At 43.4% G+C, this 72,089-nt stretch overlaps 2 protein-coding genes and 1 pseudogene across 2 annotated transcripts; all 3 read right to left on the bottom strand.

Moving 5' to 3' along the window:
- Positions 1 to 19,400: 19,400 nt before the first annotated feature.
- Positions 19,401 to 25,393, bottom strand: LOC139390950 (G-protein coupled receptor family C group 6 member A-like). The gene is made up of 8 exons (XM_071138384.1): positions 25,147 to 25,393; positions 24,727 to 24,892; positions 24,452 to 24,586; positions 23,518 to 24,300; positions 22,701 to 22,913; positions 21,601 to 21,724; positions 21,075 to 21,379; positions 19,401 to 20,854 (listed from the first exon to the last, which is right to left on the bottom strand). The coding sequence occupies exons 1-8, from the start codon at positions 25,341 to 25,343 to the stop codon at positions 19,988 to 19,990; spliced, it is 2,790 nt and encodes a 929-aa protein (XP_070994485.1). The 5' UTR covers positions 25,344 to 25,393; the 3' UTR covers positions 19,401 to 19,987.
- Positions 25,394 to 29,825: 4,432 nt separating this feature from the next.
- LOC139385187 (beta-Ala-His dipeptidase-like) lies at positions 29,826 to 33,526 on the bottom strand (annotated as a pseudogene).
- A 1,423-nt stretch (positions 33,527 to 34,949) lies between these two features.
- LOC139405826 (cytosolic non-specific dipeptidase-like) lies at positions 34,950 to 47,639 on the bottom strand. Its single transcript, XM_071148260.1, has 13 exons — positions 47,517 to 47,639; positions 41,500 to 41,645; positions 41,189 to 41,319; positions 40,844 to 40,987; positions 40,469 to 40,631; positions 39,667 to 39,755; positions 39,265 to 39,462; positions 39,088 to 39,172; positions 38,719 to 38,879; positions 36,606 to 36,770; positions 36,164 to 36,305; positions 35,499 to 35,646; positions 34,950 to 35,359 (listed from the first exon to the last, which is right to left on the bottom strand). The coding sequence occupies exons 3-13, from the start codon at positions 41,315 to 41,317 to the stop codon at positions 35,287 to 35,289; spliced, it is 1,497 nt and encodes a 498-aa protein (XP_071004361.1). The 5' UTR covers positions 41,318 to 41,319; positions 41,500 to 41,645; positions 47,517 to 47,639; the 3' UTR covers positions 34,950 to 35,286.
- Between the last annotated feature and the right edge of the window lie 24,450 nt (positions 47,640 to 72,089).

Here is a 72,089-nt window from a genome sequence, read left to right on the forward strand (position 1 = left end):
CAGCCGTTGAGAAATGCTTGTTGAAGTTTTCGATAATCATGGATTTATCGGTGGTGACCGTGTTACCTAGCCTCAGTGCAGTGGGCAGCTGGGACGAGGTGCTCTTGTTCTCCATGGACTTCACAGTGTCCCAGAACTTTTTGGAGTTAGAGCTACAGGATGCAAATTTCTGCCTGAAGAAGCTGGCCTTTGCTTTCCTGACTGACTGCGTGTATTGGTTCCTGACTTCCCTGAACAGTTGCATATCGCGGGGACTATTCGATGCTATTGCAGTCCGCCACAGGATGTTTTTGTGCTGGTCGAGGGCAGTCAGGTCTGGAGTGAACCAAGGGCTATATCTGTTCTTAGTTCTGCATTTTTTGAACGGAGCGTTCTTATCTAAAATGGTGAGGAAGTTACTTTTAAAGAATGACCAGGCATCCTCAACTGACGGGATGAGGTAAATATCCTTCCAGGATACCCGGGCCAGGTCGGTTAGAAAGGCACAGAAGTGTTTTAGGGAGCGTTTGACAGTGATGAGGGGTGGTCGTTTGACTGCGGATCCGTAGGCTTTCATAGCGCTCTTTATTTTTAGACAGAAAACATCACAAGAAACAAACTTCATTATAGTCAAATTACACCGCACTGACTATTATGTTGCTATTATCTCCGTTCTCACTTCTAGGGACAGGAACTACACAAAAGTACCTTCCCTATCCAGAATAGCCTACTCTCTCACTTTTACGGCTATCCTTTCACCCTCCTCCATGGCTGTTAGCTAGCTACCTACAAATGCATTTGAAGTTTTTTTTTACAGTAATGAATACATCAATATAGCTAGCTAATATGAAGTTAGGTAGCTGATGATATTTAATTAAATTAACTAGCTATCTACAGTATGTGAAGTTGAAGCCAACTAGCTAACGTAAACTCACTCACTTTAGTACACCGCCTTGGTCCGTACAGTTGACCTTATTTTAGCGCCCCAAAAACCTAATACTTCCAGATCAACTGTAATGTCAATACCTTTGTAAAGCATAATTTCTCTCCTTTCCAACAAAATTAATGACATGACCTCCAAGCTGCCCGTTTCTGCATAATTCAAGGAGGCAATGAGCTCCTTCGGGTCTTTTTAAAAATGGCGGGTGGGGAAGCGAAACTAATGCGTGATAGTGAGAAGGAGAGGAGATGTGTCGGAAAACTGCTTTTTTTCACTCTATCTGTCCAACTTATAACCTTATTGCCTCTAAAATGTAAATAAAAAAACTGTAAAGAGTTTATATAATGTGTCATTACATACCTATTTGAAAGTTTGTGTTAAATTTGAATCTGGTTTTTAGGGCGGTGCTAAAGTGATCTTCAGAAGTTAACAGCGGCTTTGAGAATCATGATCGCTTACAGTGATGATGCAAAAAATGACTAGGTATCCCCCCTTACCCCATCACTGTCCATTTCTTGTTTTTAAACGATGAGAGTGCTACACCTGGTGGAGAGAGGCTGTAAGACAGAAATAGTTGATTTATGAGTGCTGTACGTTACGGCATGACACGTCACGATGTATTGGAGGGTCAGTTTTTTTAACTTTTCTCCAATGCTATAGAGCCATTACCATGTCGATCAAAGTTGAATAGAAACCTAGTTCACACCCCAGATTTTGAAGTAAACACAGTCGCTACAGTCCCATTAGTTTTCTTTGCAGCCTCGTTTGAATGTTGAGGTTGCGCACATTTGTACGGAATGGGGTGAGTTTACGTTAGCTGATTTAGCAGCTCATTTGAGTTAGCCTGCACTGTAGCTAGTTAGCTAATAATATATTGTTTTTTTTACATTTTCGAAATGTATTTACTTACTTGAATAGGTTCTCCCAGCCATGTGGACAATTGGAAACAGGGAGCAAAGTTTGTTTGTCACCAGAGAGTTTTAGAGGATATTACTATTGAACTACGTACCCATTTAATAACCAGACCTTCATACAAACTTGCTATGCTGAATTCTTGATGCACAATCGAACATGCTGTCATATGCTACCAGCACGCCCTACAAGTGAGTCACAATAGGCAGCCGAAGCGACACAATTCACCTCTATCTAATGTACATGCACCATTATTCGTATTGCCTGCAGTCTTTTTGTTTAATCAGTGGTGGTTAACCTTGCATTGGACTTACTTAACGATTTTGGACAAAGATAGAAATTGCTCTGTATATTATCTATAAATGTAAGAAATTATATGTAAGAAATTATATATATATATATATATATATATATATATATATATATATATATATATATATATATATATATATATGTGTGTGTGTGTTGTTTTGGCTTTCATGCCACTTATATTGTGATTACAGGTCTCATCCCATGTGATAATCATCGTGCAATTGTGTATTTATTCGAGGCACTCCTCGCTCTTTTGTTTGGGTTTCTACCCTGTGTTTTGTAAACGTGTTTGCTTGGTCTTCATCCCCGTGCCTTTACACGGTACGCTGTAATTCCTGCGCCTGTCTCCCGATCCTTCATACCAATGTGACAGTAACCCCAAAAGTGTTAAACAAATCAAAATATATTTTATATTTGAGATTCTTCAAAGTAGCCACCATTTGCTTTGATGACAGCTTTGCACAATCTTTGCATACTCTCAACCAGCTAGTCACCTGGAATGCATTTCAATTAACAGGTGTGCCTTGTTAAAAGTTCATTTGAGACAATCAGTTGTGAGCCAAGGTGAAGTGACAAGGTAGGGGTGGTATGCAAGAAGATAGCCTTATTTGGTAAAAGACCAAGTCCATAATATGGCAAGAACAGGTCACATAAGCAAAGAGAAACGACAGTCCATCATTACATTAAGACATGAAAGTCAGTCAATACGGAACATTTGAAGAACTTTGAAAGTTTCTTCAAGTGCAGTCGCAAAAATCATCAGGCGCTATGAAGAATCTGGCTCTCATGAGGACCGCAACAGGAAAGGAAGACCCAGAGTTACCTCTGCTGCAGAGTATAAGTTCATTAGAGGTAACCACCTCAGATTGCTTCACGGAGTTCAAGTAACAGACACATCTCAACATCAACTGTTCAGAGCGGACTGTGTGAATCAGACCTTCATGGTCGAATTGCTGCAAAGCAACCACTACCACAGGACACCAAAAAGTGGAAGAGACTTGCTTGGCCCAAGAAACATGAGGGCATTAGACCTGTGGAAATCTGTCCTTTGGTCTGATTAGTCCAAATTTGAGATTTTTTATTCCAACCGCTGTGTCTTTGTGAGACGCAGAGTAGGTGACCGGATGATCTCTGCATGTGTGGTTCCCACCTTGAAGCATGGAAGAGGTGTGATGGTGAGGGGGTGCTTTGCTGGTGACAGTGTCTGTGATTTTTTTAGAATTCAAGGCACACTTAACCAGCATGGCTACCACAGCATTCTGCAGCAATACGCCATCCCATCTGTTTTGTGCTTAGTAGGACTATCATTTTTTTTTCAACAGGACAATGACCCAAAACACACCTACAGGCTGTGTAAGGGCTATTTGACCAAGAATGCGAGTAATGGAGTGCTGCATCAGATGACCTGGCCTCCACAATCACCCAACCTCAACCCAATTGAGATGGTTTGGGATGAATTGGACCACAGAGTGAAGTAAAAACAGCCAGTGCTCAAGTGCTCAGCAAATCTGGGAACTCCTTCAAGATTGTTGGAAAAGCATTCCAGGTGAAGCTGGTTGAGAGAATGCCAAGAGTGTGCAAAGCTGTCATCAAGGAAAAGGGTGGCTATTTGAAGAATCTCAAAAATAAAATAGATTTTGATTTGTTTGACTTTTTTGGTTACAAATAATTCCATATGTGTTATTTCCTAGTTTTGATGTCTTAACTATTATTCTACAATGTAGAAAATAGTAAAAAATAACGGAAAACCCTTGAATGAGTAGGTATTCTAAAACTTTATGTGAGATGGAAACTGTTTAGTGCTACATTTTGTCAGACACATTAATCTAATATCACATCTAATATTTATCATGTTTGTACGATTGGATGATCTATCATTTTACGTTTTAGGTTGATTTATTTCTCCCCCATTTGGGAATTGTTTTGTTTTTTCATTTTGGCTCTGATACAGAGGCTATAAGGACTTCTGGGGTATTCTGTCCAGAATGCCCTAGTTTAGGTGATTACCATATGCCACCATTGTGATTCTGTTTCCTTTAACCCAGTGGAACACAGAAGGCCGTGTGTGAAGCTGCACTGTGTTACTCATGGAGCTGTTGTCTGGCTAGTCTATGAGGGGTTAATGAGGACTTGACTGTAAAACAATGAAGGATAAATAAATACAATTATCTGTTACCCTTGTCGGATGACATTTAGTGGATTTTGTCTACAGGACATCTGTCTATTCTTCTGCACAAAAGCAATGACGGTTTCGACAGAACTTGTTCAATTCCTATGAAATACACGCACACGCACACGCGCACGTGCACACACACACACACACACACACACACACACACACACACACACACACACACACACACACACACACACACACACACACACACACACACACAACCTTATAATAGACCTTGTCCTGGCCCTGTTATCAGAACATCTTTGTCCACTATGTGTGACAGAAGCATACCTCCAGACACGTTCTGTGTGTGGGTGCTGTCTATGCAGCTGATCCAGTTCCACCCCCCCCAGCCATTTCCCTTAACTCAACCTCAGTGTGATCACGAGAAGAAACCGGTAGGAGTTTACCTGAGAGTGTCATACGTCACAGTGGAACTCTTCATGACATATTTACAGTGCCTTGCGAAAGTATTCGGCCCCCTTGAACTTTGCGACCTTTTGCCACATTTCAGGCTTCAAACATAAAGATATAAAACTGTATTTTTTTGTGAAGAATCAACAACAAGTGGGACACAATCATGAAGTGGAACGACATTTATTGGATATTTCAAACTTTTTTAACAAATCAAAAACGGAAAAATTGGGCGTGCAAAATTATTCAGCCCCTTTACTTTCAGTGCAGCAAACTCTCTCCAGAAGTTCAGTGAGGATCTCTGAATGATCCAATGTTGACCTAAATGACTAATGATGATAAATACAATCCACCTGTGTGTAATTAAGTCTCTGTATAAATGCACCTGCACTGTGATAGTCTCAGAGGTCCGTTAAAAGCGCAGAGAGCATCATGAAGAACAAGGAACACACCAGGCAGGTCCGAGATACTGTTGTGAAGAAGTTTAAAGCCGGATTTGGATACGAAAAGATTTCCCAAGCTTTAAACATCCCAAGGAGCACTGTGCAAGCAATAATATTGAAATGGAAGGAGTATCAGACCACTGCAAATCTACCAAGACCTGGCCGTCCCTCTAAACTTTCAGCTCATACAAGGAGAAGACTGATCAGAGATGCAGCCAAGAGGCCCATGATCACTCTGGATGAACTGCAGAGATCTACAGCTGAGGTGGGAGACTCTGACCATAGGACAACAATCAGTCGTATATTGCACAAATCTGGCCTTTATGGAAGAGTGGCAAGAAGAAAGCCATTTCTTAAAGATATCCATAAAAAGTGTCGTTTAAAGTTTGCCACAAGCCACCTGGGAGACACACCAAACATGTGGAAGAAGGTGCTCTGGTCAGATGAAACCAAAATTGAACTTTTTGGCAACAATGCAAAACGTTATGTTTGACGTAAAAGCAACACAGCTCATCACCCTGAACACACCATCCCCACTGTCAAACATGGTGGTGGCAGCATCATGGTTTGGGCCTGCTTTTCTTCAGCAGGGACAGGGAAGATGGTTAAAATTGATGGGAAGATGGATGGAGCCAAATACAGGACCATTCTGGAAGAAAACCTGATGGAGTCTGCAAAAGACCTGAGACTGGGACGGAGATTTGTCTTCCAACAAGACAATGATCCAAAACATAAAGCAAAATCTACATTGGAATGGTTCAAAAATAAACATATCCAGGTGTTAGAATGGCCAAGTCAAAGTCCAGACCTGAATCCAATTGAGAATCTGTGGAAAGAACTGAAAACTGCTGTTCACAAATGCTCCCCATCCAACCTCACTGAGCTCGAGCTGTTTTGCAAGGAGGAATGGGAAAAAAACTTTTCAGTCTCTCGATGTGCAAAACTGATAGAGACATACCCCAAGCGACTTACAGCTGTAATTTGCAGCAAAAGGTGGCGCTACAAAGTATTAACTTAAGGAGGCTGAATAATTTTGCACGCCCAATTTTTCAGTTTTTAATTTGTTAAAAAAGTTTGAAATATCCAATAAATGTCGTTCCACTTCATGATTGTGTCCCACTTGTTGTTGATTCTTCACAAAAAAATACAGTTTTATATCTTTATGTTTGAAGCCTGAAATGTGGCAAAAGGTCGCAAAGTTCAAGGGGGACGAATACTTTCGCAAGGCACTGTATACATGTTTTCAATATATCTAATTTGTGTCATGCTGGATCAGCTCCTTACACATAGAAATGGACTATTCAGGGTTCCAACACACAACATATCCACAGCAAATGCCAACATCCTCCATGATACTGAGTTAGAACATTTCACACAGTATAGAAATCAAATTTATTATTAATTCATATTTTACCTTTATTTAACTAGGCAAGTCGGATAAGAACAAATTCTTATTTTCAATGACGGCATAGGGGCAGTGGATTAACTGCCTTGTACAGGGCAGAAGGACAGAGTTTTACCTTGTCAGCTCGGGGATTCAATCTAGCAACCTTTCAGTTACTTCTCCAATGCTCTAACCACTAGGATACCTGCCGCCCCATATGCAGTTCAGAAATAAATCAACCCTGTACACCATTGACGCTTAACAGAGTTTGACAGAGTTTGTTTGTTTATGACACTGTCATGTCCATATCAGTGTCAAAATAAAGTGTTACCCAAATTGACTTGAATGTAAAAACAACCCATTTGGGTAAAAAACATACCAGTAGACTAAGCAAAATGGGAACAGTCAAACCAAAGATAGGATCACAGAGACACACTGTGTGATGTACTGTAAGATGTAAAAGTTCCAGACACTGGTCCACTCCACTCATAGGCTCATGCTTCTCCTCAGACGGTGTGGTCGAGTCAGCTGACCTGTGACAAACACTCCATGGTCTACGACGGTGCAATGGGTTGCAGTGTCAATGCTCTGAATGTTCTGGTCAACGGACCAGTAATTCTGAGGTGCTGTGGGTTCTACTGGTGTAGTAGACATGAAGAAGGAAGGTGAACTGATGGAGTAAGGGTGACTGATGCGATACCCTTCTATCTGAGAGACTGAAATCTCAGAGACAGAGCTAGAGACAGTAATGCCCTTTCTGGAATAGTCATACACGTTCTTCATGAAGGCACTCTTGGTGTTGTGCTCCTTCTTGAAGAGGATGACGTAGCACTTGGGGAAGAAATTTACAGCTGAGGATGCCATAGTTGGAGATGAGGATGACCACCATCTCCACTGCTGGCAGGTACATCCCAGAGGTGGTCACATAGACAGGCACAAATATCAGCCAGGACATCAGGTAGAGGAGCATGCTGAAGGTGATGAACCTTCTGTGGCAGCTTGCAGCCTTTAAACGTGTAGGCAAACATACAAGACAGCGATGTAGCCCATCATTACGCCAAACGCCACGTCACACTCAGACAGCACGGTGGCCTTCTCTGCACGGTGGCCAGCACGGTGGCCAGCACGGTGGCCTTCTCATGCTGAAGGTGATGAACCTGGCCTCGTTGTACTTCTGTGGCAGCTTGCAGCCTTTAAACGCGCAAGCAAACATACAAGACAGCGATGTAGCCCAACATTACCCCAAACGCCACCTTCTCAGCACGGTGGCCTTCTCTGCACGGTGGCACTGCAGGACCAGCCACAGAGTGCAGGTGAGGACCTGTAGGATCAGGCAGAGACAGATGGCATAGGATTGGTAGAGGCGGTAGTAGTTTCAGTTTTGTATCATATCTGCAACTCCTGTACGGACTTGTTGACACAAACTTCTTGACACAATGCACATCCAACCCAGAAGCCAGCCGCACCAATGTGTCAGAGGAAACACCGTACACCTGGCGACCTGGTCAGAGTGCACTACACCTGGCCCAACACAGGAAAGGCTAGTGCGCGATGAGAGAAGGATGTCCCTACCGGCCAAACCCTCCCTAACCCGGACGACGCTGGGCCAATTGTGCGCCGCCCCATGGGCCTCCCAGTTGAGGCCGGTTGCAATAGAGCCTGGGCTCGAACCCAGGATCTCTGGTGGCACAGCTAGAACTGCGATGCAGAGCCTTAGACCACTGCACCACCCGGGAAGCCCACAGCTCAATTCTTGTGGAGGTATAACTGATCTGTGATGATTCGAAGAGAATGTTGAAGTGATTTTGTACTTCATCTGTATCATCATTGCTGTCTATTTAATTTATTCAACTTAGTTATTTATTTATTATTTTATCAAGCCTTTTGTTAAATCAATCGTCACTTTGTGGGTGGGATTGGACTGCTTGCCTGAAGAATGAGCTCCAGGTTATGTTGCCAGGCAACAGCGATGGAAATCTCAGAGGAAGAGGCCCCAATGACGGCCATGATGGGTGGGGAACAGGTGGAGGTGTTGGCTCCTGTGTTTGGCTCCTGTGTGAAGTAAAGAATGTACAATCTTTATGTGAGGTGCTGGCTAATGGAAGATAAACTATACAAATAGTTTATTCTTGCTGTGGATTAATCTGACCAACGTTTTGGCTGAAGAGCCTTTACCTGTGTGAAGTCAGCTGAGGCCCTCAGAGCGGTGGTGACATCAGAGCAGGAGTCGTGGATACGGTACCCCAGAGAGATCCCTATTGTAGTCAGGACAGGGGATCTGTTGGCCGAATACAGCGTGGATCATTGTCACGTATTAACAAGGTGGGTGGAATCAGGCGCAGAGAGCAGGTACAGTGAGTCGATAGTTTATTCTCCGGAACCAAACACGGTCAACCCAAAATACAGGGTGAAATAATCCAACACAGGATTAAATATATCGGAGCAAATAACACAACACGTATTCACGAAAATACATGAAACCAAAACAATCCCGCACAAAACAAGGGCGGGACAACCTACTACATATAAGGACGTCAATAAACTAAAATACACACAGGTGAAACTAATAAGACAAAACCAACAGACAAACGAAAAAGGGATCGATGGTGGCTAGTAGGACGGTGACGACGACCGCCGAGCACCGCCCGAACAGGCAGGAGAGCCAACTTCGGCGGAAGTCGTGACAGTACCCCCCCCCCTGACGCGCGGCCCCCGCAGCGCGCCGCCACCGTCCTCGAGGACGACCCGGAGGACGAGGTGCTGGGCGATCCGGGTGGAGGCGGTGGAAATCTCTCAGGAGAGAAGGGTCCAAAATGTCCCTCACCGGAACCCAGCATCTCTCCTCCGGACCGTACCCCTCCCAGTCCACGAGGTACTGTAGGCCCCCCACCCGGCGTCTCGAATCCAGAATGCCCCGAACTGTGTACGCCGGGGACCCCTCGATGTCCAGGGGGGGCGGAGGGACCTCAGGCACCTCACCTTCTTGCAGGGGACCAGCCACCACCGGCCTGAGGAGAGACACATGAAACGAGGGGTTAATACGGTAATACCTAGGAAGTTGTAACCTGTAACACACCTCGTTTATTCTCCTCAGGACTTTGAACGGCCCCACACACTGCGGCCCCAGCTTCCGACAGGGCAGGCGGAGGGACAGGTTCCGGGTCGAGAGCCAGACCCTGTCCCCCGGTGCAAACACGGGGGCCTCACTGCGGTGCTGGTCAGCGCTCCTCTTCTGCCGTTCGCCCGCTAACCGTAGTGAGTCCTGAACGGCTTTCCATGTGTCCTTGGAGCGCTGTACCCATTCCTCCACCGCAGGAGCCTCGGTCTGGCTCTGATGCCATGGGGCCAGGACCGGCTGGTAACCTAACACACACTCAAAAGGAGACAAGTTAGTTGAGGAGTGGCGTAGGGAGTTCTGAGCTAGTTCAGCCCAGGGAACATACCTTGCCCACTCACCAGGCCGGTCCCGGCAATAGGACCGCAGAAACCTGCCCACCTCTTGGTTTACGCGCTCCACCTGCCCATTACTCTCGGGGTGAAAACCTGAGGTTAAGCTGACCGAGACCCCCAGTCTCTCCATAAACGCCCTCCATACTCTGGACGTGAATTGGGGACCCCGATCAGAAACGATGTCCTCAGGCACCCCATAGTGCCGGAAGACATGGGTAAACAAGGCCTCAGCAGTCTGCAGGGCCGTAGGGAGACCGGGCAACGGGATGAGACGACAGGACTTAGAAAACCGATCCACAACGACCAGGATCGTAGTACTTCCCTGGGACGGGGGAAGGTCGGTAAGAAAGTCCACCGATAAGTGTGTCCACGGCCGTTGTGGAACGGGGAGGGGTTGTAATTTCCCTCTAGGCAGGTGCCGAGGAGCCTTGCTCTGAGCACACACTGAGCAGGAGGAGACATAAAATCTCACGTCTTTAGCTAGCGTGGGCCACCAGTATCTCACTCTCAGACTCCGCACTGTCCTCTCGATGCCAGGATGACCCGAGGAGGGGAGAGTATGAGCCCACCGAATCAGCTTGTCCCGGACCCCCCTCGGCACGTACTGAGTTCCCACTGGACAGCTGGGGGGGGGCGGCTCTGACCGTGAGGCCTCCTCTATCTCCGCGTCCACCTCCCATACCACCGGTGCCACGAGACATGACGGTGAAATGATGGGAGTTGGCTCAACGGGCCGCTCCTCGGTATCATAGAGGCGGGACAGCGCGTCGGCCTTGGTGTTTTGGGAGCCTGGCCGGTATGAGAGGGTAAACCGGAACCTGGTAAAAAACATGGCCCATCTAGCCTGACGTGGATTTAGTCTCTTCGCTGCCCGGATATACTCGAGATTACGATGGTCAGTCCAGATGAGAAAGGGATGTTTAGCCCCCTCAAGCCAATGTCTCCACACCTTCAGAGCCTTGACTACAGCTAACAACTCCCGGTCCCCCACATCATAGTTTCGCTCCGCTGGGCTGAGCTTGCTCGAAAAGAAAGCACAAGGGCGAAGCTTGGGTGGCACGCCCGAGCGTTGGGACAGCACGGCTCCGACCCCAGCCTCGGACGCATCCACCTCCACTATGAACGCTAAAGAGGGGTCCGGATGCGCCAACACGGGCGCATTGGTGAACAGCTCCTTCAAACGAGTGAATGCTCTGCCCGCCTCTGCTGACCAGCGCAAGCGCACCGGTCCTCCCTTCAGCAGCGAGGTGATGGGAGCAGCCACCTGACCAAAACCCCGGATAAACCTCCGGTAGTAATTGGCAAACCCTAAAAACCGCTGCACCTCTTTCACCGTGGTCGGAGTCGGCCAATTACGCACGGCTGTAACGCGGTCATCCTCCATCACCACCCCAGAGGTGGAAATACGATATCCCAGGAAGGAAACGGACTGTTTGAAAAACTCACATTTCTCCGCCTTGCAATACAGGTCATGCTCCAGCAGTCGCCCAAGTACCTTACGCACCAGAGACACATGCGCCGCGCGTGTGGCAGAATAGATCAATATGTCATCGATGTACACTACCACTCCCTGCCCGAGCAGGTCTCGGAGAATCTCGTCTACGAAGGATTGGAAGACGGCTGGAGCATTCTTCAACCCGTATGGCATGACGCGGTACTCATAATGACCAGATGTAGTACTAAATGCAGTTTTCCACTCATCTCCTCCCCGGATACGCACCAGATTATACGCGCTCCTCAGGTCCAGTTTTGTGAAGAAGCGCGCCCCGTGAAATGATTCCACCGCCGTAGCGATGAGAGGTAGTGGGTAACTAAACCCCACTGTGATGGAATTTAGACCTCTATAATCAATGCACGGACGCAGACCTTCATCCTTCTTCTTCACAAAAAAGAAGCTTGAGGAGACGGGTGATGCGGAGGGCCGAATGTACCCCTGTCTCAGCGATTCAGCAAACGGCAACTCCTCTACACCTACCTGAACACTCCTCTGACCACCCCTTAAGAGCCCCTGTCGCCAGGAAATCACCGGGTTGTGTTGAGCTAACCAGGGAACCCCCAACACCACTGGAAACGCAGGTGAATCTATAAGGAACAGACTAATCTGCTCCTTATGATCCCCCTGCGTTACCATGTCCAGTGGCACCGTAGCCTCCCTAATCACTCCTGACCCTAATGGTCGGCTATCTAAGGAGTGCACGGGGAAAGGTTGGTCTACCGACACCAGGGGAATCCCTAGCCTTAACGCAAGCCCACGATCCATGAAATTCCCAGCTGCGCCTGAATCGACTAGCGCCTTATGCTGTAGAGAGGGAAAAAACCCAGGGAAAGAAGTCAAAACATACACATGACCGACAGGAGGCTCTGGGTGAGTCTGGTGCTTACTCACCTGGGGTGATCGAGCAGTGCTCCGCCTGCCCTCCCGACTCCCAGACGAGTTCCTCCAGCACCGGTCTGACGTGTGCCCTCGTCGACCACAACTGGTGCAGGAGGACACTCCTCCTCCGGTCTCCCTCGAAGCTGCCCCTCCTAATTCCATAGGGATAGGGGCAGGAGGGCTGGGAAGTGGAAACGACAGGGCCTGATCCGAACGCCCACGGGCAGCCAGCAGATTGTCGAGACGGATAGCCAAGTCAATGAGCTCATCCAGTGTGCAGGTGGTGTCCCGACATGCCAGCTCCCTGCGGACGTCCTCCCTGAGACTGCATCTGAAATGATCGACCAAGGCCCTGTCGTTCCATCCTGCTCCTGCGGCCAAGGTCCTGAACTCCAGAGCAAAGTCCTGTGCGCTCCTCGTCTCCTGCCGCAGGTGGAACAGCCGTTCACCCGCCGCCCGACCCTCTGGTGGATGGTCAAAAACAGCTCGGAATCGGCGGGTGAACTCTGGGTAATTATCCCTCGCCGAGTCCGGACCATTCCACACTGCGTTGGCCCACTCGAGGGCTCGCCCAGTCAAGCAGGAGACGAGGGCGCTCACGCTCTCCTCTCCAGAGGGAGCAGGACGCACGGTAGCCAGGTATAGTTCCAGTTGAAGGAGGAAACCCTGGCACCCAGCCGCCGTTCCGTCATACTCCCGTGGGAGTGTCAACCGAAGAGCCCCGGAGCCAGATGTGGTCGCAGGAACAGGAGGTGCTGGAGAAGGGGGTGCTAGCGATGATGTGGGAAGACCACTCCTCTCCCATCGATCCATCCTCTCCATCATTTGGTCCATGGCAGAACCAATCCGATGAAGCACGCTGGTGTGGTGGAGGACTCTCTCCTCCATCGATGGGAGAGGAGACGCGGCTGCTCCTGCTGATTCCATGGTGGTGCGGGATTCTGTCACGTATTAACAAGGTGGGTGGAATCAGGCGCAGAGAGCAGGTACAGTGAGTCGATAGTTTATTTTCTGGAACCAAACACGGTCAACCCAAAATACAGGGTGAAATAATCCAACACAGGATTAAATATATCGGAGCAAATAACACAACACGTATTCACGAAAATACATGAAACCAAAACAATCCCGCACAAAACAAGGGCGGGACAACCTACTACATATAAGGACGTCAATAAACTAAAATACACACAGGTGAAACTAATAAGACAAAACCAACAGACAAACGAAAAAGGGATCGATGGTGGCTAGTAGGACGGTGACGACGACCGCCGAGCACCGCCAGGCAGGAGAGCCAACTTCGGCGGAAGTCGTGACAATCATAGCCAATGCCTGGGTGTGTATGTGTGTGTGTGTGTGTGTGTGTGTGTGTGTGTGTGTGTGTGTGTGTGTGTGTGTGTGTGTGTGTGTGTGAAAGGTACATAAAGCATAGTTGGATCATCACACTGTCTGTGGTTAACCTGTCAGAGTAAATAAACTCTCTCTCACGAACACTTAGTCATACATGTGGACAAAATCTCACACGCACACACACAGAGAGAGAGAGAGAGAGAGATCTTATCAGCCCTCCAATGATGCTGTGGCTCCTGCTGCTTCTACTTTGGCATTGCCCTTCTCCAACAAGGAGAGTGGAGAATATCACCCATGGGTTCCATCACCTCTCTGTTGGTACTGTCCAATTCTCAATGTTGGTGTCTCTCGTTGCAGTTTCTCTCACACTCCCTCTAACCCTCCCTGACTGTGTCCGTCTCTCTCTCTCTCTCTCTCACACATCCTCTCTCTCACTGCCTCCATCTCTCTCTCTCACTCTTTCTCTCACTCTTTCTCAGACTCTCACTCTGTTTTCTCCTCTAGTAGACTGACACAGTGACCTGTCAGCATCTTCAATAAAAACAGACCTGTTGCTTCCTCCTAATCCCATCTAATGTCTGCATAACCCTATCCCCTCGCGCCCAGCCCACTCTGACAGACATCCACACTGACTAAAAAAATTGTAGACCTCAACAAGTCTGGTTCAGCCTTGGGATCAATTTCCAAATGCCTGAAGGTACCACGTTCATCTGTAAAAACAATAGTACGCAAGTATAAACACCATGGGACCACGCATCCGTCATACCGCTCAGGAAGGAGACGCGTTCTGTCTCCTAGAGATGAACGTACTTTGGTGCGAAAAGTGAAAATCAATCCCAGAACAACAGCAAAGGACCTTGTGGAGATGCTGGAGGAAACAGGTACAAAGTATCTATATCCACAGTAAAACGAGTCCTATCGACATAACCTGAAAGGCCGCTCAGCAAGGAAGAAGCCACTGCTCCAAAACTTCCATGAAAAAGCCAGACTATGGCTTGCAACTGCACATGGGGACAAAGATCGTACTTTTTGTAGAAATGTTCTCTGGTCTGATGAAATAAAAATAGAACTGTTTGGCCATAATGACCATTGGTATGTTTGGAGGAAAAGGGGGGATGCTTGCAAGCTGAAGAATACCATCCCAACCGTGAAGCATGGGGGTGGCAGCATAATGTTGTGGGGGGTGCTTTGCTGCAGGAGGGACTGGGGCACTTCACAAAATAGATGGCATCATGAGGGAGGAAACACATGTGGATATATTGAAGCAACATCTCAAGACATCAGCCAGGAAGTTTGATCGCAAATGAGTCTTCCAAATGCACAATGACCCCAAGCATACTTCCAAAGTTTGGCAAAATGGCTTAAGGACAACAAAGTCAAGGTGTTGGAGTGGCCATCACAAAGCCCTGACCTCAATCCTATAGAAAATTTGTGGGCAGAACTGATAAAGCGTGTGTGAGCAAGGAGGCCTACAAACCTGACAATAGTACACCAGCTCTGTCAGGAGGAATGGGCCAAAATTCACCCAACTTTTTGTGGGAAGCTTGTGGAAGGCTACCCAACACGTTTGACCCAAGTTAAACAATTTAAAGGCAATGCTACCAAATACTAATTGAGGGTATGTAAACTTCTGACCCACTGGGAATGTGATGAAAGAAATAAAAGCTGAAATAAATCATTCTCTCTACTATTATTCTGAAATGTCACATTCTTAAAATAAAGTGCTGATCCTAACTGGCCTATGACAGGGGATTTTTGCTAGGATTAAATATCAGGAATTGTGAAAAAACATAATTTAAATGTATTTGGCTAAGGTATACGTAAACTTCCGACTTCAACTATACATACTAATTGGAAGGTGTGAATTATTAAATGCAGTATAATGTGTTTTCTGACTTAGATATGTAGTGCACACCTGTTGCTGCTTTATTCTGATCTTCTGTTGTTCATGTGTTTGTGTCCTCTGGTTCCCCTCACCTTTTAGAACAGCTTCTAGAACATGTTTTGTTTAGAAGTGCTTCTAGAATATGTTTTGTTTAGAACGGCTTCTAGAACATGTTTTGTTAAAAATGGCTTCTAGAACATGTATTGTTTAGAAGTGCTTCTAGAATATGTTTTGTTTAGAACGGCTTCCAGAACATGTTTTGTTTAGAATGGCTTCTAGAACATGTTATGTTTAGAACTGCTTCTAGAACATGTTTTGTTTAGAACAGCTTTTGAACATGTTTTGTTAGAATAGCTTTTGAACATGTTTTGTTTTGAACAGCTTCTGAACACGTTTTGTTTAGAATGGCTTCTAGAATATGTTTAGTTTAGAACAGCTTTTGCACATGTTTTGTTTAGAATGGCTTCTACAACATGTTTTGTTTAGAATGGCTTCTAGAACACGTTTTGTTTAGAATGGCTTCTAGAACATGTTTTGTTTAGAACAGCTTTTGAACATGTTTTTTTTAGAATGGCTTCTAGAACATGTTTTGTTTAGAATAGCTTTTGAACATGTTTTGTTTAGAATGGCTTCTAGAATATGTTTTGTTTAGAACAGCTTTTGAACATGTTTTTTTAGAATGGCTTCTAGAACATATTTTATTTAGAAGTTCTTCTAGACTATGTATTGTTTAGGACATCTTATAGAAAATGGTTGTTAAATGTTTTATTTTAAATGATATAAACTCTTGATTGGTGGAGGAAACCCAACCTGGCTACACTGAACTGCTGAGCTTTTATTAGTGTGTGTGATCCCAAGCACAGTATTTCAGCATTCTACTCTTCTTTTAGCTTTAATCTCATCATCAAACCCACTCCTGAAACCTGGCTCCTGGTTAAGATTTTTTAAATTGCAGATGCCTTGTACATTTTGAGTACCATATTAATTGATCCAAGGAGTTGGAAATTATATATATTCACTAAGTATAAAAAAGTAGGTGGACACTCCTTCAAATTAGTGGATTTGGCTATTTCAGTCACACCTGTTGCTGACAGGTGTATACAACTGAGCACACAACCATGCAATCTCCATAGAAAAAAACATTGGCAGTATAATCCCCTTACCGAAGAGCTCAGTGACTTTTAACATGGCACCATCATAGGATTCCACCTTTCCAACAAGTCAGTTTGTCAAATTTCTGCCCCTCCAGAGCTTCCCCGTTCAATTGTAAGTGCTGTTATTGTGAAGTGGAAAGGTCTAGGAGCAACAACGGCTCAGCTTCAAAGTGATAGGCCACACAAACTCACAGAACGGCTCTTTACTTTTGACATGTTGTATTTTATGAAAATTGTAGATCATGTGTACATTTTGAGGACCACGTTAATTGACCCAAGGAGTTGGAAATTATATATATATATTCAAGTGAGTTGTAAATTGTTTAATGCTACATTTTGTCAGACACACAAAAAAGGTGTTTTCTAATATTTATCATGTTTGATCAATTGGATGAAATAATGTTTATGTTTTAGGTTGATTTATTTCTCTCCCATTTGGGAATGTTTTTTTGTGTTTTCGTTTCGGCTTTGATACAGAGGCCATAATAACTTCTGGGGTATTCTGTCCAGAATCCCCTAGTTTAGGTGATTAGCATTGTCACACCCTGATCTGTTTCACCTGTCTTTGTGCTTGTCTCCACCCCCCACCATGTGTCTCCTATCTCCCTGCAGTATCCCATGTGTATTTATACCTGTGTTCTCTGTTTGTCTGTTGCCAGTTCGTTTTGTTTGTCATGCCTACCAGTGGTTTCCCCTTGCACCTGTCTTTTCTATAGTTCCTGTTTTCTAGTTTTCACGGTTTTGACCATTCTGCCTGCCCTAACCCTGAGCCTACCTGCTGTGCTGTACCTTGCCCCACCACACCACACTGGATTATTGAACTCTGCCTGCCCTGACCCTGATACTGCCTGCTGTTCTGTACCTTTTGGACTCGCCCTTGACCTGTTGTTTTTCCTGCCCCCTGTTCTAGCAATAAACTTGTGTAACTTCAACACTATCTGCATCTGGGTCTTCCCTAAAACATGATAAGTGTATCATGCCACCATTGTGGTTATGTTTCCTTTAACCCAATGGACCACAGAGGGCTGTGAGTGAAGCTGGACTTACTCATGGAGCTGTTGTCTGGCTCTTCCATGAGAGGTTAATGTGGATTTGACTGTAAAATAATGAAGAAAAAATATATTAACTTCTATCTTAGACATAATGTAAGGTCTCTTGGTGGATGGAATTGAGGGGATTTTGACTTGACCTCTGTAGGGTTATTCTGCACAAAAGCAGTAATAGTTTCCACGGAACTTGTCTGTTTAATTCCTATAAAACAGACAGACGCTCCAAGCACACACACACACACGCGCGCGCGCGGACACACACACACACACACACACGCACACGCACACGCACACACACACACACACTTCGGTATGCATGCATGTCTATGGGTTTCAGATTTTGTTTTTTGAGATAGTTTGTTTCCTCATTCCAATGATTGTGCAGTCTTCATCATCACCTGTTGTTTGATGGAATTTAGGACAGACCGAAGTTTCAACATCTCCTCAATGACTCACACCTCAAAAACTTGGTCAAGTCAAAGTGGGCGTTTAACATTGCAGCCAACTTTGAAGGCGAGTCTGGTGACAATGGCAGGGACAGGAGTGGAAGTTCACTGGAGTTACTGATGAGAAGGAGACAACAGAGATGAGATTAAACGTATCTTCAGATGTGCGCACTTAATTCAAACTTATTGTTAATAATGCACTGATGTCAATGGAAGATTGAGTTACTATCATGGATTTGGGCCTATCCGTTTGCACAGAAACATGCTCTCTGGTCTAAAAACAGCCCCTGTACCACAAAGACATAGAGATATAGAGCAGACATGCTGTTCTCAGCAGTGACTAGGGTCTAGTTTCAAAATCTAAAATAGTAGCTAGCAAGATGGGGATAACAGAGGTTATTTTGAATAAGTTCATTTTGCAAGTGGCTAGTTTGGATCACATACTCTCACTAAAATCACTGCAAAGGATTTTCCTGCAAACTTTGGTTTCAAATCTTGCCGTTCTGGCATGTCTTCCTCGTGATTTGTTGAGATAGTTGTCTGTCTGAATTTTTTTCACCTTATCGATGTTGCCAAAAGAGTTTGTCATTGAAACCAGACCTTAGCCTGTACTGTTGCCTAGGGTCAGGTTTCTGAGACTACTGTTCAGCAGCAGAGCAGAAGCCCAGAGTTCATTCATGGAATGTTCTACTACCGTAGAGCCCGGGATATTTGAGCTTTGGAGGAAGAGCTCAGTGTAGTACAGTTACTACAAGCACATGTGTTTGGGCACTGGGAAAATGCTAGCAGCTCTCTCTCTCTCTCTCTCTCTCTCTCATTCTCTCTCTCTCTCTCTCTCTCTCTCTCTCTCTCTCTCTCTCATTGTGTCACTGTGGCGTTAGACCTGCAGCCTAAATAGACAGCATAGGTGTGCTCATCAGGTGGGCTCTGAAAACAGCAGACAGTGAGAAGAAGCAGATATGGTGTCAAGATGTCAACATACACAGAGAGAGAAGTTACAGTAATTGAATGGACGTGTATTTAGAGCATGGAAACAGCAACTGAAAGTCAACTGCACATTCAAACGTTTAATATACTGTACACAAAGTAATGTTAATATATACATGAATAATATACATGAATAATGTGGAAATACATGTCAAGGTACTTAGAAATATGTAAGAACTTCAATAACGTCCACTGACAAACCAGGCATGCATTAAGAAACTGACACAAATTCCAACTATTGTGTTCATCGTAGACTTGTTTTCAATATGAAATGTAATATCTCATTTGTATCCTGCTGCATCAGCCCTTATAATAGATATAAATGCTGTTTACTGTATACATTACACATAGAAACGGCCTAATCAGGGATCCAACACACAGCATGATGGTATATCTATAGCAAAAACCAACATCCTCCATGATGCTTAGTTAGAACATTTCACACAGTATAGAAATCATATGCAGTTCAGAAATAAATCAACCCTGTACACCATTGGCGCTTAACCAATACAAATATTGATAGATGAATATAACTCATGACAGAGTTTGACAATAACAGTGTCAAATAAAGTGTTACCCAAATTGACTTGAATGTAAAAACAACCCACTTGGGCAAAACACATGCCAGTAGACTAAGCAAAATGGGAACAGTCAAACCAAAGATAGGATCACAGAGACACACTGTGTGATGTACTGTAAGATGTAAAAGTTCCAGACACTGGTCCACTCCACTCATAGGCTCATGCTTCTCCTCAGACGGTGTGGTCGAGTCAGCTGACCTGTGACAAACACTCCATGGTCTACGACGGTGCAATGGGTTTCAGTGTCAATGCTCTGAATGTTCTGGTCAACAGACCAGTAATTCTGAGGTGCTGTGGGTTCTACTGGTGGAGGAGACATGAAGAAGGAAGGTGAACTGATGGAGTAAGGGTGACTGATGCGATACCCTTCTGTCTGAGAGACTGAAATCTCAGAGACAGAGCTAGAGTCAGTAATGCCCTTTCTGGAATAGTCATACACGTTCTTCATGAAGGCACTCTTGGTGTTGTGCTCCTTCTTGAAGAGGATGACGTAGCACTTGGGGAAGAAATGACAGCTGAGGATGCCATAGTTGGAGATGAGGATGACCACCATCTCCACTGCTGGCAGGTACTTCCCAGAGGTGGTCACATAGACGGGCACAAATATCAGCCAGGACATCAGGTAGAGGAGCATGCTGAAGGTGATGAACCTGGCCTCGTTGTACTTCTGTGGCAGCTTGCGGCCTTTAAACGCGCAGGCAAAACATACGAGCGCCAGGACAGCGATGTAGCACAGCATCACACCAAACGCCACTTGGGAGCCTTCGTCACACTCGGCCAACACAGTGGTGGTGAAGACCGTGGCCTTCTCCCGGGGGCTCTGCAGGACCAGCCACAGGGTGCAGGTGAGTACCTGTAGGGCCACGCAGAGACAGATGATGGCATACGGTTGGTAGAGGCGGCGGAGAACATCCTTCCGGTCAGGGTTGAGCTGGAAGGCCAGCAGGATCTTCAGGGACTTGACCAAGATGCAGGAAACACACAGGGTGAAGCTGAGGCCAAACAGCACCTGACGCACCTTGATGACGAGATGAGAAGATATGAGACATTGATACAGAAATGTATTATCTCTTTGTATTTAGATTTTCTTTCCGTTTACAAACTAAATTCCTTACCACAAAGTAACAAAAGGTTCAGAACAATACACACACAATAAACCATGAATTCACAAAATAACACTGATACATTCAGACAGTACATTATAGCAGTGTTTCCCAAACTGTGTGTACCGTACATACCTTACACTGTAGGCTGCTGGGTTGACCTACAAAGAACACAGCACTAACAAAACTTCCCACTAGAGAGAGCAGGATGATCTGGGAGAGAGGCCCCCCGGCAGCCCTCACAACGGGGGTCTGGTGGTGGTGTAGGAAGAGAGCCCCCACCAGGAGAACCAGGACGATGCCCAGGGCCGCCAGTGTCAGCAGCGCCACCGCAAAGCCATCCTGCCAGGAGAAGAACTCCAGGGTCTTATGGGTACACCCAGAGCTCCCTTCCAGGGACCACTCTCTCTTTGTGTCACAAGAGAGACACTGGTCCATGTCTGGAGAGAAGGGTTGTAAGGTAGGATAGTGCTTGAACAACTGTCTAGCATTTAGAAATATGTTTGTTGTTGCCTAGTACTAACTGTTTTGGATAAGAACAGTGTTGGGAAGTCTTAGGGAACATATTGAAAACATGGAGGAAGATTGTGTGAACAATCTGTTTACTGAGGAGAGATAGAGTACACTGGTGTGTATAGAGAGACAGGACAGGAGAACTAACCAGTGTTGTTGGAGTAGTGGTTCTCAGTGCAGTTGATGCATTCATAGCAGCAGGTGTGCTGACCCTGAGCAATCTTCTTGAACTTCCCAGGTTCACAGCTAGGCGAGCAAACAGACACCACATCCTGCACCGGGACACAATGCACTAATTTAAATGGCTGACTGTCACACCCTGACCATAGTTTGCTTTGTATGTTTCTATGTTTTGTTTGGTCAGGGTGTGATCTGAGTGGGCATTCTATGTTGTGTGTCTAGTTTGTCTGTTTCTGTGTTTGGCCTGATATGGTTCTCAATCAGAGGCAGGTGTTAGTCATTGTCTCTGATTGGGAACCAAATTTAGGTAGCCTGTTTGGTGTTGGGTTTTGTGGGTGATTGTCTCCTGTGTCAGTGCCACACGGGACTGTTTCGGGTTTACACGTTTGTTGTTTTTGTAGTTTATTCATGTATAGTTTTCTTATTAAAAACAAACACGAATTTCAACCACGCTACATTTTGGTCCTCCTCTCCTTCGACGGAAGAATCCCGTTACACTGACCCAAGAAAACTGTGACTTAAATCTATTAATAGTAGTATTCAAATAAGCCTTTACGTGTAAGGCCAGTTTCCTGGGCACAGTTTAAACTATCTCTCGATTTAAAACCGTGTTCAATAGGCCAGGTGTATTCAAACTATTCAACCAATGATTATATGCTCTGGTAATTATGAGTTTTGTTTTTTAGATCATCACTGAGATCTAACAGGAATGTGTGATAACAGACAGGTGCTCCCAGTATGTGCCAAGGTATGTGGTTTTCACATTCAAACAATGCCCATTGTTTCACTGATTAGGAGTTATTTAATTTCCATTTTTACTTGTTTTACAGTCTAGCTGAGAAGTCTCTCAAACAGGTATGTTAAGTTTTCTTTCGTCACTTTGTGAAAGAAAAAGTAGATTATTTGACATTCCGGCCTGTTTGTGTTTGTGTCTCTCTATGTGAAGTGGGATAGGTTAATATGGATGTGTATTTGAACCTTTGTGTGGCAGCCTAGCAAACAGACTAAAAGAGATTGAGACCTAACCTTTATCCTCACCCTAATCCTAACCCTAACCCTTACCCTTACCCTCAGGTCAGTAAGATTTTTGGTGTTTCCGCTGGTATAGCTGAAGCTGTTGTTGTTTGGATGGTACTCAGCTGCAACGTCATGGACGTTGATGACCCCTCTCACAGACCTCCACAAGGTTACATCATAGCCCAGGTTGATGTCTCCTTTCTGGTCAAACGTGTAGCTTTTCCCCTCCAGCTCAAAGCAACTGTCCTTCAGGGCTCCAAGCACCTGAAATGAATGCAAATGCATTTTCATATGTAAGTTCACATACCATAGACCCAAGCCATATCCAAAATACACTGTGTATAGAAAACATTGAGAACACCTGCTTATTCCATGATATCGACTGACCAGATGAATCCAGGTGAAAGCTATGATCCCTTATTCATGTCACATGTTAAATCCACTTTAATCAGTGTAGATGAAAGGGAGGAGACGGGTTAAAGAAGTATTTTTAAGACTTGAGACTATTGAGTCATGGATTGTGTATGTGTGCTATTAAGTGCCTTTGAACGGGATATGGTATTATGTGCCAGGTGTCAAGAACTGCAACGTTGCTGGGTATATCATGCTCAACAGTTTCCTATGTGAATCAAGAGTGGTCCACCACCCAATGGACATCCAACCAACTTGACAAAACTGTGGGAAGCATTGGAGTCAACATGGGCCAGTATCACTGTAGACCACTTTCGACACCTTGTAGAGTCATGCCCCGACAATTTGAGGCTGTTCTGAGGGCAAAAGTGGGGGTGCAGCTCAATATTAGGAAGGTGTTCCTCATGTTTGGTATATTAGTGTGTGCTGTAGACATGAGGAATCGTGCAGTAGCTACCTGCCAGGGTTGGACCGTGCCTGGTGTCTTGCAGTCCTTTCTGCTGCAGATATCAGCCACTGCATGGGCGATGGCACTGACAGCCATCTCCACATTGAAGACTAAGTTCACATGGCTGTTGTTTAGCAGGATCTCTGCTGGGACTGTGGAGGAGGACAAAACCCCAGAGTTTTCTGACCTGTTTGGCAGTGAGTAGAACTCCTTTAGGAAGGAGTTGTTTCCTATGACATCATTGATGTCACTCAGGTTCATCAGGTAGCGATGGAAAGGAGCCAGGTTGCCTCTTTTGAAGGAGAAGCCCACCACATTGCCAATATCTGGGAGGTCCATTTCTCCCAGGACCTCCTTGGACGAGGACCAGCTGTCACTGGCCACCCATACCCTCTCCCCCAGCCCCGACCCCAGACTCCTCAGCTTCTGGTATAGGTACATCATCTGAGTAGGCTTGGCGAATGACACCACCACCTTGACATTGGGGTTCCTGAGGAGGGTGGCGGCGGCTTGGCTGATTGCTGATTCGCTGTCAGGACTCATTAGTGAATTAGGGAGGATCTCCTTGAAGGCCACACAGATCCCTGAGGCGGTTGCCTGGGAGACGAAGCTGTCCAAGGCAGAGCGGCCGTAGTCTCCATCCGTTGTGACCACGCCCACCCAGGTCCATTTGCTGTCGCTAAGCAACTGGACCATGGCCTGTGTCTGGTACACGTCGCTAGGTACGGTCCTCAGGAAAGCAGGGAAACGGTTCTTGTCACTCAGGATGATGGCGGTGGAGGCGTAACTGATCTGTGATGATTCGAAGAGAGAATTAATTTCCGTCTACATTGTGTTGGATTGATTTGGCCATTCATCTGTATCATCATTGCTGTCTATTTCATTTATTTAACACAACTCAGTACTTTATTATTATTTATGTGGGTGGGTTTTGGCTGCTTACTTGAGGGATGAGCTTTAGGTTGAGTTGCCGAGCAACGGAGATGGAAATCTCAGAGGAAGAGGCCCCTATGACGGCCATAATTGGCGGGGAAGAGTTAGAGGTGTTGGCCCCTCCCCCACAGTCCGTGGTGGGATCCTTTGAAGTAAAGAATGTACGTCATTTAAATGAGATGCTGGCCAATGGAAGATAAACTATACAAATGAAGAAGAGGTCACACACTTATCTATACTTGCTGTGGATTGATTTGACCAACGTTTCGGCTAAAGAGCCTTTACCTGTGTGAAGTCAGCTGAGGCCCTCAGAGCGTTGGTGACATCAGAGCAGGAGTCGTGGATACGGTACCCCAGAGAGATCCCTAGACTAGTCAGGACAGGGGATCTGTTGGCCGACTCTACAGCGTGGATCATAGCCAATGCCTGGGTGAACCCGTCCATGTTGAACCTGTTTGTATGTGTGTGTGTGTGTGTGTGTGTGTGCATGCGCGCGCGTGCATTTTTGTGTAAGGTACATAAGGCATAGTTGGATCATCACACTGTCTGTGGTTAACCTGTCAGAATAAATAAACTCTTTCTCACGAACACTTAGTCATAAATGCGGACAGAATCACATACACCCCACAGAGAAAGAGAGAGAGAGAGAGAGAATCCTCAGGAATCTCTTTACAACACCCAATCTTATTTTGGCACTTACTGTACCTGGCACACTGTGGTTCATGGGGTGCTGAGATGTTGGGGGATTCCTCTACTCCCTCATGGATGGGAAACAGCCCTCCAATGATGATATCTCCTGGTGCTGTGGCTCCTGCTGCTTTGAAGTCTCCCACTTTGGCATTGCCCTTCTCCAACAAGGACAGGATGACTAACAGGTGGAGAACATCACCCATGGGTTCCATCACCTCTCTGGTGGTACTGTCCAATTCTCAATGTTGGTGTCTCTCGTTGCAGTTTCTCTCACACTCCAGCTCCCTCCCTGACTGTGTCTGTCTGTCAGTCTCTCTCTCTCTCTCTCTCTGTCTCTCTCTGTGTCTCTCACTCGGTAAGCTCATCTAGCAGACTGACACAGTGACCTGACAGTATCTTCAGCAAAAACACACCTGTTGCTTCCTCCTAATCTCATCTAATGTCTGCATAACCCTGCCCCCTCCCAGCCCAGCCCACTCTCTCTGACAGACATCCACACTGACTGACTCACTTGCTCCAGCTAAAGATGACAAGTCACACAAATGTAAGTCACAGCCGATCTCTATCTGAAGTACAATATAAACAATTATTGATGAAGGGGAAAGACTTAAGTGTGTTGACTGACTCACTGCTTTTCCTGAAATGTTCTCACAATACCCAAGTGTTTTTTTTTAACACTTGGATAACACAGTGTATTCGGAATGTATTCAGAACCCCTTGACTTTTTCCACATTCTGATACGTTACATCCTTATTCTAAAATTAATTAAATAGTTTTTTCCCTCATCAATTTACACACAATACACCATAATGCAATACACCATAAAGCAAAAACAGTTTTTTTTGCAAAAGTATAAAAAATACACTGAAATATCACATTTACATAAGTATTCAGACCCTTTAATCAGCACTTTGTTAAAGCAGCGATTACAGCCTCAAGTATTCTTGGATATGACGCTACAAACTTGGCACACCTGTATTTGGGGAGTTTCTTCCATTGTTTTCTGCAGATCCTTTCAAGCTCTGTCAGGTTGGATGGGGTGTGTCGCTGCACACCTATTTTCAGGTCTCTCCAGAGATGCTTAATCGGGTTCAAGTCCGGGCTCTGGCTGGGCCACTCTCAAGGACGTTTAGAGACCACTTTTGCATTGTCTTGCCGTGTGTTTAGGGTCGTTGTCCTGTTGGAAGTTGAACCTTCTCCCCAGTCTGACGTCCTGTCCTGAGCGCACTGAAGCAGGTTTTCATCAAATATCTCGCTGTACTTTTCTCCATTAACCTTTCCCTCGCTCCAATCAAATCAAATCAATTGTTATTTGTCAAATGCGCCGAATACAGCAGGTGTAGAGACCTTACAGTGAAATACTTACTTACAAGCCCTTAACCAACAATGCAGTTTTAAGAAAACGAAGTGTTCAGAAAAAATATAAAATAAAAGTAACAAATAATTAAACAATAGTGATGCTATATACAGGGGGTACCGGTTAGTCGAGGTAATTGAGGTAATATGTACCTGTAGGTAGAGTGACTATGCATAGATAATAAACAGAGAGTATCAGCAGTGTAAAATAGGGAATGGGGGGCTTTGGGGTAGAAGCTGTTAAGAAGCCTTTTGGACCACTTGACATGCGGTAGCAGAGAGAACAGTCTATGACTAGGGTGGCTGGAGTCTTTGACAAGTATTAGGGCCTTCCTCTGACACCGCCTGGTATAGCGGTCCTGGATGGCAGGAAGCTTGGCCTCTGTGATGTACTGGGCCGTACGCACTACGCTCTGTAGTGCCTTGCGATCAGGGGCCGAGCAGTTGCCATACCAGGCTGTGATGCAACCCGTCAGGATGCTCTCAATGGTGCAGCTATAGAACATTTTGAGGATCTGAGGACCCATGCCAAATCTTTTCGGTCTCCTGAGGGGGAATAGGCTTTGTCGTGCCATCTTCATGACTGTCTTAGTGTGTTTGGACCTTGATAGTTTGTTGGTGATGTGGACACCAAGGAACTTGAAGCTCTCAACCTGCTCCACTATAGCCCCGTCGAAGAGAATGGGTGCGTGCTCGGTCCTCCTTTCCCTGTAGTCCACAATCATCTCCTTTGTCTTGATCACATTGAGGGAGAGGTTGTTGTCCTGGCACCATACGGCCAGGTCTCTGACCTCCTGCCTATAGGCTGTCTCATCATTGTCGGTGATCAGGCCTACCACTGTTGTGTCATCGGAAAACTTGATGATGGTGTTGGAGTCATTTCTAGCCATGCAGTCATGAGTGAACAAGGAGTACAGGAGGGGACTGAGCATGCACCCCTGAGGGACCCCTGTGTTAGGTTCAGTGTGGCGGATGTGTTGTTACCTACCCTTACCACCTGGGGGCGGCCCGTCAAGAAGTCCAGGATCCAGTTACAGAGGGAGGTGTTTAGTCCCAGGGTCTTTAGCTTAGTTATGAGCTTTGAGGGCACTATGGTGTTGAACGCTGAGCCGTACTCAATGAATTTCTTTCTCACATAGGTGTTCCTTTTGTCCAGGTGAGAAAGGGTAGTGTTGAGTGCAATAGAGATTGCATCATCTGTGGCGGTATGCAAATTGAAGTGGGTCTAGGGTTTTTGGCATAATGGTTCCGCTCCTGACAGTTTCATTCTTTGGGACACATTGAAGGCCTATCTGAGGGGACCGATCATTTCCTATACTAAAGGGCTGAAGAGAAAACACGGTGCGGAACTGAGTGCCCTTGAATCTGAAATCTCAGAGCTAGAGAACCTACCAAAGAGGCCCGACTAAAGATCTATACAGGCTTTTGGTAAATAAAAAACTTAAATATAATTTTCTGAACACATATCAAGCTGAGAGGGCCATCACTAAATCAAAACAGCGTTATTACGAGCTTGGAGAGAAAGCTCACAAAGTATTGGCATGGCAACTGAAAGTAGAGGAAAGTAAGAGGACAATTAATGCTATAGAAACTCTTACTAATGATCTTTCGACCCTATTGAAATTAATAATACTTTTAAGAAATACTATGAAGACCTCTACACTTCCCAATCAAGCGATGATCTATCAGAGTTGTTGTCTGTCTTTGACCATCATACCATCAAGCACAAGTTTCCTTTTAGATGGTCGCCTATGGGCTTCACATATTTGGGCATAATGGTGGAAGGTAATCTGAACAACCTCTATAAACTCAATCTGGCCAGTTTGTTGCAAAAGGTGGAGGGTGACCTTTGTAAATGGATGGACTTACCTCTCACTCTACTGGGTAGAATCAATGTAATTAAAATGAATGTCTTGCCCAGATTTCTATATCTGTTTCAATCTCTCCCTATCCCTGTTCCCACAGCATTTTTTTCCCTCTCTCGACAAGCTGACCAGACGGAATATCTGGCACGGCAAAACCCCTAGGGTAAGCCTGGATAAACTGACCCTTGATTACAGTCAAGGGGGCTTAGACCTCCCCAATTTTAGAATGTACTACTGGGCTGCACAGTCTAGGTTTCTGGATCAGAGGTCTGACAATGGTCCCTCTCCCTCATGGTTGAACATTGAAAAGCTTGAGGTAAATGATGACACTGGGGCAGAATTGTTTTACAAATGGGACAGAAAATCTATAAAAACCATCAGACAACCCTTTAATCATACATTCTGTCCTGGCATGGTGCAAACTGCATGAGCTGTTCAGACGAGGGGGATTCCTTTCCCCTAAAACCCCTTTATTGAACAATAGATTGATTCCTATGTTTTTCCAGAATAGTAACTTTAGACCATGGTCAGATAAGGGTATCACTCTTCTGGAACATTGTTACGAGGAGGGAGTTCTTATGTCTTTTGATCAGCTGAAACAGAAATACCACTTGCCTAACAGGGACTTCTTTAGCTACCTACAACTACGAAACTTTATTAGGGTGACTCTCAAGGGACAATGGAACCTACCTAAGATGTCACCTATTGAACAATTCTGCCACGCAGACCAACCACTGTTCAAGACCATTTCCCGTGTATACGATGCTCTTATGTCAGGACTAACACTGCCTGAGCTAGATAAACCCCGACTTAGATGGGAAAAAGATCTGGGTATTGATCTAGATGAGGATCTATGGAGTGACCTATGCAGGGATGGTGTTACATCCACATTGACTGATCCAGTTTAATTTCCTCCATCAGCTCTATATCACCCCATCTAGACTGCACAAGTTCAACCCAGATATCTCCTCCCTATGTTTTAGATGTGGCTCAGATGAAGGAACATTCCTCCATTCCACTTGGCAGTGTTCAAAACGACACGGTTTCTGGCAGGGGGTATGCGATACCATATCCTCAATTCACGGGGTTGCATTCCCTTTAGACCCGGAGGTCTGTCTACTGGGTAACTTTACTAACTCCAATCTTAGGCAAAGCCATACTATAAAGCTAACAGAAATATTGCTAGCGATTGCCAAGAAATGTATTGCCTTGAAATGGAAATTGGATTCCTCCCTGCCATTTGCAATGTGGCTAACGGAAGTTAATAGTTGTATCCCTTTGGAGAAAATCACTTACTGCTTGAGGAATAAGTTAAAGACATTTTACAGAATTTGGCAACCTTTTGACTATATGGAGAATCTCCCCCCACATCTCATTGATTAAATCTCCTATATAATCCTCACATAATGTTTCACACGTAATGTATAATATGTAGCCTACGGCAGGTGATCCAATGTCTTATTTTTTTTCGTATTATTGTTCCATCTCCTCTTGGAAGTTCAGAGCGATGGGGATGGTGGATCCCTCACGGATCAGCTCCGGTTCCATCTCCTCTTGGAAGTTCAGAGCGATGGGGATGGTGGAGCCCTCACGGATCAGCTCCGGTTCCATCTCCTCTTGGAAGTTCAGAGCGATGGGGATGGTGGAGCCCTCACGGCTCAGCTCCGGTTCCATCTCCTCTTGGAAGTTAAGAGCGATGGGGATGGTGGAGCCCTCATGGATCAGCTCCGGTTCCATCTCTTCTTGGAAGTTCTGAGCGATGGGGATGGTGGAGCCCTCACGGATCAGCTCCGGTTCCATCTCCTCTTGGAAGTTCTGAGCGATAGGGATGGTGGAGCCCTCACGGATCAGCTCCGGTTCCACTCAAACACTAACACAAGGATAAACCGCATCTTAAATTAAACAATGAAGTTAGACATGGTTTCAAATGAGAGAGGTTATGTAAATGGCCTCTACAACTGACCCTCTCTGACTGCCCTTTGTCCGGCAACGTACTGTGGGTTCTTCAGGTTAGCCACCCATGGTTTAGCCCCAACAGGTGTGGTCACCCTCAGCCTGTTAGGACTTTTTAGAGTGGAGAAGACCTGCTGAAGGTGCTCCTTCACCTGTGAAACATGGTATTGTGACAGAGGAGAGTTGGACATGGAGGCTTGAAGAGGGTGGCTATGTTAGGATTGGTCTCGGGGTCTTAAATATACACATGGACTCTTAAAGTGACCAAGATAGAGCGAGCCAACTTTTCTATACTGTACACTTCCTCAGAGACCAATACATTTACATTTTGGTAATTTAGCAGACATTGATCCTTGAAGGATTTGTTATGGGTATTCTCCTGTCCCAACCCTAGTACACCTGTCATTCAAACCATGACAGATAGATACTCTGTACCTTCCTCTCCACATCTGGAGGGTCCAGGTTGGGGACCTGTCGGATGGAGAACTTCCCTGTGACCTGTTTGGGGATGACAGTTTTGGTGCTTGGTTCTGAGAAGGCCCCCTGGATCCCATGGATGGACAAGGATGGGTTACAATTAATCACTAACCTTGAATTATCTTCATCAGATGACACTCATAGGATTTCATGTTATACAATACATGCATGTTTTGTTTGATAAAGTTCATATTTATATAAAAAAATCGGAGTTTACATTGGTGTATTAGATTCACTAGTTCCAAAAACATCAAGTGATTTTGCATAGCCACATCATTTCAACAGAAATACTCATTATAAATGTAGATGATAATACAAGTTATACACATGGAATTATAGATATACCTCTACTTAATGCAACCACTGTCAGATTTCAAAAGAAGTTGATGGAAAAAGCAACCCATGCAATAATCTGAGATGGAGCTCAGAACAGTAGCCAAATTAGCCCTCATATTGGAGTCAACAGAAACCAGAAAATACATGATACATGTTTCCTTACCTTTGATGAACTTCATCAGAATGCAGTCCTAGGAATCCCAGGTCCACAATAATGCTTGATTTGTTTGAAAATGTCCGTTATTTATGTCCAATTAGCTACTTTGGTTAGCGCGTTTGGTAAACAATTCCCGTAACAGTCAGTAGAAACATGTCAAACGATGTACTGAATCAATCTTTAGAATGTTGTTTACATATATCTTGAATAACATTCCAACCGGAGAATTAGAATGTCTTCAGATGACCGATGGAACGCAGGTCCTTCCCCTGTGAACGCGCATGGTGAAAGCATGGTCAACTTGTGGCAGTGGTGACTATTTCCTGTCTCATTCGACCCCCCTTCACATTAGAGTCATCAGACAAAGTTTTATTAACTGTTGACATCTAGTGGAAGGCGTAGGAAGTGAAAACTCATCCATATCTCCCTGTAATTTCAATGAGAGCTTGGTTGAAAATCTGCCACCCCCAGAAAAAATATGAACAGGAAGTGGAATTTCTCAGGGTTTTGCCTGCAATATGAGTTCTGTTATACTCACAGACATAATTCAAACAGTTTTAGAAACTTCAGAGTGTTTTCTATCCAACACCAATAATAATATGCATATATTAGCATGCATATATTTGCATATATTAGCAACTGAGACTGAGGAGCTGGCCGTTTACAATGGGCAACTTTTCATCCAAGCTACTCAATACTGCCCCTGCAGCCATAAAAAGTTAAGAACAAATTCTTATTTTCAATGACAGCCTAGGAACAATTGGTTAACTGCTTTGTTCAGGGGCAGAATGACAGATTTTTACCTTGTCAGCTCGGAAATTCGATCTTGCAACCTTTCGTTTACTAGTCCAACGCTCTAACCACTAGGCTACCTGCTGCCCCATGTTATATAGCTCAGATAGTGTGTATCCCAAAAAGGTAATCACACTCTGTCAAACATCGACTTCTACAGTACCCAACACGTCTTCATCCTTACGCCCAGATTAGTTTAGTATAGCCAACTCCAATGGTTGTTAGGCCAATTTTCAATGTTTGGCATGGCAATGACCATGATTGGTCAGACAAGTACCTTAGTGTCCTGTAGGAAGTGTTTGACGCCAGTCACACTCGTCATCTCCTCCAGGTCAAAGCTGATGTTGTCATAGAGCTTCCTCTCATCCTCAGTGAGGGGCGCGACATCATCAGTAACCCCAGGAACCAGGATCTTACCTGTGTGATCTAACAGACTTCCTGTTTGGGAGGAATAAGAAATAATGAAGACATTTTGGGATGAAACATGTTTTAACTGGAACTGAGTTTGGATAAGCACCTTAGCTCACATACACCTTTATCTTCATTTTTTGCTTGTGCAGGGACTTCTGACCTGAACTATAACGGAATGAATATATAGTTTTGTCTATCAGACAAGAGAGTTGCGCCTCTCTTTTTTTGACGATTGGATAGAGCTGTCAGTCAAACGTATCTCACCCAGTAAGGCTATCAGATCTGACATGGGCTCCTGGATTGAACCCCCATACACTCTAGAATGGAAGTCCAGTTTAGGGCAATCAACCTGAAACAAGTAACAGAGGAGTATACTGAACAAATGGTACCATGGTAGAGTGTGTCATATTTTTATTTGAGCAATCAAATGAGCTATATCATCACCTCCACAAAGAAATAGCTGCTCCCTTTGGTTCCATAGGTCAGGGCTGGGGTTCTGGTCGCGCACACGCTGTCAGAGATCACTATGAAGTCCACATCTGCAAAGAAGCTGTCGTTTCTCTTCCTGGTCAACTCCATATGAGCCCACCTCCTCCAGACCCTCAATGATGAGTTTTATATTCACTAGTATCTCCTGAAATCAATAGATCCAGGCAATGCTACCAGTCAGTGACCCTTCTCTTATTCACACACTGTTTGACTCCACTACAATCCCACAAATTGTTTTACATTCAGACTCACAGATTAGCCAAAACATTGAGGTTATGATACATGCATTACCGAATCCCTTTAATAACCATTGCTATGTTAAGCTACACTGCATGGGTTAGATAATGTCTGAAAACTAACTAGAGACCGCAAGCAGAACATTAAGATTCAGATTTCAGCTGTGCTGTTTCAGGGCAAATCCTAACCTTCTCGGTGGCCTGGTAGGACTCCACAGCATGAAGCCAGGTCAGGACCCCTTTGTTGTCCCTTTGTTGTCCGTGGCCCCTCGCCCATACCGGTTACCTAGGGAACCAAAACCATGAGCCACCTTCATCCTCATATTGTCACATTTGTAATACCAGGGTACATTAGCTTGCTGAAGCTGGCCTATGGATAGCAGGCAGGCAACCTGGTTGTGATTATATCATCTAAGGTTTATTAAAAGATCCCGTATGGGAGCAGCAAAACAGTGAGTGGACATTCCTCTTTTCTTTACTATTTTGCTTCGGTTTCTTCCGTTTCTCTCTATTCGCATCGCTACAGCACAAGAACATGTATATTTGTATCATTATACAGTTCAGTAACAGAGTATAGCTATGAGTCCCAACTCCAAGTAGAATGTCATAATAGTGCTCATTCCTCACCTGAACAAACTGATTTTGGTGGTCATCTATGTATTGATACAGTGGTTCCAACATGCCTGCAGCTCCAGGAGAAAAGGAGGAAGAAGAGGAAGCCGATGTGTGGAGTAATAGGAACGCAACAACAATGAACTTGGTCTGTGAGGGAGAGTAAGATGCCACAGGAAGCCAGTGATGATAATAACCAAGTAATAACTTACTCCATACTGTACATTCTAGCAATATTTGCCTCAATCTAGTTCTACTGGCTTCTACTTGTCTCTAGCTACTGACTTATATACTTGTAGAGGGGAATGGGTGAGTTTAGATTTCCATGTTACTCCTGAGAGTGTGGGGGCATAGAAATAGAATTCCAAAACAACACACAGCAGTGACTTGAATGGAATTGTCTGTTCTAGTCATTCAAAGTCTATGGTTGTAGGTAGTCTCTGGTATCTGACTGACTTGATTGGACTCTGCCAGGGCTCGAGGATCAAAGATCAGGGTGCAGTATGACAAAAAACGCGACTTAGCACTGTCTCAACTGGGAATACTGTTGAACTTTCAAACAGAACTAATACAGAGGATGAAGGATGCTAACAGAAGTTACAGTTGGTGATGCCATAATGCTGTCTTAACAATATCTAGGCTACAGTACATGACACCAGCAAGCTTAGCTGCTCATGCAAACCCTGTTATGCATGCATACACATGACCCCACTCAGGTCGTCATACAATCATATTGATGTTCAATATCACACACACTTTTCTGTTATGTTACAAGTAATTTCACCCTTCTTCTTCATCATACCATCTATAAACATGCAGCCACTTCTGTTTTTCCATGACAACGTCTTTGTAGTGCACTTAATTCAGGAAGTCCATGAAAAAAATGTATACACGTTTTGCTAAAATAGTAAAGACTCACCATAATGCTGAAGAAAAGAGTGTTTCCATGTGCCGAACATAAGGAGAGAACTGCAATTTTTGCTGCTCTTTGTTTTTGTGGCTGCTCTTATGTCTTTAAGTCAGGGATGGTATTGGGAAACACTTGTTCTTTATATATTGGCGTGGTGGATATTGGTTAACACTTGACAATGTTCTTTCTAAAGCATCCCAGACAAAAAAGATTCAGAAAACATATAGTGCGTCAAACCAGTTTTATTTGCTCTATCAAGTAGACATTTGTACGTGAATGAGAGAGAAATTGAGAGAGAGAGAAAGGAGGAACGTGAGGGGGGAAGAAAGATTCAGAAAGAGAGAGAGAGAGCGAGAGAGAGAGGCAGAGTGTTGAGGCTATATCAGATGCCAAGAACTCACAGGGTTTCTGGAATGTTTTGCTTAGAGGGAAAGAAACAAGAAAAGTTACCAGTTAATGTCAGGAAAAAGTCTAAACAAAGCCAGACTCCACTGATGGGATCTCATACAAGCTAAACAATATAGAACTGTCTTATAACGGTGGTGATGAAAAGAGGTGCTCTCAGTCCTTCTTGAGATGGGCCACTTCATGGAGGTACGCGATGAACAACTTGGTCCCCTCTATGTAGTTGTACCTGGGAAAGGAATATAAACATAAATAAGACATTGTTGATACGTCTATGTGTGTGTGTTCATGCGTGCATGCGTAAAAATCTATAAATGTCCATCGTCATTTTTTTAATACATACTGTATTAGGAGATTGAAGGGCTAACCTGCTCATCTTCTCGTTCTGGGAGTGGAGGCCATCGTCGAAGCCTCCGATGGGCATCATGATGATGCTCTTCCCGGTCACGTCCTCAAAGGTCTTGGCGATGGGGATGGTTCCCCCTTCACGGATCAGGTCTGGCTCCACGTTAAACACTAGAGAAAACAGTGACAAGTCTGACTGCGTCATAATGCATTATACCTGCAGTAGAGGAAAACCAACTGCAACCAGTGGGATTAGAAGTCAGGTCTCCGGCTCACTAAGTCAATATCTTAACCGTTAGACCAAGAGTTCATCTGCAAGGTCCAAGGCTGTCATTTAGGATACAAGCCTCAGACAGGGCTACCTCTTCACGAGATTGTCATTCCAAGTCCTTTCTGCTACACAAACATTACAATACCGCTGCACTGTCATGCCTTAACCACTGATAGGTCTACAGTAGAACCACAGCACACTGGCTTCTTTTAGCGATAAGGATATGTATCTATGTCTGGTAACTCTAAAGACTACAGATAGGCCTATCACTGTGAAGCTACTGTTGTGCAATAAATGTCCACAGTCAGCTACTACACAGTAATCAAAACCCCTATGACCACTGTTCATGCAAATACACACACAGACAGCATAAGAAATGTCCTTTGGTTTGTCCAGAGCAGAGTTGTCTAACTGTACCTCTCTTCACGGCTGCTTTCCCTGCCTCGTACAGAGGGTGCTTGGTGTCTGCTAACCAAGGCTTAGCCCCGATGATCATGGTCACCTTCAACTTGTTGGGGCTCTTTCTCTTGGCAAACACAGAGTTCAGGTAGTCTGTAACCTACAACAGAACAAATATGTAACAGGCATACATGCAGTCTTCATGTCTATTTCATTAACTGAAACCAAAACTGAAATAGTCAATAACTGAATAGTAACTGAACTGAATGAGCAGAATGAGGTACATTATAATAGTGTAACCTGGATGAATGTTCCCTTTTCTTGGATGTATTGTATAAAGAGAGTCTGAAGGTTATAACAATTCCAGAAATGTGTGTAACTGTGTGTAACTGCATGTACACTGTAATTGTGTTGTCATGCAACTGTACAATGGACTGGGTGAGAGGTGTGTACCACCTACCTGTTTCTTGACCACTGCTGGGTCCATGTTGGGGACCTGTCGAATGGAGAACTTGGCAATGACCTTAGCAGGGATGACCGTCTTGGAGCCAGGGCCAGAGAAGCCCCCCTCGATGCCATGGATGGTAACGGTAGGGTAACGCCAACGATGGGCCAGCAGATCTACCTGAGAAATCAAATTAAACTCTTATTTGTCACATGCACCGAGTACAACAAGTGAAGACTTTACCGTGAAATGTTTACTTACGATCCCTTTCCCAACAATGCAGTTAAAAAGTTTGAAAATGTACAAATAGATAAAAGACAAAATAACACAATAAAAAAAACATGATCAAAAAATAACAATAACGAGGCTATATACATACAGTGCCTTGCGAAAGTATTCGGCATCCTTGAACTTTGCGACCTTTTGCCACATTTCAGGCTTCAAACATAAAGATATAAAACTGTATTTTTCTGTGAAGAATCAACAACAAGTGGGACACAATCATGAAGTGGAACGACATTTATTGGATATTTCAAACTTTTTTAACAAATCAAAAACTGAAAAATTGGGCGTGCAAAATTATTCAGCCCCTTTACTTTCAGTGCAGCAAACTCTCTCCAGAAGTTCAGTGAGGATCTCTGAATGACCCAATGTTGACCTAAATTACTAATGATGATAAATACAATCCACCTGTGTGTAATCAAGTCTCAGTATAAATGCACCTGCACTGTGATAGTCTCAGAGGTCCGTCAAAAGCGCAGAGAGCATCATGAAGAACAAGGAACACACCAGGCAGGTCCGAGATACTGTTGTGAAGAAGTTTAAAGCCGGATTTGGATACAAAAAGATTTCCCAAGCTTTAAACATCTCAAGGAGCACTGTGCAAGCGATAATATTGAAATGGAAGGAGTATCAGACCACTGCAAATCTACCAAGACCTGGCCGTCCCTCTAAACTTTCAGCTCATACAAGGAGAAGACTGATCAGAGATGCAGCCAAGAGGCCCATGATCACTCTGGATTAACTGCAGAGATCTACAGCTGAGGTGGGAGACTCTGTCCATAGGACAACAATCAGTCGTATATTGCACAAATCTGGCCTTTATGGAAGAGTGGCAAGAAGAAAGCCATTTCTTAAAGATATCCATAAAAAGTGTCGTTTAAAGTTTGCCACAAGCCACCTGGGAGACACACCAAACATGTGGAAGAAGGTGCTCTGGTCAGATGAAACCAAAATTGAACTTTTTGGCAACAATGCAAAACGTTATGTTTGGCGTAAAAGCAACACAGCTCATCACACTGAACACACCATCCCCACTGTCAAACATGGTGGTGGCAGCATCATGGTTTGGGCCTGCTTTTCTTCAGCAGGGACAGGGAAGATGGTTAAAATTGATGGGAAGACGGATGGAGCCAAATACAGGACCATTCTGGAAGAAAACCTGATGGAGTCTGCAAAAGACCTGAGACTGGGACGGAGATTTGTCTTCCAACAAGACAATGATCCAAAACATAAAGCAAAATCTACAATGGAATGGTTCAAAAATAAACATATCCAGGTGTTAGAATGGCCAAGTCAAAGTCCAGACCTGAATCCAATCGAGAATCTGTGGAAAGAACTGAAAACTGCTGTTCACAAATGCTCTCCATCCAACCTCACTGAGCTCGAGCTGTTTTGCAAGGAGGAATGGGAAAAGAATTTCAGTCTCTCGATGTGCAAAACTGATAGAGACATACCCCAAGCGACTTACAGCTGTAATCGCAGCAAAAGGTGGCGCTACAAAGTATTAACTTAAGGGGGCTGAATAATTTTGCACGCCCAATTTTTCAGTTTTTGATTTGTTAAAAAAGTTTGAAATATCTAATAAATGTCGTTCCACTTCATGATTGTGTCCCACTTGTTGTTGATTCTTCACAAAAAAATACAGTTTTATATATTTATGTTTGAAGCCTGAAATGTGGCAAAAGGTCGCAAAGTTCAAGGGGGCCGAATACTTTCGCAAGGCACTGTACAGGCTAAACACAGAGAAACAGAGATAGGAGGAGTGAAAACCTAAAAAGAACACAAAAAAAAACGTTTTTTTTAATGTATTGCTTTTTGGAAAAAAATCCACTCCCCTGTGAATCACCTTGTTGCTGTACATTAGTTGACTGACACCGATCTTGGACTTAAAACTCTCAATGTCAAACTCAATGTCCTGGTACATCTTCCACTCTTCGTCTGAGAGTGGGGCAACGGCCTCTCTGATGCCTGGAATGAGGATCTTTCCACTGGGGCTGATCAGTGTGTCTGGGTGTGGGAGAGATAGGTCAACACACAAGCAGTTCTTATGGACACACATTTGTAGGGATATCTAATATTTTATTATTTCTGCCAATAGAGATCTCACACAGACACAAGGACGATAGCTTTGCATGCAAACATGATCCAGAGATACCTATAAAGTAGGTGTTAAGATAGTACAACAAACTGTCACTCAAAGAGGTGAAAAACTCACCCAATATGCCAATCAGATCTGTCATAGGCTCTATAACAGTGCCTCCATACACCCCTGAGTGTAGGTCCTGTTTTGGGCCCTCTACCTACCAAACATACAAAGTCACCATGGCTATTCATTAATGATCTTGAAAAAGTAACGTTCCACAGAATTGGAAATGCCCCCAGTCCGTCCTACCTCAGCAAAGAAGTAGCAGTTTCCCCTGGTCCCGTAGGTGAGGGCGGGGCGTCGGCTCAGCCAACCACAGTCTGAGATGATGATGTATTCGACGTCGGAGAAGAACGTGTCTTTCTGCGCCACGATCATGGCGTCCAGGCCATTGGACCCGGTCTCCTCCATCCCCTCGATGATGAACTTCACATTGACTGGCAGGTCCTGCATGGGGAGAGGGCAGGGGGTGGAGAGGAGGAGGGGAAGGGGAAGGAGGGGAAGGAGGAGTGGAAAAAAATAAGAATTGTTATAACAAAGGAAAGCTCCCTAATAACGGTCAGTTAGACTGCAACTTAACTTGTTTCATCACATCTTGTCTCTACATCTCCTATGAGTTCACTCTGATATCTCTTCTTACTGAACACTCACAATGCTGAGGGCCTGATAGGCCTCCACTGTATGGATCCAGGCTAAGACAGGGGCCTTGTTGTCAGACGCCCCTCTGCCGTAGAGGTTTCCTTAGAGGTTGAATCAAAGTAATTATTTTCAAATAAATGTCCATTATGTTCAGCTCACATTGACATTTAACATGCATGTATCAGTTACATTTCATTGGTTCAAAATATGTATGGTAAAAATCATCCCACACCCAAGTACTTGCTTCATTCCTTCACGTTAGTTACAATATCTAATGGCTGTTAGTTGTAGATAGATGTTTCTATGCGTTGGGTTGAGAATGGATTACTGTAAAGCACTGTAAAAAAATCATTATAATACATTTGATTGCTGTGACTGTGAATGCCTGGAATCCATAGTTTACGAACCTGTAACCTACCCTTGGAACATAGCCTACTGTTGCAACCCATAGCCTACTGTTGGAACCCATAGCCTACTGTTGGAACCCATAGCCTACCCTTGAAACATAGCCTACTGTTGCAACCCATAACCTACCGTTGGATACCATAGACTACTGTTGAATACCATAGACTACCGTTGGATACCATAGACTACCGTTGGATACCATAGACTACTGTTGGATACCATAGACTACTGTTGGATACCATAGACTACTGTTGGATACCATAGACTACTGTTGGATACCATAGACTACTGTTGGATACCATAGACTACTGTTGGATACCATAGACTACTGTTGGATACCATAGACTACTGTTGGATACCATAGACTACTGTTGGATACCATAGACTACTGTTGGAAGCCATAGCCTACCGTTGATGTCGGTCAGGTTGTAGGGTTCAGTGGCCCAGCCGTCCTCTAGCTTAGCGGGCTGGACATCCACATGTCCGTACACACAGACTGTCTGCTTACTGGGGTCACTGCCAAACTGGGCTGTCACCACCTTGGGTAAGGCCACTGTCTTGCCATCAGGCAGCTAAGCATGATGATAAAAGACACGGTAGATGCAGAAAATGACCTGAATACAGTTTGCAAGGCAGGGAGCATTTCTGTTAACACCTAACTTTTAGTATGTATTTCTGCAAACCAGTCTGATCTGCTACCAAAGGACTTTAAAGACTAAGCTAAAAGCAAACAAAAAGATCCCATAACATAATCATTAAGTTGACCACATTTCAGAAAACTGACCTCTTGTACGCCGATGTCCACCAGTTCCACCTTCCCTCCCATGGCTTGTAGTTTCTCAGCCGTCATATCCATCATGCGATGGCAGTCTGGCCTCCTCAAGACATCACTGGAATCGCTCTCTACAGCAACCCAGTCCCTCAGAGTCTAACACACACACACACAGACACACACACACACACACACACACACACACACACACACACACACACACACACACACACACACACACACACACACACACAACACACACACACACACACACACACACACAGTATTTATTTGTAATGAATATTGTATTATCAGATAATAAAACAGACAACATCATTATTCTGTTTAGAAACTTGCCTGTACATATTCCTCCTGATGGCTGTCAACATATTGGCTCAGCTCATCATACTCAAATAAGTGATGAGGATGAGTAGAGACACTTGATATAACAACAAGGAGCATGGAAGGCAGTTGCCAGATCGTCATCTCTAAAAAGAATAGAAGGATTTATTCATTTAAAATTAAGCAATGATGAAAGCAATTTAAGAAGAGACATTGATAAACAAATTATTACATTCTTAAAAAGCTAATTGTTATATCTCATTATGTCTCACTACTCTTCTGTTCTTCAACTTTTAAACTATAACGACAAATAAAATAAGTCTTACCGTAGCCTTGTAAGTTTGGTACTTCTTTAATGTTGCCCTTGTCTTCAGAATCCACTGGACTGGAGTCTCCGGGGACACACAGGGTTTTTATACCTCCGGTGACTGGCTCACCTCCTGATGGGAAGGGTCGTGAGGTCAAGCCTTTCCTGAAGAGAAGCCAAGCAAGCTGACAAATTATATTTTTCTCGCTGACAAGCACAATTGTGGCACAATTGATCCAACTCCAAGAAAGAATGCATGCTGTGTCCCCTCGACATGAACAACATTAAGTAATGAACAAAATACAGTGAAGGATTGAATAGTCCGGTCATTTGTGGGGCCTTGTCTTAGTAGGCCTTAAAAAACAGATGGCCTAACAGGGGAGTTGTAGAAGAACTACACTTGTTCACCTGCAACACTGGAAGCATAACTTCTGGCAGGGTTTAATAAACGCCTGGGTCTTTAACTGGTGTGGAGCCTCCACTGTGCTCTGTTTATCAATGGAAACATGCGTAGCCTCTGGTACATCCTAGCATCTCCACGTACGTAGAAGTTAAGTAAAAAATGTACGCATGGTTGATAAATGAGGCCCCAGAGCAGGCCCATTGTATTATGATTTGAATAGGCTGGTGCCTATGATGAGGACGCTCTTGGCGGTGGGGTGAGGATCAGAATGGAGTCTACAAATAAAAATAACAAACAGGACGCAAGCAAAAACTGAAATGGCCTAATTCAAATCATAATACAATAGGCCTACTCTGGGGCCACATGTAGGTCTACATTCTGCCTAGCTTCTGACCTAGGCCTTATTATATTCAAGAGTAATGGATTCTATTTCCCACACATCTAAAAGCCTTTTCTTTCTAAAGCCTGAGCCTTGGCTGGTGCCTATGATGAGGACGCTCTTGGCGGTGGAGTGAGGATCAGAATGGAGTGGCCACATTATACAAAATAGAGATGTTATAGAGTAAAACATGTAGGTCTATATTCTGCCTAGCTTCTGATAAGAGAATTTCCAATCCCATTGATAATAACAATCAATCAATAGCTCTGACCAATCCCCGAGGTTTGTAAGACCATGGGTATAATAATAATGAGTCAAAGACTCAGCTTATACAAAAGGTTAGTACAGTTTATTCAGAGAACGTTCTAAAGTCAAGAATACAAATCAATTAATTTTATACTGACTTCTCACGCCCACACATTCACACAGCCATACACACACACACACACACACACACACACACACACACACACACACACACACACACACACACACACACTCTACACACACACACACTTGTCCTGCCAGAGCTTTGTGACCTTGTTCTTGACACGTACTCCCTGTTCTCTCCCAATCTCAGCTCATATTGTCTTTACCTTAATTCTGACTAGGACTACACATTTATTGATTATGATTTTATACATCCTAATCAATTCCATACAATTATATGTTTCAGGGCGGAATATTCTAATCATTCAATTAACAGACAATTCTCACTTATCAGTTTCTGACCTAGGCCTTATTAAATTCAAGAGTAATGGATTCTATTTCCCACACATCTAAAAGCCTTTTCTTTCTAAAGCCTGAGCCTGGGCTGGTGCCTATGATGAGGACGCTCTTGGCGGTGGAGTGAGGATCAGAATGGAGTCTACAAATAAAATTAACAAACAGGACGCAAGCAAAAACTGAAATGGCCTTATTCAAATCACAACCATGCGTACATTTTTTACTTAAATTCTGCGTACGTGGATATGCTAGGATGTACCAGAGGCTAAGCATGTTTCCATTGATAAACAGAGCACAGTGGAGGCTCCTCAAAGGAGGGAGGGGAGGACCATCCTCCTCAGTGAATTTCATAAAAATAGTGAAACATTAACAAATATATCCTTTTTAGATGAAACTCTAAAAACTCTAAAACTACATACAGTGCATTCGGAAAGTATTCAGACCCCTTCCACTTTTCCACATTTTGTTACCTACAGCCTTATTCTAAATTTGATTAAATAAAAAAATGTATCTCATCAATCTACACACAATACCCCATAATGACAATGCGAAAACAGGTTTTTAGAAATTTCAGCTAAATTATTAAAAATAAAAAACAGAAATACCTTATTTACATAAGTATTCTGTTTCCTTTGCAGTGAGACTCGGAATTGAGCTCAGGTGCATCCTGTTTCCATTGATCATCCTTGAGATGCTTCTGCAACTTGATTGGATATGATTTGGAAAGGCACACACCTGTTTATATAAGGTCCCACAGTTGACAGTGCATGTCAGCGCCAAAACCAAGCCATGATGTCAAAGGAATTGTCTGTAGAGCACCGAGACAGGATTGTGTCGAGGCACACATCTGAGGAAGGGTACTAAAAAATGTCTGCAGCATTGAAGGTCCCCAAGAACACAGTGACCTCCATCATTCTTAAATGGAATAAGTTTGCAACCACATAGACACTTCCTAGAGTTGGCCACACTGAGCAATTGGGGTGGAAGGGCTTTGGTCACTCTGACAGAGCTCCAGAGTTCCTCTGTGGAGATGGAAGAACCTTCCAGAAGGACAACCATCTCTGTAGCACTCCACCAATCAGGCCTTTATGGTAGAGTGGCCAGACGGAAGCCACTCCTCAGTAAAAGGCACATGACAGCCCGCTTGCAGTTTGTCAAAAGGCACCTAAAGACTCTCAGACCACGAGGAACAAGATTATTTGGTCTTATGAAACCAAGTCTGAACTGTTTGGCCTGAATGCTAAGCGTCACGTCTGGAGGAAACCTGGCACCATCCCTATGTTGAAGCATGGTGGTGGCAGCATCATGCTGTGGGGATGTTTTTCAGCGGCCGGGACTGGGAGACTAGTCAGGATCGAGGGAAAGATGAACGGGGCAAAGTACAGAGAGATCCTTGATGAAAACCTGCTCCAGAGTGCTCAGGACCTCAGACTGGGCCGAAGGTTCACCATCCAATAGGACAACGACCCTAAGCACATAGCCAAGACAACGCAGGAGTGGCTTAGGGACAAGTCTCTGAATGTCCTTGAGTGGCTCATCCAGAGCCCGGACTTGAACCCGATCGAACATCTCTGGAGAGACCTGGAAATAGCTGTGCAGCAACGGTCACCATCCAACCTGACAGAGCTTGAGAAGATCTGCAGAGAAGAATGGGAGTAACTCCCCAAATACAGGTGAGCCAAGCTTGAAGCGTCATAACCAAGAAGACTCGAGGCTGTAATTGCTGCCAAAGGTGCTTCAACAAAGTACTGAGTAAAGGGTCTGAATACTTATGTAAATGTGATTATTGGGTATTGTGTGTAGATTGAGGGGGGGAAACTATTTAATCCATTTTAGAATAAGGCTGTAACGTAACCAGGGTTGAGTAGGTTACTTTCTAAATGTAATCCGTTACAGTTACAAATTACCTGTCCAAAATTGTAATAAGTAACGTGACTTTTTGATTACCCAAACTCAGGAGCATAATCTGATTACATTCCGTTACTTTTAGATTACTTTACCCTTAAGAGTCATTAGAAGAAGACAAAAATGTTTGTTACCAATTGAACGACGTCTATTGCAGGATAAATTCATGTTAAAGTTTACATAGCTGGTTATATATGGATGTTAAATTTTACTTTATCGGTTGGTTATGTAGGCTTCTTCTAACCCATCACTTTCTACTACATATAATAATACGATGAAATGGTATCTTTACATTAAAAACCAAAGTCTATCAGAATTACAGTCATTCCAATGAATGTCATATCCCTTGATATTCAAGATTAGGACTTGGAAATATAGTATAGTATAGTATAGTATAGATTAGCCAAATTTTTTTACTTGAGCATGACCCCAAAACTAAGGACTTATTAGCCAGCCCTATTCTGTTGTTTATGATTTTGTTGTCATGGAGGACTGATTGGGCTCATTGATTCGAGTAGAAAAATAAATGCTGCGCTCATGGAATGGCATGCTTTGCCAAGAGTGTGCAAGGCTTTCATCAAGGCAAAGGGTGGCTACTTTGAAGAATCTAAAATGTAAAATATTTTTTGATTTGTTTAACACTTATTTGTTGCTACATAATTCTTTGTGTTATTTCATAGTTTTGATAGTTTTAGAAAATAGTAAAAATAAAGAAAAACCTTTGAATGAGTAGGTGTCGCCATCACACTGAACACTTCCCTATCCCATCTGGACAAAAATAATACCTATATAAGAATGCTGTTCATTGACTACAGCTCAGAATTCAACACCATAGTACCCTCCAAGCTCATCATCAAGCTGCAGGCCCTGGGTCTCAACCCCGCCCTGTGCAACTGGGCCCAGGACTTTCTGGTGGGCCACCCCCAGTTGGTGAAGGTAGGAAACAACATCTCCACTTTGCTGACCCTCAAAACTGGGGCCCCACAAAGGTTTGTGTTCAAACAAAGGAGATGATTGTGGACTTCAGGAAACAGCAGAGGGAGCACTCCCCTATCCACATCGAAGGGACAGCAGTGGAGAAGGTGGAAAGTTTTAAGTTCATTGAAGTACACATCACAGACGAACTGAAATGGTCCACCCACACAGACAGTGTGGTGAAGAAGGCGCAATAGTGCCTCTTCAACCTCAGGAGGCTGAAGAAATTTGGCTTGTCACCCAAAACCCTGACAAACTTTTACAGATGCACATTCAAGATCATCCTGTTGGGCTGAATCACAGCCTGGTACGGCAACTGCACCGTCCTCAACCGCAGGGCTCTCCAGAGGGTGATGCGGTGTGCACAATGCACTGTTGGAACTAGAAGCACAAGCATTTTGCTACACTCGCATTAACATCTGTTAATCATGTGTATGTGACCAATAACATTTGATTTCATTTTATTTGATGTGAGATGTGTCCAAACTTTTGACTGGCACAGTATATATGATGTATATGTCCAAAAATAGATAGCAACTACAGACCGCCCCTTTAAGTCTATCAAAAGTGTGCTGGTTTGAGCAGGTGTACATTAGGCCTATGGATTTTATTTTATCAGCATGAATTAGGTTGAACAATAAAAGCCACACTTTTATTCTATAGGCTGGGATCTGCACTATGCAGCTGTTGCAAGAGCACATTTTTCACTGGCTGTCCACTGGTTTCAACAACAATGATGTATAGGCAGCTTAAACTTCTTGAATTCAACCATTACTGGGTTAAAATACACATTTAGATTTGTGAACAGCCATCGACAACAACCACAATCCGTAAGGCACAAATAGCTAAATGAGAGAGTAGCAGTGTGATTCACATCAATGCGCTTGTAGATATCATGAATAATTGATATCCGTATGTCGTAGACAACACCACTGCTGTCATTCTTACATCCAAGCGTTTATTCAAATTGGATAATCTTTGGATGCCGACAGCAGTCAAGACATAGCTTGGACTGTAGCCTACAAAAGCCTATTCCTGCTCTTTTCCCAAGATCCATCAAACACATTTGGCGTGTCATCATAGTTGTCTCAGGTGGAACAAACTTAAACTTGCGCCTTTTTTCAATGCTGATTCTATGTAGTTTTTCAAAACTATCAGTAATTTGATTACAATATTTTTGCTGGTAACGTAACAGATTACAGTTACTGTTTTTTGTAATACCTTACATGTAACTGATTACAGTTACTGTTTTTTGTAATACATTACATGTAACGGATTACATGTAATTTGTTACTCCCCAGCCCTGAATGTAACAAAATGTGGAAAAAGACAAAGGTTCTGAATACTTTCCGAATGCACTGTACATGTCACCAAGTTATTGATGAAAAAACACTGTTTTGCAGTGTAGACCAGTGTTACTCACTATTTTTTGTAAGGGGACCACTTTGGGTTGAGACAATCATTCAGAGGGCCGCACATATCTTTAATTTGTTGTACTTTTTCTTCCAATATTATCAATTATCAATTGAGAGCAAATACAGTGCAATAGAGTACATGCAATTGATTTGATGTATAGCACATCACAAATATATACATACACACATCAAATAGGCTACATCACATGTATAAGACCAATATTCAGGGTTACCTTAGTAGCTGGATGAGAGAAAATGTCCCTTCTGCTCCTTGACTGAATTCGTTCTAAATGTATAGTCTGTTTTTGCTATCCTTGTGAGGCAATCCAAGTGTGCATTGATTAGTATGTTTCTCTGTTTTTGTTTCACAATGCTCATTGTTGAAAACGTTGCTCCACATGAAAAAGTGCTGACAAAAAATGATGTCACCTTTTGCACACACTGCTTCAGAAGTTGATACTCTGTGTCTGACACAAGGCTCCAGAAATGGGTAACACCAGATCTTAGTCATTTGCCTGCAGCTCCACTATCTTACTCTCTATTCCAGCACTGTCAGGACAGAGGGCTGTGATGACTGGGGTCAGAAATGACACTGGCACATGAAAGGGGTTCTCAGTGATGTGGTGACTGCTCTTAGTTTTGGGAAATTAACAAACTGTCTGTCAAGTATGAACAGTGTGGTGATTTTGTTTGAAATGCTGTGACCACACGCAGCATTTTTCCCGTAGTTTTAGCTTTCCCTTGTCCTTCGGCTACACCAGTGGTACTCGCAATGAGTACAGCGCAATCGGTGCAGCCGAAGGACAGCTATTTTCCGTCCTCCTCTGGGTACATTGACATCAATATAAAACCTAGGATGCTCATGGTTCTCACCCCATTCCATAGACATACACAGTAATTATGACAACTTCCGGAGGACGTGCTCCAACCTATCAGAGCTTTTGCAGCATGAACTGACATGTTGTCCACCCAATCAAAGGTTCAGAGAATGAATATAGTACTGAAATCATAAGATACAGCTAGCTAGCACTGCAATGCATAAAATGTGGTGAGTAGTTGACTCAAAGAAAGAGAAAGACAATAGATTAACAGTTTTGAACAAATTCATTTAATTAAAAATGAAGGAGAACCATGAGAGAAAGAGAGAGAGATAGGTATATTTCGTTGTATTCTTCTCTCACGTTCACTTAGCTAGTGAATGCAGCTAGCTAGTTTAGCCTACTCAAACAACTGGCTCAAACAGAAAGGGAAGCTATGTTAGCTAACTGGCTATCCAACACTGGAACTCTTTCAAGTCAAGGTAAGATTTTGGTTTTATTAATGTATTGCCATTGGAGCCTGCCAGTGTAACTGCTAAACGGCTGGCAGCCTACACTGTACTGCATGATTGTAGCGGGTTTACCAACACATTAGTTCTAGTAGCTACGATTATGCAGGTAGGCTGTGTGTAGCGGTTAGCGGATATGATATGTAGGTTTGGCTTGGAAAGTCATTTTGTGCCTGGTCACAGACAGCTGATGTGTTGTACAATGAAGTCCACAAGCAAAGGGAAAAGGTGAGAGGAGCACAGCACCTAGATGTGAGAAGGAATTCTACAACAACTAGCAAAATTATCATGCTGTTTGTATGTGATCAGGGGTGTATTCATTCCATCGATTCTGTTGAAAAATATTTCTTAAACTGAAGCAAATGGAACAAAACAGGGCTGAACATACCTGCATTTGCCCAATATAAATTATTGTTTGTAACTTACATTACTCATATCACATGTATATACTGTATTTTTCACCATCTATTGCATCTTGCCTATGCCGCTCGGTCATTGCTCATCCATATATTCTTATTCCATCCCTTTACTTAAATGTGTGTGTATTAGGTAGTTGTTGTGGAATTGTTAGATTACTTGTTGAATATTACTGCACGGTCAGAATTAGAAGCACAAGCATTTTGCTACACTCGCAATAACATCTGCTAACCATGTATATGTGACCAATAAAATGTGATTTGATTTGACTACACCCTTGATTAGCTAGACGCAGACAAGAGTATGCAAGGCGGTATTGAATGTGTCCCTCTGTGAGTACTCAAATGTTTCATTCATAGGCTTGGTTGCAGCAACCTCATGATGGGTATAGGGAAAATTTGAGTATCATGTAGTAGCCTAAACCTATCGATGTTACATTGAGCTGGGTATGATGCTGTAATAGAAATATGGCCATGCTCATAAGAAATCTATCGTCCTCCCTCATCTTAAATGTCACTGGCACTGTAGAGCCATTTTATAAACTACATTCTTATTTATCATCACTCATCAACATTAGAATTAGAATTCCTAAAACCAGGTTTCAAGCATGGATTACACTTGAGGCCCATGTGATTTCCACAGAGTTGGGTATGAATCCCTTGTCCTGTTACGCTCCTTGCCTATGGAATAGCCTGCAGACTAAACATAAACTTGAGACTCTTGTCCCCCTGTCGCCCATTTTAAACATTTATTGGAGGATTTTTCTTTTTGTATTGCTTGTAACTGCTTTGGGTAATACACGTTCTTGTGCTGTTAGGGGAATAACCTGTGTGTAAATGTAACAATCTGCTGCTGTATTTGTGTGTTATCTGTGATTGTTTTGTTTGTCTTGTGTAGTTTCTTAATCATTGTACCTAAACTGTATGTGTAAACATGTATACACAAGGCCCACCTGTAAAAGAGACCTTGGTCTCAGTCTGTGTTCCTTGTTGAAATAAAGGTATAATATTTGTGCATCGTGGACAACCATTCACCTTTTATAATAACAAAAACACCTTAATTTGCTGCATGATTTGGAGATGTTGGAACTGGGCCATGATAGTTCCTAAAAGAAAGTGCAATGGTGTGGGCAGAATGTTGCAGTGACTTCCAAACAAAAAATGCATGCCACCTAGCAAGTACCAAACACTGGCCATGCATTATGCAAGATTGATTGTCCTTTGAACAATTTTAAAGTAAATTCTACAGCCCACACATCTATGTAAAATAATAATTGTTGTTCAAAATGGATAAATACCAACCTTTGTGGGAAAATTGGCCCACGCCAGTTTTGTGTGCAGGCACATATGAGGCCAACCTGGTCTCATGGACTAGACGTGACATAGTAAATGAAAGATATGTTACATTTGGTATGGTTACATAAGACAGATGGTTACTTAAGGCAAAAATTAAAGTGGGGTGGTTGGTCAGGGTGGATCGATGAGTGTATAACGCAATTATCTAGCAACCCAAGTATGAATCTCATTGGGTTTGCGTATAACACAAATATCTAGCAAGCCGAAGGTTGTGAGGTCAAAACTCATTGGGTGGGCGTATAACACCAACATCTAGCAACCCAAAGGTTGTGAATTCGAATCTCATTGGGTGGGCGTATAACACAAACATCTAGCAACCCAAAGGTTGTGAGTTTGAATCTCTCATCACAGACAACTTTAGCATTTTTGCTAATTAGTACTTACTACTTTTTGAGCTACTTTAAAACTGCTTAGCATATTAGCTAACCCTTCCCCTAACCTGAACCGTTTTAGCTAACCCTTCCCCAACCCTTTTAGCTAACCCTTCCCCTAACCCTAACCTTGACCGGTTCACCTTTCACCTAACTCCTAAACTTCACCCTAACCTTAACCCTAACCCCTAGCCTAACTAACGTTAGCCACTTAGCCAGAATTCGTAACATATAATACGTTTTGCTAATTCAAGCGCACCTTTGCTAAATGAGGCCCATGGCCTAAATAATGCCTGAACCTACATCAACCTCACAATGTCTCTCTTCTGTACTCTGGACAGAAATAAAGGTGCTAAATGTCCTTCTAACGTGGCCTTCACCTGGACCACACCAATATTGATCAATTACAAACGTCCCCACCCATCACCCATGATAATTGGTGCTTTCGAGATGCAGCTTTTTCTGAAATTCAAACCCCCTACCCCCTACCCAAGCACAGCAGAGGAATAAACAATTCACCTCTTCAATTCTGACAATATACAGTACAGATAAGTTTGCAGAAATTTATTGTTATTGTACTGCTTGAATCTTTTTCATACAGTATATACCTAATAATAAGACAAAATATTTGATATCATTGTAACATTTATGGATTCCATTTTATATATAATTATTTATTTTTATTTAACCTTTATTTAACTAGGCAGGTCAAATTATACAAATTAGGCAAAACCATAAGTTACAAGGCATAACTGACATTAAGACATTCATAATCTAGACATGAGAGAGACGAAGAAATCGTGACTCATACAGTAGCTCAAGGAGGGGCCTCTCTTCTTTTGTTCTCTATTTCTGCTTTATACATGTTGAGTGACCAATGTAATTTCTCACTAAAAGAGGGGCATGCCATTGGTAGACGTTCCACCAGTACCTACGAAATGTAAATAGCGGTCTAATTACCAAAACATCTGCTCTTCATACATTCGTATTGGTAACATTTATTTGACGAAAGGCAAGATAGCAAGTGCTAATATTAACAGAGCAACAAACTGTCGGTGTCCAACTAGGCTGCAATCTCCTCTAACAGTGTTATGGCTGTCGTCGAAATGAGACCAAGGTGCAGCGTGGTAGGCGTCCATTTTGAATTTATTAAATGAACACCAAAAAACAAGAAAGATAAACGACACGTAAAGTATTGTAGCGCTAAACCAGCAACTAACAAAAACAAGATTCCACAACAGAAAGTGGGAAAAAGGGCTGCCTAAGTATGATCCCCAATCAGAGACAACGATAGACAGCTGCCTTCGATTGGGAACCATACTCGGGCAAAAAACAAAGAAATAGACAACATAGAATGCCCACCCCAAATCACACCCTAACCAAATAGAGAAATAAACTGTCTCTCTAAGGTCAGGGCGTGACAGTACCCCCCAGTGTGGCCGGGAGTCTGCAAAGGTAAGGACTCCCGGCCGTAAACCTGAACCTATAGGGGAGGGTCCGGGTGGGCATCTACCCTCGGTGGCGACTCCGGTTCGGGACGTATCCCCCGCTCCCTACGCTGATCCTTCCGCTTCTGTGGAACCGGACTGTGGATCGTTGCAGGAGACTCTGAACTGGGAACCACCGCTGGAGGCTCCGGACTGCGGATCGTCGCCGGAGGCTCCTTTCCCTGGATCCTCACTGCAGGCTCCGTGCCATGGATCATCACTGCAGGCTCCGTGCCATGGATCATCACTGCAGGCTCCGTGCCATGGATCATCACTGCAGGCTCCGGGCCATGGATCATCGCTGCAGGCTCCGGGCCATGGATCATCGCTGCAGGCTCCGGGCCATGGATCATCGCTGCAGGTTCCGGGCCATGGATCATCACTGCAGGCTTCGTGCCATGGATCATCGCTGGAGGCTTCGTGCCATGGATAATTACTGGAGGCTTCGGGCCATGGATCATCACTGGAGGCTTCGGGCCATGGATCATCACTGGAGGCTTCGGGCCATGGATCATCATTGGAGGTTTCATACGTGAAGCCGGAACAGCTCTCACCGGACTGAAGAGACATACTGGCAGCCTAGTGAGTGGAGGGAATCCCTCGTGGTCACGCTGTGCGCACAGTTTGGACACCAATTAAGAAGCCAACTAATAGGAAAACCAAGTATAATCCCATTAGCCTGCATGACCATTGGACAATTTGTGAAGGTGCGGACTCTGACTGCAAAACCTCCACTGCAGCATACTCCTTGCCACAACCTCTCTCTGGTATCTCTCACTGTCTTCTCCTCCTGGGCACGCTGCTTGGTCCTGTTTTGATGGGATATTCTGTCAAGGGTGTTTGTAGAGACGGACCAAAACGCAGCGCGATATGAATTCCTCATACTTTATTATTAGTGAAACTTAACAAAACAAAACAATAAACAAACAAACCGGTGCTACAGAGGTGCAATGTGCACTAACTCAAAACATAAACAATATCCCATAACCCACAGGTGGAAAAAATACTACTTAAGTATGATTGCCAATTAGAGACAACGATAGCCAGCTGCCTCTAATCATACCAAAATCCCAACATAGAAAAAACAACCTAGAACCCCACATATAAAATATAAACTAGACTAAACCCCTAGTCACGCCCTGACCTCTTTGCTTGACATCATGGGAAAATCAAAAGAAATCAGCCAAGAACTCAGAAATATAATTGTAGACATCCACAAGTCTAGTACATCCTTGGGAGCAATTTCCAAAAGCCTGAAGGTACCACGTTCATCTGTACAAACAATAGTATGCATGTATAAACATCATGGGACCATGCAGCTCAGGAAGGAGACGCGTTCTGTCTCCTAGAGAAGAACGTACTTTGGTGCGAAAAGTGCAAATCAATCCCAGAACAACAGCAAAGGACCTTGTGGAGATGCTGGAGGAAACAGATACAAAAGTATCTATATCCACAGTAAAATGAGTCCTATATTGACATAACCTGAAAGGTCGCTCAGCAAGGAAGATGCCACTGCTCCAAAACCGCCATAAAAAAGCAAGACTACGGTTTGCAACTGCACATGGGGACAAAGATGGTACTTTTTATAGAAATGTTCTCTGGTCTGATGAAACAAAAATATAACTGTTTGGCCATAATGACCATCATTATGTTTGGAGGAAAAAAGGGGAGGCTTGCAATCCGAAGAACAACCGTGAAGCACGGGGGTGGCAGCATTATGTTGTGGGGGTGCTTTGCTGCAGGAGGGACTGGTGCGCTTCACAAAATAGATGGCGAAAGAAAAATTATTTGGAAATTTTGACGCAACATCTCAAGACATCAGTCAGGAAGTTAAAGCTTGGGCGCAAATGGGTCTTCCAAATGGACAATGACCCCAAGCATACTTCCAAAGTTGTGGCAAAATGGCTTAAGGACAACAAATCAAGGTATTGGAGTGGCCATCACAAAGCCCTGACCTCAATCCCATAGAAAATGTGTGGGCAGAACTGAAAAAGCGTGTGCGAGCAAGGAGGCCTACAAACCTGACTCAGTTACACCAGCTCTTTCAGGAGGAATGGGCCAAAATTCACCCAACTTATTGTGGGAAGCTTGTGGAAGGCTACCCAAAACGTTTAAACAATTTAATGGCAATGTAACCAAATACTAATTGAGTGTATGTAAACTTCTGACCCAATGGGAATGTGATGAAAAAAAAAGCTGAAATAAATAATTCTCTCTACTATTATTCTGACATTTCACATTCTTAAAATAAAGTGGTGATTTTAGCTGAACTAAGAAAGGGAATTTTTACTAGGATTAAATGTCAGGAATTGTGAAAACTGAGTTTAAATATTTTTGGCTAAGGTGTGTGTAAACTTCCAACTTCAACTGTATGTGAAATTGAATGATACAAGAAAATCTCTACTATTTTACGGCTCAAGTTCAGGTTGGGCACGAACATACCTTTGGAGATGCGTCGGAAGACATGGCAGCAGTTTTACGGGCACCCAATGACCTCAATCAGCCTGACTAACCACTACTGTATATAGCCTGTCTTTTTACTGTTGTTTTATTTCGTTACTTACCTATTGTTCACCTAACACCTTTTTTTGCACTATTGGTTAGAGCCTGTAAGTAAGAATTTCATTATAAGTTCTATACCTGTTGTATTCGGCGCACGTGACAAATAAACTGATTTGATTTGAAAAACACCATCTGAGACGCACGCGCATACACTTTGATATTCACAGACTAGGTAGCTTCAGCCAACACCATCTGAGATGCACGCACATACACTTTGATATTCACAGACTAGGTAGCTTCAGCCAACACCATCTGAGATGCACGCACATACACTTTGATATTCACAGACTAGGTAGCTTCAGCCAACACCATCTGAGATGCACGCGCATACACTTTGATATTCACAGACTAGGTAGCTTCAGCCAACATCATCTGAGATGCACGCGCATACACTTTGATATTCACAGACTAGGTAGCTTCAGCCAACACCATCTGAGACGCACGCACATACACTTTGATATTCACAGACTAGGTAGCTTCAGCCAACATCATCTGCAGTTGGATGCTTCTCAAATATTTTGCTAAAGATTTTAATTGGGCTGCCTGTGTAAACGCTGCCAAACAGTTTAAAATAAGTTAAAGATGCATTCCAGGTATTTTTGACCTTCTCCTGATGAAAAACTATACCCAAAGTATAAGTACTGTCATGTACACAATGTGTTTTGAGTTAGAATTTTTTTATACACAACTGGAAACTTAAAGATTTGGACATTTGAGGACATGGTCTGATGCATTTACTCGGATGTCATTGGCATCCCACTTGCTTGTCGGAACAATAGAAGAGCAATAGAGGACAAAAGAGGAAAGGCCAACTCCCCCACTTGTGCCATGTCATGATATACCTGGACCCCCTGTTGAGATGTGCCTTTTGTTAAGTAAATCAGGTGATAAATGAGGTGAAAAGGAGCCTGGAGTGAGTCTTTAAATGAAAATGCATAACAATATTACACTTGTGACAACACCAACACAAAGTGTACTCTGGTCTCTTTTAGCAGTCTTGTGTTTGTGATGTAGAGTGTTTCTATAGAAACAGATTAAGCGCATTCCTTTGAGATTAAACACTAGGAAATAAAGCATGCACCTCATCACTACTTTATTTACAGAGCTGAAAATCAGATTAATTAAATATAGCAAGATCAAGGACCCTTTAAAACTGACATACAAGACATTTACTTATCCTAAAAAGGTTGGAAAATAAGGGTTTACTTTTTCTTAAAGTCTGGATTTTTAACCAGAAAACTGTTTGATTTGGCCTACTCTGCCCTGTATCGTACTTTGTGTTTCTTAGTTCTTTCTCTCTTTCCCCTTTTCTATTGTTTCTTTGTCGCTGATTCAAGGTCAACAAAACACGCAGGCCTACCTAGCCAGAATGGGTCCTACTCGAGGTTCAGTGGTAAGTTCAATTTTCTCCTTCAAGTCAAAACGATTCCATGCCAATTTGTTGGCACTGAGGTGACCAATGAAGGATATGGCTTGAAAGCGTACCTTATTCCAGGGATGGAAGGTGTCGCTGTAATCTTATTTATCCCAGTTGCGAAATCAAGAATATTTAAATACTTCTAGTTTATCCTGTCTAGGACACACGTTCCGCTAACGGAATGAATAGTCATTGATAAAGTCAATCGAAAATCTATCCGGTTTACTACAAGTTTGGGCTCCCAAGCTGCACAGCGGTCTAAGGCACTGCATCTCAGTGCTTGAGGTGTCACTACAGACACCCTGGTTTGATTCCAGGCTGTATCACAACCAGCCGTGATTGGGAGTCCCATAGGGCAGCGCACAATTGGCCCAGCGTCGTCTGGGTTTGGCCGGTGTAGGCCGTCATTGTAAATAAGATTTTCTTCTTAAACTAATTGCCTAGTTAAATAAAGGTTAAATAAATACAGTGGCAAGAAAAAGTAGGTTTTGGAATTACCTGGATTTCTGCATAAAATTGGTCATCAAATTTGATCTGATCTTCATCTACGTCACAACAATAGGCAAACACAGTCTGCTTAAACTAATAACACAAACAGTTATATGTTTTCATGTCTTTATTGAACACACAGTGTAAATATTCACAGTGCAGGGTGGGAAAAGTATGTGAACCGTTGGATTTAATAACTGGTTGACCCTCCTTTGGCAGCAATAACCTCAAACAAACATTTTCTGTAGTTGTGGATCAGACCTGCACAACAGTCAGAAGGAATTTTGAACCATTCCTCTTTACAAAACTGTTTTAGTTCAGGAATAGTCTTGGGATGTCTGGTGTGAACTGCTCTCTTGAAGTCATGCCATAGCATCTCAATCAGGTTGAGGTCAGGACTCTGACTGGGCCACTCCAGAAGGCATATTTTCTTCTGTTGAAGCAAACTGTCCAGGCCTTGAGGCAGCAAAGCAGCCCCAAACCATGATGCTCCCTCCACCGTACTTTACAGTTGGGATGAGGTTTGATGTTGGTGTACTGTGCCTTTTTTCTCTCCACACAGTGTTGTGTGTTCCTTGCAAACAACTCAACTGTAGTTTCATATGTCAACAGAATATTTTGCCAGTAGCACTGTGGAACATCCAGTTGCACTTTTGCAAACTTCAGACGTGCAGCAATGTTTTTTCGACAGCAGTGGCTTCCTCCGTGGTGTCCTCCCATGAACACCATTCTTGTTTAGTGTTTTACGTATCATAGACTCGTCAACAGAGATGTTAGCATGTTCCAGAGATTTCTGTAAGTCTTTAGCTGATACTCTAGGATTCTTCTTAACCTCACTGAGTATTCTGCGCTGTGCTCTTGCAGTCATCTTTGCAGGACGGCCACTCATAGGGAGAGTAGCAACAGTGCTGAACCTTCTCCATTTATAGACAATTTGTCTAACTGTGGACTGATGGACATCAAGGCTTTTAGAGATACTTTTGTAACCCTTTCCAGCTACATGCAAGTCAACTATTCCTAATATTGGGTTTTCTGAGATCTATTTTGTTCAAGACATGGTTCACATCAGGCAATGCTTCTTGTGAATAGCAAATTCAAATTTTGTGAATGTGTTCTATAGGGCAAACCAACATCTCCAATCTCATCTCATTGATTGGACTCCAGGTTGGCTGATTCTTGACTACAATTAGCTTTTGGAGAAGTCATTAGCCTAGGGGTTCACATACTTTTCCAACCTACACTGCAAATGTTTAAATTATGTATTCAATATAGACAAGATACAATACTTTGCGTGTTATTAGTTTAAGTATACTATGTTTGTCTATTGTTGTGACATAGATGAAGATCAGATCAAATTTGATGACCAATTTATGCAGAAATCCAGGTAATTCCAAAGGGTTCCAATACTTTTTCTTGCCACTGTAAATAAAAAATAAATAAAGTTGCAACAGGGAGACACCATCCAGCACAGAAGCAGAAAATATGTCTGTCTTCTTGGACACAGACCCTTTATCTCCTAATCAGGCAGCACCAAATGTTCTAGAAACATCAGCCTGAGGAGTTGTAGGATGTCAAAACAAAAAGCAGCGACTTTGTCAGCAGCTACAGAATCACACAGTGTCCACAGAATGTCATCAATACAATACAACAGTGAATAATCAGTGTGTCCTGGGTTCTTGTATCTCCAGTCTGACGTCAATCACTATCAACAGATATGAGACAAATCCATAACAATGTTCCAGGTCCGCTTGTCATTATTCCCGTACCAAACACTAGATACACTAGACTACTGCAACACTGTTTCCCCTGCCATGAACCCTCAAGGAACTCAGCAATACTTTTTAGCTAATATTCTATGGGGGGTGCAGGAACTCATGCAGTATAAAAATGTTGATGCCAGTAGTCAATTACTCCTGCCCAAGTCAAGCACTGCAAATCCAATGGTGGGCAGTGCTTGACTTGAGCAGGAGTAATTGACTACCGGCATCAACATTTGTCTACTGTATGAGTTCCTGCACCTCCTATAGAATATAAGCTAAAAAGTATTGCTGAGTTCCTTCACCTAAATAAACAGTACCAGAACACAAAATTAGTACTAGCATCCATTTCAGTCCAACTTAAGCACTGATCAAATCCAATCCAATTGTATTTGTCACATGCGCCGAATACAACAGGACAACACCTTACAGTGAAATGCTAACGTTCAAGCCCTTAAACAACAATCAGCAAAAAAAACAAAAAAAAAATAAGAATAAGAAATAAAAGTAACAAATAATTACAGGGCAGCAGTAAGATAACAATAGCGAGGCTATATACAGGGGGTACCAGTCCAGAGTCAATGTGGTGGGGCACCGGTTAGTCGAGGTAATTGAGGTAATATGTACATGTAGGTAGAGTTATTAAAGTGACTATGCAAAGATAATAACAGAGAGTAGCAGCAGCGTAAAAGAGGTGGTGGGGGGGGGCAATGCAAATAGTCTGGGTAGCCATTTGATTAGACATTCAGGAGTATTATGACTTGGGGGTAGAAGCTCTTTAGAAGTCTCTTGGACCTAGACTTGGCACTCGGTACCGCTTGCCATACGGTAGCAGAGAGAACAGTCTATGACTAGGGTGGCTGGAGTCTTTGACAATTTTTAGGACCTTCCTCTGACATCGCCTAGTATAGAGTTCTTGGATGGCAGGAAGCTTGGCCCCAGTGATGTACTGGGCCATACGCACTACCCTCTGTAGTGCTTTGCGGTCAGAGGCCGAGCAGTTTCCGTACCAGGCTTCCGGAACCAGTCAGGATGCTCTCGATGGTGCAGCTGTAGAACCTTTTGAGGTTCTGAGGACCCATAACAAATCTTTTCAGTGTCATCAGGGGGAATGGGCTTTGCCGGGCCCTCTTCATGACTGTTTTGGTGTGCTTGGACCATGTTAGTTTGTTGGTGATGTGGACAACAAAGAACTTGAAGCTCTCAACCTGCTCCACTACAGCCCCATCAATGGGAATGGGGGGGGGGGGGGTGTTCGGCCCTCCTTTTCCTTAAGTCCACAATCATCTCCTTTGTCTTGATCATGTTGAGGGAGAGGTTGTTGTCCTTGCACCACACAGCCAGGTCTCTAAAGTGAAAAACCTAACCAGCCTTATCTGGTGAAAACAAACACAGAGACAGGAACAATCACCCACAAAACACTCAAAGAATATGGCTGCCTAAATATGGTTCCCAATCAGAGACAATGATAAACACCTGCCTCTGATTGAGAACCACTCTATGCAACCATAGACTTACCTAGACAACTCTACTATACCACAATCCCATTACCTACAAAAACCCCAAGACAAAACATACCACATAAATAACCCATGTCACACCCTGGCCTGACCAAAATAATAAAGAAAACACCAAATACTAAGACCAGGGCGTGACAATCCCCTTCAATTCAAATAATCAAATAAAATAAAAATGTATTTGTCACATGCGTCGAATACAAAAGGTGTAGACTTCACCATGAAATGATTACTTACGAGCCTTTTCCCATCAATGGAGTTAAAAAGTACAAAAGCCCACCAAAAAAATAAAATAGTAAGACAATAAAATAACAATAACAATACTATGTACAAGGAATACCGGTACCGAGTCAATGTGCAGTGGTACGAGGTAGAGGTAATTGAGGTAATATGTACATGTAGGTCAGAGTAAAAGTGATTAGGCAATCAGGATAGATAATTGACAGAATAGTAGCAGATTATGTGAAGAGTGTGTCTATGTGTGGGTGTGTATGTGTGGCGTCAATATGCATGTGTGTGTGTGTTTTGTGTGTGTGGTGTGTGAGCGTATGTAATGTGTGTGTGTGTGTGTGTGTGTGTGTGTGTGTGTGTGTGTGTGTGTGTGTGTGTGTGTGTGTGTGTGTGTGTGTGTGTGTGTGTGTGTGTGTGTGTGTGTTGGAGTGTCAGTGTAGTGTGTGTGGGTAGAGTCCAGTGAGTGTGTATAGAACTGGTGCAAGACAGTCAGTGCAAAAAAAAGGGGGTCAATGCAAATAGTCAAGGGTAGACATTTGATGAACTGTTCAGCAGTCGTATGACTTGGAGGAAGAAGTTGTTCAGGAGCCTTTTGGTCATTCGGTTACCACCTGCCATACGGTAGCAGAGAAAACAGTCTATCAATCAAATGTATTTATAAAGCCCTTCTTACATCAGCTGATGTCACAATGTGCTGTACAGAAACCCAACCTAAAACCCCTAACAGCAAGCAATGCATGTGTAGAAAGGCCAGAACCTAGGAAGAAACCTAGAGAGGAACCAGGCTATGAGGGGTGGCCAGTCCTCTTCTGGCTGTGCCGGGTGGAGATTCTAACAGAACATGGCCAAGATGTTCAAATGTTCATAGATGATCAGCAGGGTCAAATAATAATAATCACAGTGGTTGTCGAGGGTGCAATAGGTAAGTACCTCAGGAGTAAATGGTAGTTGGCTTTTCATAGCCGATCATTCAGAGTAACTCGACCGCTCCTGCTGACTCTAGAGAGTTGAAAACAGCAGGTCTCGGACAGGTGGCACATCCGGTGAACAGGTCAGGGTTCCATAGCCGCAGGCAGAACAGTTGAAACTGGAGCAGCAGCATGGCCAGGTGGATTGGGGACAGCAAGGAATCATCAGGCCAGGTAGCCCGGAGGCATGGTCCTAGGGCTCAGGTCCTCCGAGAGAGAGAAAGAAAGAAAGAAAGAAAGAAGAGAGAAAAAGAGAGAAAAAGAGAGAGAATTAGAGAGAGCATACTTAAATCCACACAGAACACAGGATAAGACAGGAGAAATACTCCAGATATAACAGACTGACCCTAGCCCCCCGACACATAAACTACTGCAGCATAAATACTGGAGGCTGAGACAGGAGGGGTCGGGAGACACTGTGGCCCCATCCGACAATACCCCCGGACAGGGCCAAACAGGCAGGATATAACCCTACCCACTTTGCCAAAGCACAGCCCCCACACCACTAAAGGGATATCTTCAACCACCAACTTACCATCCTGAGACAAGGCCGAGTATAGACCACAAAGATCTCCACCACGGCACAACGCAAGGAGGGGCGCCAACCCGGACAGGAAGATCACGTCAGTGACTCAACCCACTCAAGTGATGCACCCCTCCTAGGGATGACATGGATGAGCACCAGTAAGCCAGTGACTCAGCCCCTGTAATAGGGTTAGAGGCAGAGAATCCCAGTGGAGAGAGGGGAACCGACCAGGCAGAGACAGCAAGGGCGGTTCGTTGCTCCAGTGACTTTGCGTTCACCTTCACACTCCTGGGCCAGACTACACTCAATCACAGGACATACTGAAGAGATGAGTATTCAATACAAACTTAAAGGTTGAGACCAAGTCTGCGTCTGTCACATGGGTAGACAGACCAGTCCTTAAAAATGAAGCTCTATGCGTCTTGTGACCGTAGCGTACGTGTAGGTATGTACGGTAGGACCATATCGGAAAGATAGGTAGGAGCAGGCCCATGTAATGCTTTGTAGGTTAGCAGTAAAACCTTGAAATCAGCCCTTCCCTTAACAGGAAGCCAGTGTAGAGAGGCTAGCACTGGAGTAATATGATCACATTTTTTGGTTCTAGTCAAGATTCTAGCAGCCATGTTTAGCACTAGCACTAAGTTTATTTAGTGCTTTTTCCGGGTAGCCGGAAAGTAGAACATCGCAGGAGTCTAACCTAGAAGTGACAAAAGCATGGATACATTTTTCTGCATCATTTTTGGACCGAACATTTCTGATTTTTGCAATGTTACGTAGAAAAAAAAGCTGTTCTTGAAACAGTCTTGACATGTTCGTCAAAAGAGAGATCAGAGTGCAGAGTACCGCCGAGGTCCTTCACAGTTTTATTTGAGATGACTGTACAACCATCAAGATTAATTGTTAGATTCAACAGAAGATCTCTTTGTTTCTTGGGACCTAGAACAAGCATCTCTGTTTTGTCTGAGTTTAAAAGTAGAACATTTGCCATCTACTTCCTTATGTCTGAAACACAGGCTTCCAGGGAGGGCAATTTTGGGGCTTCACCATGTTTCATTGAAATGTACAGCTGTGAGTCATACGCATAGCATTGAAAGTTAACATTGTGTTTCCGAATGTCATCACCAAGAGGTAAAATATATAGTGAAAACAATAGTGGTCCTAAAATGGAGCCTTGAGGACAAACCATCCACAGAGACAAACTGATATATTTCTGGCAGATAAGACCTAAACCAGGCCAGAACCAATTTGGGTTTCCAATCTCTCCAAAAGAATGTGGCTATCGATGGTATCAAAAGCAGCACTAAGGTCTAGGAGCACGAGGACAAATGCAGAGCCTCGGTCTAACGCCATTATAAGGTCATTTACCACCTTCACAAGTGCAGTCAGTGCTATGATGGGGTCTAAAACCAGACTGAAGTATTCGTTATATATTGTTTGTCTTATGACAAATGTTTTTTGTTTTTAGGGGTGCGACTGCATCTAGGGTATTGCGCAAGGTTAACACTTGTTAGGGCTAGCGGAAACCCTCGACAACATCCGCTGAAAAGGCAGAGCACAAAATTCAAAATTATTTTTTAGAAATATTTAACTTTCATACATTCACAAGTGCAATACACCAAATTTAAGCTTAACTTCTTGTTAATCTACCCATTGTGTTTCCGCTTTCAAAAAGGCTTTACAGCGAAAGCACACCATATGATTATGTTAGGTCAGAGCCTAGTCACAAAAACACATACAGCCATTTTCCAGCCAAAGAGAGGAGTCACAAAAAGCAGAAATAGAGCAAAAATCAAATTAATCATTAATCTTCAATGATCTTCATCAGATGGCACTCATAGGACTTCATGTTACACAATACATGTATGTTTTGTTTGATAAAGTTCATATTTATATCCAAAAATCTCAGTTTACTTTGGCGCGTTATGGTCAGTAATGTTGTGCCTCGAAAACATCCGGCAAATTTTCAGAGAGCCACATCAATTTACAGAAATACTCATCATAAACTATTATGCACAGAATTATAGATATACTTCTCCTGAAAATGAGTCCCTCAGTTAGGTGGTTAACTGATTTTTGTACTCTGACGTTCTTGAGTAGGAGGAGGGAGTCTGGAAGGGCATCTAGGAATCTTTGGGTTGTCTGAAAATGTATATCACAACCTTGTTATGGGATTTTTATGAATAATGACTAAATTATGTATACATTTAATGTAGAATTATAACTAATATAATTATATCCTGTCCTATGAAGAATGTTTGTCCTTAAGAAAGAGGGACTGTTAGCAGGCAGGGAACTGTTGCAGACAACTTGGGAGCATTGTGAAACTGATAAAAGGGAAGGAAGTCTCCCCACATAGGGAGAGGATAAACCTTGGGCTTGCAGTAGATTGTGTAACATGTTGCAGGATGTAATAAGCAATGTATGCATAGAGGTAGACTTGTAAACTATATTGTCATTGTCTGAGAGGAGGAGGGACATTTATGATGAAATGAGAGGTATATAAACCAATGTACATGGTATTATGACCAGAGCTCTCGAGAATAAACGCTATTGGCTAATTTTGGTGGCTGGTCTCTGTCCATTTTATGCAAATAAGAACCTTACAAATTCTTAGAAACGGACAGAGTGTTTAAATTGAATTGGTTAATGAACACATAAGAACTAAATTAATCTAACAAACCTTTGATGATCCTTGGTTGGGGTCTGAGCAGATTATTTGTTGCGATTGCAAACGTAATGAAATGGTGGTCCGATAGTCCAGGATTATGAGGAAAAACATTAAGATCCACAACATTTATTCCAGGGGACAAAACTACGTCCAGAGTATAACTGTGGCAGTGAGTAGGTACGGAGACATGTTGGACAAAAAGGCTCTGAATGCCTTTTGGAGTAGGTCTGTGGATTTTTCCATGCGAATATTAAAGTCACCAAAAATGTGAATATTATCTGCCATGACTACTAGGTCCGATAGGAATTCAGGTAACTCAGTGAGGAACGCTGTATATGGCCCCAAAGGCCTGTAAACAGTAGCTATAAAAAGTGATTGAGTAAGCTGCATAGATTTCATGACTAGAAGCTCAAAAGACTAAAACATCAGTTTTTTTTTTGTAAATTGAAATTTGCTATCGCAATTGTTAGCAACACCTCCACCTTTGCGGGATGCGTTGGGGATATGGTCACTAGTGTAACCAGGAGGTGGGCCATGTTTCAGTCAGGCCAATCACATCAAGATTATGATCAGTGATTAGTTCATTGACTATAACTGCCTTGGAAGTGAGGGATCTAACATTAAGTAGCCCTATTTTGAGATGTGAGGTATCACAATCTCTTTCAATAATGGCAGGAATGGAGGAGGTCTTTATTCCAGTGAGATTGCTAAGGCGAACACCACCATGTTAAATTTTTCCCAACCTAGGTCAAAGGCACGGACACAGTCTCAATTGGGTTAGCTGAGCTGACTACACTGACTGAGCTAGTGGCAGACTCCACTAAGCTGCCAGGCTGGCTAACAGCCTGCTGCCTGTCCTGCACCCTATCTCATTGTGGAGCTAGGGGAGTTAGAGCCCTGTCTATGTTCGTAGATAAGATGAGAGCACCCCTCCAGCTAGGATGTAGTCCGTCACTCCTCAACAGGCCAGGCTTGGTCCTGTGTGTGGGTGAGTCCCAGAAAGAGGGCCAATTATCTACAAATTCTATCTTTTGGGAGGGGCAGAAAACAGTTTTCAACCAGCGATTGAGTTGTGAGACTACTGTAGAGCTCATCACTCCCCCTAACTGGGAGGGGGCCAGAGAAAATTACTCAATGCCGACACATCTTTCTAGCTGATTTACATGCTGAAGCTATATTGCGCTTGGTGACCTCTGTCTGTTTCATCCTAACATCGTTGGTGCCGACGTGGATAACAATATCCCTATACTCTCTACACTTGCCAGTTTTAGCTTTAGCCAGCACCATCTTCAGATTAGCCTTAACACCGGTTGCCCTGCTCCCTGGTAAACCGTGTATGATCGCTGGATGACTTGTTTTAAGTGTAACACTGCGGGTAATGGAGTCGCCAATGACTAGGGTTTTCAATTTGTCAGAGCTAATGGTGGGAGGCTTCGGCTTCTCAGACCCCGTAACGAGAGGAGTAGAGACCAGAGAAGGCACAGCCTCTGACTCCGAATAGCTGCTTAATGGGGAGAACCGGTTGAAAGTTTGTCGGCTAAATGAATGACACCGGTTGAAAATTCCTACAGCATTTCCTTCCAGAAGCCATGAGAAAATTGTCCGGCTTTCGGTGACTGTGCGAGGGGATTTATACTACTATCTGTACTTATTGGTGGCACAGACGTTGTTTCATCCTTTCCTACACTTAAATTACCCTTGCCTGACGATTGTGTCTGAAGCTGGGCTTGCAGCACAGCTATCCTCGCCATAAGGCGATTGTTCTCCTGTAAATTATGAGTACAGAGACTGCAATTTGAAGGCATCATGTTAATGTTACTACTTAGCTTCGGCTGGTGGAGGTCCTGACGAACCACGTCCGTGGTGAAAAAAATGTAATGAAAAAAGTCGAGCGAGAGAAAAAAAAAATAAATAAACGTAATTAAAAAATAAAAAACGTAACTTTGGCAGGTTGTAAAGTAAGGTTAGCAACAAACCGCACAGCAGCACGTAAACAAGTATACGACTTAGGTGGCTAGAGTCTTTGACAATTTTGGGGGCCTTCCTTCCTGACACCGTCTGGTATAGAGGTTCTGAATGGCAGGGAGCTTGGCCACAGTGATGTACTGGGCTGTACACACTACCCTCTGTAGCGCCAACTGCCAAGCAGTTGCCATACCAAGCGGTGATGCAGCCAGCCAAGAAGCTCTCAATGGTGCAGCTGTAGAACTTTTTGAGGATTTGAGGGTCCATGCCAAAACTTTTCAGCATCCTGAGGGGGGAGTGGTGTTGTCATTCAGGCGGCACAACTGTATTGGTGTGTTAGGACCATGATAGGTCCTTAGTGATGTGGACACCGAGGAACCTGAAGCTCTCAACCCACTCAACTACAACATCACAAAGTCCCATTTGCCAGCTCTGCAAATGTTATGTCAAAATATGTGCGGTGCTCACCAAGATATGGAGTTTCGCAGAGCAACTATAGACATGTCGTTACGCACGGTGTATACAGTTCTTTCAAAAAAGTACTGGTTTAAGTGTTATCAACTATTTTGTAGTGTGAAACACTATTGGCTCCTTGATCTGTTGCTAGAAGTCACTAGATGACGTTTTGCCATTAGCGCAACGGCGCCACAGCACCAATTTGCCATTCTGCGACACAGTTGAACCATCGAAAATCTCTGTGGCAAAACTCCCCATAGGTAGCCTGAAAAGTAGCTAGTGTCTTTTACCAATAAAAGTTGCTGGAGGGGTCTAAAAACAAAGTCGCTAAATTGGCAACACTAGACTAGGTACTGTGGTGGGAAAAGTACTCAACTGTCATACTTGATACCTTAGTAGAAAATTATTCAAGTAAAAGTGAAAGTCACTCAGTAAAACACTACTTGAGTAGAAGTCTAAAAGTATTTGGTTTTAAATATACTTGAGTTTTAAAAGTACATTTATTTGCTGAAATATACTTAAGTATCAAAGTAAAAGGATCAATGATTTCAAATTCCTTATATTAAGCAAGCCAGATGGCACAATTAAAATATATATATTGACGGATAGCCAGGGCACACTCCAACACTTAGACATAATTTACAAACAAATAAATTGTTTTTAATGAGTCTGCCAGATCAAAGGCAGTAGGGATGACCAGGGATGTTCTCTTGATAAGTGTGTGAATTGGACAATTTTCCTGTCAAAATGTAATGAGTACAGTGCCTTGCGAAAGTATTCGGCCCCCTTGAACTTTGCGACCTTTTGACACATTTCAGGCTTCAAACATAAAGATATAAAACTGTATTTTTTTGTGAAGAATCAACAACAAGTGGGACACAATCATGAAGTGGAACGACATTTATTGGATATTTCAAACTTTTTTAACAAATCAAAAACTGAAAAATTGGGCGTGCAAAATTATTCAGCCCCCTTAAGTTAATACTTTGTAGCGCCACCTTTTGCTGCGATTACAGCTGTAAGTCGCTTGGGGTATGTCTCTATCAGTTTTGCACATCGAGAGACTGAATTTTTTTCCCATTCCTCCTTGCAAAACAGCTCGAGCTCAGTGAGGTTGGATGGAGAGCATTTGTGAACAGCAGTTTTCAGTTCTTTCCACAGATTCTCGATTGGATTCAGGTCTGGACTTTGACTTGGCCATTCTAACACCTGGATATGTTTATTTTTGAACCATTCCATTGTAGATTTTGCTTTATGTTTTGGATCATTGTCTTGTTGGAAGACAAATCTCCGTCCCAGTCTCAGGTCTTTTGCAGACTCCATCAGGTTTTCTTCCAGAATGGTCCTGTATTTGGCTCCATCCATCTTCCCATCAATTTTAACCATCTTCCCTGTCCCTGCTGAAGAAAAGCAGGCCCAAACCATGACAGTGGGGATGGTGTGTTCAGGGTGATGAGCTGTGTTGCTTTTACGCCAAACATAACGTTTTGCATTGTTGCCAAAAAGTTCAATTTTGGTTTCATCTGACCAGAGCACCTTCTTCCACATGTTTGGTGTGTCTCCCAGGTGGCTTGTGGCAAACTTTAAACAACACTTTTTATGGATATCTTTAAGAAATGGCTTTCTTCTTGCCACTCTTCCATAAAGGCCAGATTTGTGCAATATACGACTGATTGTTGTCCTATGGACAGAGTCTCCCACCTCAGCTGTAGATCTCTGCAGTTCATCCAGAGTGATCATGGGCCTCTTGGCTGCATCTCTGATCAGTCTTCTCCTTGTATGAGCTGAAAGTTTAGAGGGACGGCCAGGTCTTGGTAGATTTGCAGTGGTCTGATACTCCTTCCATTTCAATATTATCGCTTGCACAGTGCTCCTTGGGATGTTTAAAGCTTGGGAAATCTTTTTGTATCCAAATCCGGCTTTAAACTTCTTCACAACAGTATCTCGGACCTGCCTGGTTGTGTTCCTTGTTCTTCATGATGCTCTCTGTGCTTTTAACGGACCTCTGAGACTATCACAGTGCAGGTGCATTTATACGGAGACTTGATTACACACAGGTGGATTGTATTTATCATCATTAGTCATTTAGGTCAACATTGGATCATTCAGAGATCCTCACTGAACTTCTTTTGCACGCCCAATTTTTCAGTTTTTGATTTGTTAAAAAAGTTTGAAATATCCAATAAATGTCGTTCCACTTCATGATTGTGTCCCACTTGTTGTTGATTCTTCACAAAAAAATACAGTTTTATATATTTATGTTTGAAGCCTGAAATGTGGCAAAAGGTCGCAAAGTTCAAGGGGGCCGAATACTTTCGCAAGGCACTGTACTTTTGGGTGTCAGGAAATGTATGGAGTAAAAAGTACATTATTTTCTTTAGGAATGAAGTGAAGTAAAAGTAAGAGTTGGGAAAAATATAAATACAGACACCCCAAAAAACGTCTTTAGTACTTTAAAGTATTTTAACTTAAGTACTTTACACCACTGACTAGGTATCTGGCGGTCTCTCTTCTTACTCACAAACTGCTAACTAGAACATTCTATGCAATTTTTTTTATGCCATAACGCCCTCTACAATGTTTTGGGTTAGGGAAAACAAATTATACACTGTTGCTGCTTCCATTTTGTATCACGACTCAGGATATGACTCAGATGCAGACAACGCAGGCGGATAGTACAGTTCTCAGATAATTCATTATAAACACGGGGCAGGCAAGGGGCAGGTCGAGGGCAGGCAGAGGTTTGTGATCAGGTCAGAGTCAGGCAGGTACAGGGCAGCAGGCAGGCTCGGGGTCAGGGCAGGCAGAGGTTTGTGATCAGGTCAGAGTCAGGCAGGTACAGGGCAGCAGGCAGGCTCGGGGTCAGGACAGGCAGAGGTTTGTGATCAGGTCAGAGTCAGGTAGGTACAGGACGGCAGGCAGTCTCAGGGTTAGGGCAGGCAGAATAGTCAGAACCAGGAAAAACTAGGAAACAGAACTTGAGGAACAGGAAGACATGCTGGTAAGACCTGACAAGAAGAGACAAACTGGCAACAGACAAACAGAGAACACAGGTATAAATACACAGGAGATAATGGTGCAGATGGGCGACACCTGGAGGGGGGTGGAGACAAGCACAAAGACATGTGAAACAGATCAGGGTGTGACATTTTGTCTTTCAGGAACTGAAAGCATGTTACCTTTAAGACAGTATGTTCCTCGCCAAAGGCAGTTGCTAAAATCACAGAGATAACTAAGTGGAAGTTGTGTTGATCTTCTTGAAAATATAGGCCTATTGTTTTAAAGCATTACTTATTACATTTATATTAGCTAAAGTTTCAATGCATGTATGATGCAATGTATGACTAGTAATTCTATCATTTGTATTTTGTGTTTCATTTTTCTGTGCTTTTGTACTCTAATGATATTTTTATAGGTGTTTCCCAGCAGTTTGCCATATGTTATAAGGGGTAGCCACCCATGCTCTCAGAGACCCACAGAGTGAGCAGGCTTCATGCTCAAGCCCTGTTCTACCACACCCGATTCTACTAATCAGCTTATTTGTAGAAACATGTAGAACTGTGCTTGAACAAAGGCTTGCACAAAGACTTGCACATCATGTGGCTGCTTAAAAGAAGGTTGGACCATCCCTGATTAATAAGTACTAGTTCATATGTCTGATGATTGTAAGTTTGGCTGTAAATGGTGTATTTTGTGATAACTCACTGTTTTTACAGGTATTTTAAAGTACTGTACATTTTCATGTAAATATACTGAACTAAAATATAAACACAACATGCAGACATTTCAACAATTTTACTGTTACAGTTCATATAAGGAAATCAGTCAATTGAAATAAATTCATTAGGCCCTAATCTATGGATTTCACATGACTGGGCAGGGGCGCAGCCAGGCCAAGCCAATCAGACTGAGTTCTTCCCCACAAAAGGGCTTTATTACACACAGAAATACTCCTCAGTTTCATCAGCTGTCTGGGTGGCTGGTCTCAGACGATCCCGCAGGTGATAAGCCGAATGTGGAGGTCCCGGGCTGACGTGATCCACCTGAGGCTATCAGGACAGGAATCAACCCCAAGAACAGCTTTCACAAGCACTGCAGAGGCTGCTGCACGGGGGAGGTGCTCCCTTCTTTGAATGTGTGGGGTTACAAGTGCCTTTCCCAGCTGCTCCAGGAACACCCTCCTCTTGTTCCGATTATCAGGCATCCAGGTAGGGTTGATCTTTTTGCATATCACGAAGGCATTGTATGAGGACACATCAATGATGTTATGGAAGATGACCAGGGGCCAGCAGGCAGTCATCCCCCAGCAGCTAGCTGTAAGTTCCAATCACCTTGTCCAGGTTGTCCACGCCTCCTTTGTTGTGGTTGTAGTCCAGGATGATGGCTGGCTTCCTGTCCTCACGATCACTGATCTCAGCCGTTTTGTGCAGTGTGCTCAGGAGGACCAGATTCTTGTTCCTCTTTGAGAGGTAAGAAACTAGAGTGGTGGTGGGGTGAAGGCAAACTTTGATGAGAAGGACTCTCTCTCAGGCTTGTTCTTTCTAACTGTGTTTCTTCCTCTTCAGGAGCTGCTGACTGAGTTCAATCAGTAGCACACATAATCTCAATTTCTCGTGTGTGTGTCTTTGTGGTTTTTGTGGTGTGTAAATGATTTTATAACTGCCGGGTTAAAAATGACCCTAAGACAATCTTTGTACACTGGTGGTGTACAGCTTTCATGGAAATATGAACAAAGGCGATGTTTCACTTTTTCTAATGTTGGGGTCACTCTAGAAAAAGGTATCAAATTTCAAGTTGAAAAAAATAAAATAAAATCATTTAGGGGGTTTTCTCTGCTGTTAAACATAGCGGCGGGTCATTTTTTACCTTTAAGACAACAAAGGGTTAATCATGTCAATTTTCTTATATTTATGTAAGCTGCACTGCAATTCAGTTTTATTATAAACTGAAAAAGTGCTCCATTGTTGCATATGTATTTGTGTAAAAAAAAACTATACATCTACTAATATGCAAATATTTGGATTTAAGCTGATTTCCCACTCTTAAGCTACATTTATACAGGCAGCCCAATTCTGATATTTTTTTCACTAATTGGTCTTTTGATCAATCACATTAGAATTTTCACATCAGATATTTTTCAAACTTGATCTGATTGGTCAAAAGACAAATTAGTGAAAAAAGCATCATAATTAGGCTGCCTGTCTAAACGCAGCCTTAGAGGGCCACAATAGTAGCAGTGGCGGCCTTGGGGGTGTAAACGCCATGGATTTGGATACTAGTGGTGCTCCTGAGT

This window comes from Oncorhynchus clarkii, chromosome 3 (genome assembly GCF_045791955.1).
Source record: "Oncorhynchus clarkii lewisi isolate Uvic-CL-2024 chromosome 3, UVic_Ocla_1.0, whole genome shotgun sequence".
Classification (NCBI taxonomy): Eukaryota; Metazoa; Chordata; class Actinopteri; order Salmoniformes; family Salmonidae; genus Oncorhynchus; species Oncorhynchus clarkii.

Bases quoted from the DNA above. Each gene is read 5' to 3' on its own strand.
- LOC139390950 (XM_071138384.1), bottom strand. From the start codon at position 25,343: ATGGAACCCATGGGTGATGTTCTCCACCTGTTAGTCATCCTGTCCTTG. The intron at 24,587-24,726 runs GTAAAGGCTCTT...TTTACTTCAAAG, and splicing joins CCTCAGCTGACTTCACACAG to GATCCCACCACGGACTGTGG. The intron at 21,725-22,700 runs GTAAGGGTAAGG...GTCCCGGTGCAG, and splicing joins AAAATCTTACTGACCTGAGG to GATGTGGTGTCTGTTTGCTC.
- LOC139405826 (XM_071148260.1), bottom strand. From the start codon at position 41,317: ATGACGATCTGGCAACTGCCTTCCATGCTCCTTGTTGTTATATCAAGT. The intron at 39,173-39,264 runs GTAGGACGGACT...TATGTTTGGTAG, and splicing joins ACTGCTACTTCTTTGCTGAG to GTAGAGGGCCCAAAACAGGA. The intron at 38,880-39,087 runs GTGAGTTTTTCA...TCCCACACCCAG, and splicing joins AGATCTGATTGGCATATTGG to ACACACTGATCAGCCCCAGT.